The following is a 72,089-nucleotide window of genomic DNA, read 5'->3' as shown; positions in this document are numbered from 1 at the left end:
AAGGATATAGAATAATAAAAATGGGTGAAGAAGTTTCGGAGCAGTTGAAAGCTAATTTGGATAACTCCCACATATATGCAGTATGTTTTGATGAAAGCATGAATGTGACCTTACAAACAAGGATAGCTGTGTTTTTTTTTTGTTTTTTTTTAGATTTCCTTATGGAAATGTGATGAGGGAGAAATTAGTTTAATTGCTGAGCGTACAAACTACAACATGGGAAGATAATGAAGCTAATGGAGGAAGTATTTACAAGATATATTGCACCCGTTTTGCAAATATTTATAATAAATAAATGGCTCAATAAATGAATAAATAAATAAATAAATAAATAAATAAATAAATACATAAATAAATAAATAAATAAATAACGTATTATGAAACATAATCTGGAAATTGAAAGGAAGTTGCGAGGGGGGGGGGCGGGTGTAGGTTGTAGATATCTCGTAATGGAAATGGAAAACAACAAGTGGCACAGTCAACAGATGAGAATAATAAACCAGAGTTAAAATGGCACACTAGTTGGAAAAGGTTCGCCATCCCTGACCTAGGGCGTTTCCAGAAATAGTTTTCCACTTCACTGAAAACCATGTAGTAAGTTTTCTTGGAGCTTCATGTGAAATTTCTCTCGAGGGAGGAAACAGATAGCTGTACCAAACATTTCAGAAACATGTCAGTGGTAGTGAAATCTCTGACGTTAGAATATGAAGTTTTCGAAAGCTCGTGAATCGATGCTTCCCCAGTGGCCTGCCACGCTACACCAAGAGAGCTCCATGCTCTTTACAACGTCGACGGTAGAAGTTAGTGCAGAGAGCCCAGACTGGGCTCAACTTAAACGAGAAGTTACTGGCGCAGCGCTGCAATATCTGCACAGCCATGACTTATGTTGCCGACCAGGTTTAAACACACATCCACATACACGTTCACGCACGCTCGCCGACACACACAAGCCCTCTTATTAAACCGAACCCTTGCATTTTGCTCATTAAGCCGTAAACGCTTTTAGCTAATATACCACTGAGCAAACATTACGCTATTATATAGAACAACAGCGTTATTTCAAACCCCTTCCAGGCACAATGAAGAGACAAATGCCATAAAACGATATGAGATCCAACACTACCGCAAACTGATTAAAATGTACCATTCAGCTCTAGGGGAGAAGTGTTATATCTGATGCTGTAAATTAAAACGGGAAGTCCTGAACATTTGCAAAGAACAGTTCGTGGAAATATGTAAACAGAAAATTATTTATTTGTTGTGCCTTTGCTGGCGGGACCTAGTGTTTACAGTGCACTATGTCTTCTGGTATGGGCTAGAGCAATTTTGTTACTTTCATTGATCTGTCTCAGCTTTATCCTTGGTTTTGACAAAATGAAAGTGACTGAGGTATGAGCGATGCTAGTAATGCCATTCCTTATGCAGCCAGTCCCTGCTATGCATGGTGTGAAAATATTGCTCATAGGGTCGGTTGGTGCATGCATTTCAGTGGGCTTGGCAGACTGATATGTAATAGCAACTTCTGGCTCGGTGAGGAAAGCAACGGGAAACTACCTCACTCCTCATTTCCCTAGTATGCCTCTTCAGTGATGCCTAGGCCATCTATGACAGCTGATGGCGGAGCTGTTGAAGATCCAACCGGCCTTCGGGCTGAGGACTAAACATACAACATACAATTCATTGTTATTTTGTAGAATTAATTAATTTGCCAAGGAAATCGATACGCCGGAGCTTTCATTCATAATAATAATAATAATTTCGTGTGGCTATTTCTAGCCGAGTGCAGCCCTTGTAAGGCAGACCCTCCGATGAGGGTGGGCGGCATCGGCCATGTGTAGGTAACTGCGTGTTATTGTGGTGGAGGATAGTGTTATGTGTGGTGTGTGAGTTGCAGGGATGTTGGGGACAGCACAAACACCCAGTTCCCGGGCCATTGGAATTAACCAATGAAAGTTAAAATCCCCTACCCGGCTGGGAATCGAATCCGGTACCCTCTGAACCGAAGGCCAGTACGCTGACCATTCAGCCAACGAGTCGGACCTTTCATTCATGAAACTCCCCAGGTGATTTGGTTATAAACATTTCTTCAATTTATATTATTTGAGGAGGAAAGCTATCATTTCTGATACCTTTGGACTTAATTAAAGATAAAGAAAAGCATGGATGATGTAGTAGCACATGTACAAAATAATACTACCACAGATCTAAAGGACATGTGGAATGAGGGGCTCGGACGTTGGAGCACTGGCTTTATGAGCTCAGGTTGGCCCACTGCAATGGTTTTTGGATTTTCTCGAGTACGCCTGTCTCGTGTCGGTACATTATTGGCACGTATAAGTAGGCTTCTCAAACACGTCAAAATTCCGACTCATCGGCGTCCCACTACTGATACTACATGAAGTTGGAACTTTAATCACAAGATGTCACTACTGAAGTATTAAGTAACTGTGTTATTGTGAAGTTGCCTAAACTGACAGGATTTATTTGCTTTGTGTTTGTTTATTTCAAGAAGTTTAAACTTTCCTCCATTGATGTTATTTAAATAATTCTGGTTTTGCACTCTGGTGCAAGGTGGAAGAACTTATAATTTAAAGAAGTTTGATGTTTCTAGATTTTCATTACTGAATCAATGTTCATTTATTTTCGGGTTGGCAACACTTCCTTTTCTTTCCGCCAGTTTCTGAATGTGATCGACCACTAATTTTCTGTGCTTAATTATCCGCCTATCACAGCCTTCTTCATGCTTTTTTTGGTGTAACTTTTGAATTAACCAATAAAATTGAGAGGGTGTGTCCGGATTAGTCCAGAATCCTCTCGAACCTTCCCTTCGTGTATATAAACTGCGGCTGATCTGGCTACCTTGTCACTTGATCGCCGAATTTCTAAGAGTGTGTGTTAAGACAGGAGGCGGGGCGCCTCATTCTTCGCCAGGCAGTTCATCAGCCCAGGTAATGGCCATCAGTTTTATCTCTCTGTAGCCACCTCCGCCGACTTACATGAGGGGAAGGTCAGAATTTCTAACTATGTAACCGTTCGATGTAAACTTCTTCCTTTTCATGTAAAATTCCATAAGTTCTTAAAACTGTAAATCGGAGATAGAGAGTACGTTACCCTCTCGAGTTCCCCTTCAACTTGGTTTGAGGTGACTACGACTTTGTAACTGTTTTTCTTCCTTTCCGTAATGCATTAAATTAACCTTTATTCGTGTCGCCTCAGTAGCTTGGAATTAGCCCCGTTAGGATTTTATTCTTCATTATCTAGGAGTGTAAGTGTACGCCTCCATTCATTTCGTGTTTGGGCCAGTAATCTAACCTGTTCTTTTTCCATGAAGGCCCAGTAGGTTGGGTAATAAATACCCCTGTGAAAGTAATTTCTATTATAAATTGTGCCTGGAGAGGCCAGAGAGTGTAAGAGTTTTGTGTAATGTCGCCGTAAGCGGGCGGTTAAAATTGGATGAATGTGGGAGAGCCTGTAATCTCTTTTCTAAGTTTACTGTAATTTTAAGGAGTGCCTCTGGAAGGCTGTAAATTTGTTGGGACAAAGTGCTCTTGAATTGGGAGATTTCTGCAAACATCGACAACAAAACACCTAAATAACAAGCATCATGGTCCTCAGGCGGCCCAAACTAACTAAATAATAATCTACAAAATATATCACAATTACATTATTATTATTATTATTATTATTATTATTATTATTATTATTATTATTATTATTATTATTATTATTATTATGTAATTCGTTCCGTATCAACAGTCTTAATATAAAAGTGTATTAATTTTGCTCCGAAGGAATTCTTCAATGTGCGGGAAGCCAACGTCATAGAGCTGTCGCTTTTAAACACCCGGAAATGCCACTGACCTCAGTCTGGATCGAATCCACTGCGCTTCTAACCGACACACCAGAATAAAATTTGACTGCTAAGACCCAATGAATGTCCTAGGCATGTTGAATGTTCTTTCACACTTACTTCCTCATCGAAAATAGCGCTAGATGTTTTTAGTGAGTCCCTTGTGTGCGATACAATACATATTAACTGTGTTGTTCAAACTCAAAATTGTTGTATACAGGGAGAGAAATCTGCTGCATGGCTTTATAGATGCTTTGAAAAAACAAAAGAAACGTTGCTGTTATTGTACACTGTTTGGAATTCTGATAACATCTCTCCGGTACAAAATATGTTTAACACAATGTAAAATAGAGAACGCTGCTACAATTCAGAACTGGTTTTTAATTACAATTCAACGGAAGTTAAATTAATAGAGAGATTGTATTTTCATCCTGCGACTCAAACACCACGCACTACACTATGGTCCATCACAATAACGCACCGGTGAAGAGACATAATTTTCCATCAACTTCCACAAAACTTATCTCCAATTTTGTAAACAAATTGTGATATAATAAAACACGAAGAACTATTGCTAATTACTTATCTTTCACAATACCTAGATTAGATAGCTTCTTTAATGGTGGCGAAGTTAGGGCTCTGGGCACTTTCTTACACTTAATCAGAACAATTACGAAGAAGGAGACAATTTACTCAAGAACGTAAATACACTGCCTCCCAAAAAAAGTGTTAAGCATCCAGAAGGATTGGTCTAGTATAATCCCATTTCTGTACACATACTGTAAATACCATTGGTGTGTGAGTAAATTATTAGATTTACAAGGATCCGAAATTTGTAGAACGCCCACCAGAGTGCATTCGTGATGGCGTCGTCCTGTTGTTGACAGCATTTGACAGAGACCGCATTGTGGGACTCATGCAGTCCTGTGCAATTGCCAGGCCCGTGGGCCATTCAGATTTCACAGTGGCCCGATGTTGGACTCAATGGGTGCATGAGGGCACCCAATCATGTCGTGCAGGTTCGGGTCGACCAAGAAACACCACACCGAGGGAGGATGGCGGGTGGCAAAGTTATGGAACCCCGCAATGTTTGGCGCACCATACGACAGCCCCATGCGATGGTTGCCATTGACACCAGAACACCAACGCCTGCGTTTGGAGCGGTGCCTTGCCCGGGAGGCATGGACAGAGGACGACTGGCGTCGCATCAAGTTCAGTGATAGGTCCCGCTTCTCCATAACCTCCAATGACCATCGTGTGCGGGTTTGGCGGCGTCGAGGGCAGAGGGTGGATCCTGCACATATTGTGGAAATATACACAGGCGTAATCCCTGACTTCAAGGTGTGGGGAGCCATAGGATATGCGTTCAGGCCGCCTCTAATAGTGCTTTAGCAGACTTTGACGGCACAGCGATACGATAAGTCACAGACATTCTGCGGCCGAACGTCCTACCCCTTATGTCACAGCACCCTGAGACAGTGTTCCAACAAGATAATGCTCATCCACACACTGCATGTATGTCTATGGACTTCCTAGAGCATTTTGAGGTCCTTCCGTGACCAGCAAGATCCCCGGACCCACACATGTGGGAAGACATTTGGATGGGGATTCCGACCCAGTACCAACCTACGGGATCTGGAGGGACAGCTGCAAAAGCTATGGGCGAAACTGCCTCAGGAGATGATCCAAAGGCTGTTTGACACCATTACGAACCGCGTAAGGGCATGCATTGCAGCCAGGGTGGGGTGCGACACCTTACTGACCTGGCGCCAACATTCCACCTGTAACTGCCAAGGGCATTGTTTCTTTCATCCCATATTTTAATCAGGTCTTTCAGCATATGTAGTTTCATTCACATTAAACCACTCCTTCTGGGTGCTTAACTTCTTTCGTCAGGCAGTATATATACAGGATGACCCAAATGTCCGTTAAAATTTGACGAGGCAATACTTCACGGAATATTGGAGGTAGAGAAGTAATAATTAACACACATTTTTTACCTACAGATGGCGCTGAACAACAATACTTCATATACATATGGCCACACATGCTTGATATGGCATGAGGTTTTATTGACACCAACAATGAGTGCACAAACAGGTGAGCAGATGGCGCTGGACAGCAACACGTCAGTGATACCGCATGAGAACCGTGTACGGTATAAAAGGAGCTGCAGTGAGAGAGGGCGTGAGATGCGTCTGCAATCCGTGTGATTCTTGGTTGTGGGGTTACCTAAAGTCGCAAGTCCAAAGCGATCGTCCGACCTCATTAAGGATGATAAAAAACAACACCCGACGGCAATTTCTGATCATACGTACGGATATGCTGTACAGTGCTGTTCACAACACTGTCCCCCGACTACAGGTATAGTTGATGAACGATGGCCGACGTGTTGAATATGTATTATAAAGAACATTGAAACCTCGATTGTTATGCTAATTATTGCTTGTGTATCGTATGAAGCCCCATCTGCTGATTTTGGTGTACAGACTCATAGAAATGGCATCACATCTACATGTCTACCTACCTATCTATCTATTTATTTACCTATTTATTTCACTTCCTCTCTCGTTCTCTCTATAGAAGGGTGTAGAATTCATCCACGTTAATCTCTGTTTATCATACGAGGCGACTAAAAGAAGAATCTCCTGGTCTCTCAAGTTGGGAGCGCGAGGTGTCGACCATGGACATCCTAACAGATTCTGACATTGCTTCAACTTACTTGCGTCAGGCCTTCATCTTAACTGACATCATCTTATCTTATCTGACCTCCGCTGGTCAACATTCATTCCCTTCCAACCCTGATGCCTGTTGTAGCTCTTCTATCAGTATCTTCCTTCTTTGACTAATTAGGCATATTTTCCTCTTGTGATTAGTATGAAGAGGGAATGGTTGGCTACAGCAGCAGTTGTAGGTATTATTATTATTATTATTATTGTTATTATTATTATTATTATTATTATTATTATTATTATTATTATTATTATTTTCTTATTCTTCTACTACGTTTTCTATACCTATGCGGGGTCACGGATGCGAACTGTGTCGCACATATGGATTTGGCTCAGTATTTAACAGCTGGATTCTCTTCCTGACGCCAACCCTACTTGCAGGGATGTATTCACTATTGCGGGTATCTCTGATGGTTGATAATGGGTATATTAAGAAAAGAATATTAGGACAAACAAAATCATCCATTCGCCGAACCAGAGGAATTAACCATATGTGATTAAAATTCACGACTTGGTAGGAAATCGAACCTGATATCCTCTAAACCGAAGGTTTTGCTTCCCCTGTAAAATATTAAATTTCCCTTTGGGAAAATCAAATGATCTTATATGTGTCTCTCAATAAAATATGTGATGCGATGTTACGTAGCAACCGTGCAGGCTGTGATGTGAAGTAGTGTAACTGTTCGCTCTCCTAAGCTTCACACTTGGGGTGACGAAAGTTAATAGCCGGGGACACATGAATATAAAATAAACTATATGTGCCTTGCCCGCAAATTGCCACGCAAATAGAATCAATTATCACTCCATGGATTCCCATTTCTTTATGTATTGTTTGGGCGCTAACTTTACAGTTTTAAACAAGACTGAATAGCAAAATTTTTATTTACTACCATAGAGACTTATACTTAAATCACAGGGGTAGGATTTTAAATAATTAACCATTAAGTATCGCTTTGACAAAAATAAAATTAACGCAGTATCTGGTCAAATGAATGTATTAAACAAAAAAATTAGATGAGTCGGAAAAGTACCTTTTAGCTTGGAGGGAATTAAGAATTTAACGTTATAGTAATGTAATGTTGCTTGCATTGTCTAATTGTGGCTTCCGTTGAGGTCATCTGTATTCCGTGGTTACTCGTTCCTCTTTCCTCGTTGTAGGCTGGCTCCATGGACATCCTCCCTTCCTCCTGCGATATGGTTTGGGCTATCTGTACTAGCACTCCCTAATTGCCTAGTCTTTAAATTAGACATCGTTGGTCGTAGGAGGAGAAAATTCAGTGTTGTGAATTTTTCCATGTTACCGTATCAGAAATCTTAATCCAACTTAGCTATTCTCCTGATATAATACAGACTTGTACCAAGTACCCTGGACTTGAACTAACGTAGTTGTACGTCCAGAATAATTATAGAATATATCACAAGCCGTATGCTTGTTTCGTCTCACCCTGATCCGACAACATCACAGCAGCTACGTACTGTATCTCGAAGCGACAACTCACTGTCCCGAAAATAATTGTGTCTTGAAGCGACCACTCACTGTTCCAAAATAATAAAGTAGTTGTGTCTTGAGGATTTGTCCGCGCAAGATAATATACAGGAGCTCTCCCCACTCTTGGTAACAGTTCCATACCCAGTCTCTTTACAACGAAGCATCTGATTCGTAGATCACATATCATATCTTCCTTGTCTTCATTCTTCACAAGAACCCAGTAGGCATGTCGAAGACATAGTCTCGTAGCTTGCTAGCCTAGCGCGCGGGTCGCTGTATAATACAGTACTCATGAGTTAAACCCAATGACTCATTCCAAATTCCCCGCTGCAAGAATAACTTTTCCGTGTACACGAGTACGAGATGAAATGACACAAACTCTGTCTCAACATATTGACCATATTTACAGTACTAATGAATTCCTATCCTACATAATATAATAATTTAAATAATACTGTTCTAATATATACAATATGATTCCAAAAGCTTTATTTACAATTGATTGAAGTTAAATTTATATCTTTATGAATAATTTCCGATGGCGGATGATAATCTTGATATCGAGTGATATCACGTAATAGGACTGTACAATAAATTAGTATGGCTGGAGAAGCCTGGACGGTTACAGTAGTGACTGATGGGCACAGCATCCAGAGCCATGTCTTGAGCGGCTCTCAAGGTACTGTTGCGGGGTAACATCACTTCACACGTTTTGTTACATTCCAGTATTTCGTTACAATAATGACCGCCAGCTGTAAGACACACAATGTCAACAATCAGCACCGGCATCTTTCCCTTTCCCGTCAAACTACTCCTCCATATTCATTATCATCTTCACAATCATTAACATAGTTCTTCAAAACACGTTAACCCATCTGAGTCCTCGAGTTCGGTTTAATTCTTATAATATTTAAGATTAACAACTTTTAACTTAATTTGTATTTGTAGTTCAGATCCAACTGTTCAGTTCAAAATTTTATTTTACACTAGCATGTGCTCACGGCTTCGCCCGCGTTTATTAATTCAACCGCGATCGATGTTTCTATAAAAGTTGCTTGCTGACGAGTCTGACAGCCTTACTTCTTGGAGCGAAAATCGCTCTTTGACACAGTCATCAGTGTTCGGTGAAATGCTGTGCCCACGTAGCCTATATTTAAAATGTTAGATTTGGCCGGGCAATCACACTTACACACAGACAAATAATTGAGGATATCATGGACTGAACGAAAATAGCTTCCTATGCCATGGACTTAAAATGGATCTGATACATGTATTACAATTCCATTTTTAATTTTTTTTACAAACTTGGCACCGGGCTGAGTGGCTTAGACAATTGAGGCGCTCGCCTTCTGACACCAACTTGGCAGGTTCGATCCTGGCTCAGTACGGTGGTATTTGAAGGTGCTCAAATACGTCAGCCTCGTGTCGGCAGATTTACTGCCACGTAGAAGAACTCCTGCGGGAAAAAACTTCGGTACCTCAGCGTCTCCGAAAACCAAAGAAGTAGTTATTGGGACGTAAAGCCAATGACATTATTATTATTATTATTATTATTATTATTATTATTATTATTATTACTTTATTTGTACGTCGCACTGACACAGATAGGTCTTATGGCGACGATGGTATAGGAAAGGACTAGGAGTTCGAATGAAGCGGCTGTGGCCTTAATGAAGATATAACCCCAGCATTTGCCTGGTGTGAAAATTGTAAACCGCGGAAAACCATATTCAGGGCTGGCGACAGTGGAGTTCGAAACCATTATCTACCGAATGCAAGCTCACAGCTGCACACCCGTAACCGCATGGCCAGCCCGCTCGATTTACTATTCCCTGTTTTTCTATCTTATGTATTATATCTTTCTTCTGAATAAAATAATAAAATATATGATTGAGTTAGTTGAAAGGAGATACGGTTCACCTTTTATTGCTGATATAGCGATATCCTCGTATTCCCTAACATTTTAGTGAATTAAAATAATATCGGGTAAATAAACAAATAAATGCATTATTAAAATAAAATAATTTATTAAATAATAGGTATTAACTGTATAGATATTTATCGAGCAATACGCCTATGTTAAAAATTTCAGACCTTTGCGTGCCGTAGATTTGCCTGGGCATTGCACACATACACACAGACAAACACTTCCGGATATTACGGACTGAATGTGGCTCCTCGTGCCTCGGACCAAAAATGGCTTCCTACACCGTGGATTTAAAATGGTTCCTTGACAAGTATACCTACCTTGTGTACGTTGCCTAGCGGCAATGAATCTATACATTTCATTTTGGTGACAGCACGTTGGATTGTCATATCCAAACATACGTTTTCCGACGGTTTTTCGTTCATAACTCACCAAGGAAAGCGAAGATGAAAAATCCGGCTTCAAGGTGCATTCAGACCCCCTTCAATCTACGTATGTTAAAAATGTCAGATCTCTGCGTGCTTTACATTTGACTGGGTATTGCGCACACATACAAACACAGACAAACACTTCATTTTAATATTATAGACTAGCTGATGTACCCGTGCTTCGCTACGGAATTCTACATTGTATACAGAATTGTAGGTTAGGTAGAGTACACGTTGTGAGCAAGATTGTATTAAATTGCATAGCTCTTAATGTTACCCTGGAAACGTGACGGAGAAATCACCAAACGTCTTTCCTCATATGAATACTGCGTTAGGGAATGTTCAGTGTAATGGTAGGCCCGCTTGCCTACCATCAGTCACAATCAGGTTGGGGAGTTTTCATTATAATGGCAGACACTCACTCTCCACCTGCCTTTTTACATCCTCAAAAAGACTGTCTTAGTGATTTCCCCAACTGCTTGTTTTTTGCTATTTGCTTTACGTCGCACCGACACTGATAGGTCTTATGGCGACTATGGGGCAGGAAAGGGCTAGGAGTGGGAAGGAAGCGGCCGTGGCCTTAATTAAGGTACAGCCTGGTGTGAAAATGGAAAACAACGGAAAACCATTTTCAGGGCTGCCGACAGTGGGGTTCGAACCTACTATCTCCCGAATACTGGATACTGGCGGCACTTAAGCGACTGCAGCTATCGCGCTCGGTCCCAACTGAAATGAAAATAGGTCATTCCAATTACGTCAGTAGGAATGACGCGATCAAAAGTAATGCTTTCATATGAAATACTCGATCAAATGAAAAACCACACATCTAACAGTCCAAAGTTCCAGAGCTGGAATGACCAGGCCACAGGCAGCCGTGATCCGTGAACACTCTTAGTCTTTTTTCGGAGGGGGGGGGGGGCGAATAGTGGAGTGTTGGAGACAAAAACTATGCCCTTTTACTAATCTGCTTCGTAGGAGTACCCGATGAGTCGGAAAATCTCAATTCACTCCACTGGCGGCGAAAAACTCTATCTGACTTGGAGGCAATTTTTTCCTCCAAGCCAGAGGAGAAACCCCCTCTTCACTGCTAATTTTGAATAAAATGAATGTAGAATTTAATAAAAGTGAAGACGAAGAAACTCTTTTTAAAAAACGGCTCTTTTCAGGGTTGAATTTTGAGTTATTTAGTGAATTGTGATGCTATAATTTGGAACATGCCTAAATTTTAATTCTAGACCAGGTCATACTGCTACTAATAATACTACTACTAAGTGAGCCTCTGCCTTAAGAGTGCACAGTGCTCATTCAAACCAGCACGTCAGAGTAGGGATCAAATAGCTGGAATGCTATGATGAACCAGTGAGATGTGTACCAGCAGTACGGTATCAGAAAATGTGTGAACCAGACGAATGACATGCTAAAGAAGAAAGTTTCCTAACTCCCCATCTATTTCCCGCCAATATTCAATCAGGCTGTTATACTCGGTACGCAGCAATAATCCCATCTATCGGAGTTGAGCGGATGCATAAGAGACAAAGAAAATCACCATAAATAATGGCCAATGTAATGTTATCGTTGATCAATGTTATGCGCTTTCAATATTGTAGGCCTTCACATTCAGTTTTCTTCCGACTCTGAAATACCACGCTTATCATAGTCGGTACGGTAAAATTCAGTAAAACATAAATGGTCGGAAATTGTATTCTCTATAACTTTTGTTGTGTAGTACTTTTCGATATAACCAATAACATAAGTACTGTATTCAAAAATTAAATTTTAGGCGCCTTCCCCTAAACCACAATTTCATACAGGGCCGAATAAAATTGTTTATAACTTAGACTGTAGTTTCTTATTCCCCGACTCTATATACCGACTTTCATTAAATTCTGTTAACCCATTTTCTCGTGTCTCGGCGTTGATATGGACTTGGCAACAAAAATACAAATTCATGAATATCTGTGTTATCACAGCCGGTACGGTAACAATGTATGACATAAATGATCGGAAATTTAATTCTATATAACTTTGGTCATGTCGTATTTATCGATATGACCTCTAATAATATAAATATTTGAGAATTCAATTTTAGGCCTTCCCCTAAACTACCATTTTACTCAGAGTGAATAAAATAATTTATAGCCTAAATTGTAGTGGCTCATCCCGCGAGATTACATACCGATTTTTATTAAATTATCTTGAGCCGTTTCCTCGTGATGCGTGTACAGACAGACAGACAGACAGACAGACAGACAGACAGACAGACAGACAGACAGACAGACAGACAGACAGACAGAAATTACGGAAAAATAAAAAATGCATTTCCTTGTTACTATGGACATAACCGATACAGAAATATGATTCTTTTCAAATTCTGAGTGATGTACAGACAAAACTCTTATTTTATGTACATAGATTTATGTTTAAATTTCCAATGTTTGAGTAATTATGGCTTCTCTAGCTTAATTTTCTGCTTCACTTTGCTTGGAAACATCTTCTATAATACTCATTTATTAAAGGCGATCATTGTTCCAATTCCCAGAAATGTTTTCTAATATTCACCAAAATTCATACCCTGATTCATTACGTCCATATAATGAGCGAACAAATGTTTTGTCCGGATCCAGTTTCAGGAAGGGGTCCGTTGGGCCCACGAATGGCCACGCGATTCTTAGCATTAACGAGGATCATTGTTCCTTTAATAAGTCCCTGAAGAATTACTTATTATTCACCAAAATTCCCACAGAGATCCATTATCTCCACTCAATGTGCGAACGAAAGTTTAGCCAGGATCCAGTCTCAGGAAAGGGTCCGTCGGAGCCTACAAATGGCCACGTGACTTTTAGTATTAATGGGGACCTTTGTTCCTTTAATCAGTTCCTGAGGAGTTACGCAGTATTAATCGACATTCGCGCTGTAATTAATTACCCTCTCTTAATCTGCGAACAAAAGGTTCGTCCTGATTCAATCTCAGGAAGGGGTCCGTCGGGCCCACGAATTGCCATGCGACTCTTACCATCAACGGGGATCGTTTTTCCTTTAAAAAGACCCTGAAGAGTTACGTAATATTCACCAATATTCACACAGAGATTCATTACCCCCACTCATTGTACGAACGAAAGTTAGGTCCGAATCCGATCTTAGAAAAGGGACCGCCGGGGTCACAAATAGCCACGCAACTCTTAGCAAATTATGGCAGATTCCATCACATTGTGGATGGAAAGCGCCTGTCACCAAACTACGCATAGTGATTCATAATACCCACTCGATGCAGGAGCAAACGTTTTGCCCGGTTCCGATCTCAGGAAGGGGTTTTCCGGGACCACAAATTGCCACACAACTCTTAGCAAATTATGGCAAATAATATTGGAGTCGGCTACGTAAAGGTGTAATTCAGCTGACTTTGATCGCTTTGCTCCGTTTAGACGAACTGCTGCCTACACCGGAATCGCTGTCAGTCTTATGGCTGGTGGACGAACCATTCACAATATTTTCGGTCTACCTGTCGAAATGAATGAGAATTCAGTCCGAGGTATCCAGCCACGAAGCTCACAGGGAAGATATTTTAAACTCATAATAATGGATTAATGCTCGACACTTCCAAGGTGCCGTTCTCTCAATGTTGATCGATTCTTCCGAGATTTGGATGGTGAGTCTGGTGATAGCATACTCTTCAGTGATCGAGTTCTTACGAGTGGAGACTTTAGACTGACACTCCCGGTTGTTCCACACGCTGGAAGAGCGTCTACTGTCGTGTCATCGCTCAAGGGCAAGCCACTTAATCAATGTGTGCAGAGACCGACTTTAACTCTATATATGTGAGTTGATGCTGGAGAGGATGATTTGGATTTAGAGCGTTTTAACATATTTAATGCCGAATTCGGGAGCTGATGAACTAGTTGTATTAAATACAGACGCTACATAAAGTGGCTGTATTATAATTAAATTGTAGTTCATTCGTTACCCCACCACCACCACAACCACCACCACCACAACCACCACCACCTCGCTGCATCTCTGTAGTTCACATTCACCTACTTATGTACTTTTCTGAGCTCCCGTATACTGCATCCTCTCTTTTCTCAAGGTATGGCAGAAATACGAAAATTACTATTGTTTAATATAACTTTGTTCACCTTGTGATAAAAGCGACGCAGAAATGGCGAGATGTTGTGAAAGTCACTACGATAGAATTCGTCAAAGACCTATTATATTTCGTCTCAAATCTGGAACAGATGATAAGCTGTAACACAAGATTCTCTGGCCGGCTAAGGCCAGGAAAATTTCCATCAAGAAGATAAGAATTCCATTTCACTTCAAATGGGTTACAGATGTTTGAGTATCTAGTTGTAACGTCAGACAATAGATACATAGAAATTACATGAGTTCAATTATTAATTACCATTGACAGCGTGTAATGAATCGGTGTGAGGAATTCAGTGCTAGCAAATAACAAAGGTAAGTGAACGTTTACGAAATGTTTATGTCTCTTCACCTGAATGAGGTCGTAGTGCTTTTTTAGATAAGTGATCATGATCACCTCACATTTGATCAGTATGAAGACTTCATACAATCTCGCCAATGACAGAGATGAGATGTAAGTTTTTCTGGAAAGGATCTCTGAACTCCAGAAGTGAACACCATGGACAATGCATGGATGACATAGTAGACAGGATATGGAGTTGAAACTGTTCTACATTCACCTTTGTCCATAAGACGCTCTATAGGATGTGAATGAAATACACTTACGGGAAGTCTGTTGCGTGACAAAGCTTTTCTCAGAAAGTTCATTGAATCATGGCACAACACCTTCGAGGCATATTAATGAAGCCTAAGTGATAACGGGCAAGGTAATGATTCATATGTAAAACAGTACTCTTATGAATAACTAAGATATGAGCACAAATACCCATCTCAAAAGAAGTAGGCCCCTACTGTAGAAATATTTCTTCAGTAGTAAATCATATGAGGAAAGGTAAAATTTACCAAAAGTGGGATATTAACCCTAGACTATCACCTGATAATCCTGAATACTTCCTCTGAGCTGCGCGATATTAGTAAATGTTTGCATATGCCAATAATTGTAATGGCAGTTCTGTTACGAAGCGTATTGAAGTTCCATTATTTTATAGTACAATTTTCCTGCAACAGCTGCAGGTTGCCCAATGACAAAGAGTATCTGAACAACAATAATAGGTAGAGATTGACAGATTAGCCCTAAGAGTAGGCAAAAGAGTAAAGCAAGTCAAACATTTATCTGAAGTCCGCAAGCATGGTGCTTGAAGATCGTGATGGAATTTTGGAGAGTAGTAATGGAATGGAATGGAATGAAATCTCTATTCAGCCCAAAGGTATTGCAAAAGTTGACAAAAATACAAATACGTCTTGTAAATTTATGCATTTATTTGTGTATATAACAATATTTTAAAATTTACACCAGGTATTTTCAGGGTAGATGGAGCCACGCTGGCTCATTTTGAAGTTTGCTAGGGGTTTACGGTCGGACACCTTCACTGAAGTCACGTGAGTTTTCAGGTGCAAATTTCAACGCAAATACGACCGGGAATCTAATGCTGGCGGTTTGAAAAAAAATCAGCATTTCCGCTTCTGTGATAATCACGCTACCGAAATCTACAAACAAGAAATTATATTAAGAGTCGGTTTTTCATGAAAGTAATATTAAGGATTCCATACACCTGTCACTGGAATATGTGGGGCACCTCTACCTGCGATCTGGGAATGAACCCTGTGCCGGTTGCGACTGCAGATGTGTACTTGTTGTATGTATACCTGTACGTGTGCTATGGGCTGTCAGTCAGCTAAATGTGTGGTATAATCCATGGTAAGATAATACTGATTGCAAATGAGACAATTGAATGTTATTATGATCTTCGAAACAGAGCTGAGATTTTGCACAAACACCTATAGAAGTACATAATTTCCACGAGTCATTGGAAGCATTGTATGCCGAAGATGTGTGGTTCTTATCTCGGACAGAATCACTTAAAGGAAAATTATGTCCACGTTCACAAAAGGGTATATGTTATCCTCTGTTATATCCTGGAGCACCTATCTCAGATATACTTCAGAAAGAAATAGAGATAGGCCAAATGGTATATAGTATACAGGAACATGATTTATCACAGACATACACTGCGTACACTGAAGTAACGAAGGGGCATGAAAGCCGAGTGAATTTGTAACTGATTTCTCACGGAGTTGTATGAGGATGGTTGCCTAAATTGTATTTCTTCCTTCTTAATCTGTTGGTTCTTCTCTCTGACCCACCTCTACCGCTTCAAGGCGAGTGTCCTCGAGCGTGAGAGTTCGAGTCGGGGGGATACAACTGGTATGAAGGACCTGTACCTCGCTCAGGCGGCCTCGCCTGCTATGCTGAACAGAGACCTTGTGGAGGGGGGGATCAGAAGGGATAGACAAAGAAGAGAGAAGGAAACGGCCGTAGCCTTAAGTTAGGTACCATCTCGGCATTTTTCTAGAGAAGTGGAAAACCACGGAAAACAACTTCGAGGATGGCTGAAGTGGAGATCGAAACCCCTCTACTCATTTGACCTCACGAGGCTGAGTGGACCCCGTTCCAGCCCTCGTACAACTTTTCAAATTTTTTTTTTTTTTTTTTTGCTACTTGCTTTACGTCGCACCGACAGAGATAGGTCTTATGGCGACGATGGGACAGGAAAGGCCTAGGAGTGGGAAGGAAGCGGCCGTGGCCTTAATTAAGGTACAGCCCCAGCATTTGCCTGGTGTGAAAATGGGAAACCACGGAAAACCATTTTCAGGGCTGCCGACAGTGGGGTTCGAACCTACTATCTCCCGAATACTGGATACTTAAGCGACTGCAGCTATCGAGCTCGGTTTCAAATTTCGTGGCAGAGCCGAGAATCGAACCCCGGCCTCCGAGGGTGGCATCTAATCACATTAACCACTACACCACAGAGGCGGACTACTTCCCCTTAAAAACAAAAATCACCACCACCACCACCACCTCTCTCACCAAGATGGCTACGGTTAGAAATCCGGGCAATGGTGGATTTTCGAAATGAAATGTATCGTCACTAGCGTTAATTTTCCACACAAAAATCTACTTACCGTGGCTATCATTACTGTATCAAGAGATACGTAACATTACAAGCTTACTTGCTTGATGTTGGGTGAAGTGATAACCTCAAAGGCATACCAAGGTGTTGTAAATACAAAAGGACCTAAGCTTGAAAGTATATCTATTTTATGGTTCATTAAAAAAATCTCATGATTTATAGAACATTAATAATAGCGAGTGGCCTCCGGAGAGGCTGGTTCAGGTGTTCCGCGTTGACGCCTGACAGGTGACCTGCGCGTCTGTGAGGATGGGGTAATACTTATGACGAATTCTAATGCTGAAAGTGGCCATCGGAATTATCCAATGAAGATTAAAGTCTCCAACCCAGCCGCGAATCCAACCCGGGATTCCCTGAACCAAAGGCGAGCACGCTAACCATTTAGCCATGGAGCCAGACATTCAAACTGAAGAAGTCATTGAGCTTGTGGCTTCAACACGAACCGGCCCGATTTCTAAACAGATATGCCTCCGTTTGTACCACGGATTCCAAACTGAAACGCAACGTCTAGAACCTAAAACGTAAGCACTTCCTCCACCATATACGTAAAAGCTTCCTTCATGATAACTGCAGATAAACCGAAAAGCTCGTTCAAATCTTCACACACATCACTAACCTCACTGTTGTACGAATTAGTGCGTATGGGTAGAAACCAAAGCGATTAAAATGATACATTTTCAAATTTAAAATTCTGAGTGGAGTGTTTAGTAGACCTGTTTCCTTCAATTGGATAGTAAAATAGAGCTTACTGAGCTTAAATATGACATATTATCTTATTAATAAATAAAAAACCTTTCAATCCTATCACTGAAAAGAAGTTTATCTTGCTTCCATATTTCTTAAGAGGAGATAGGTAGCACTTAATTCAAAGTAAAATGTAAACATGTTCTGATGTCTTCGAGTATTATTAATTACGTTATGTGGATATACTTCAAAGTTTTTGCGTGTTCCTCATTTCGTGAGGAGAGCCACATGGAGGGAAACAAACCACGAGGGTCTGCGAAGTTTACTCCTTCATCATACGACATAGCAGCCACCGCAATAAAGTGGAAAGGAAGGAGAGAGAAAGAAAACGAAGAAGAGAAAGAAAAATTGCGAACTTTGTACCGATTATGTAGACCAAGACTAGAAGCCCATAAATTTAGCAATCTTATCTCAACCCATATGCCCAGTAAGTTTGCATGTGGAACTTTAAAAGGAGTGAAATTATATCTGTATTTCTCCTTGGAGAAGGGTGTGTTTTGCTGCCGCGCCGAAGATGAACTTCTTAAAGATAGAAAGTTTGACAACTTGTCCAAGGTCACGGTGCTGCAGAGCATACAAGTACGATACTGGAAGTAGACAACCAAATACACAAGTGTTAATCTTGATGTGTGCGGGCAAAGTAAAATGTACCTTTCTTATCAGTGAAATAGAAAAGATGGGGGAAATTAAAAGGCAACTGTAAGTTTCTATGTAACCTACATTAATTTTGTATAATAATAATAATTGTTACGGAGATATCCGTGGTAGGTAGAGGTGAAAGAAGGTGCGGGTGTGAATGGGTTTCAAGCTACGAAATTAACGTGCAATGTAAAATTAATTTAAAATTTAACTAGGTTATATTTTCTTTTCAAAAACCAGAGATAACAATCATAACAGGTACAGAGTAGCAAAAATGTAGGTACAATATTACTGGATTCGGGCTCAGTGCCCTTACTTCATAACTCTTGGGCAATCAGCCCCGCCTTACTCCAAAAAAAAATTTTAGCCAAGGGGCAGAAAACCCCATTCATGCCCAGGAGCACTGGCTCCAAACATTACACATAAAGCCTGCACGAGGCATACAGAAACAAATTTCAAAGAGCGATCCGCTCTCAAAATTGTAAGCCTATCACAAGGCCACACCAAACTCTACCTTCAAGCTGTCCTCTAAGGACGTATTCACAGGGGTAAAATACCCAACCTACGGAGGTCTATTACATGAAAAGAAGGTTGATTACATGACCTCTAAAATAACAATTTGAGAGGAGGCGAACTTGCACTCCTAATACACTTTGTTTTTAAAACCTAATCTGGCTCTGGGCCACTAACGCAAGGGCTAATCCCATACTACAGAGGTGACTTAGAGAAGAACACTTTGCATTACATAAACGAAGAATAGTTTGAGAAAATAAGTTCACCTCAAAACAAATGTGAGTGGGAGCTCGAGAGGGTTAGCACTCTCTATCCCAATATGTAGCTTTACAAGAAAAGATGAAAAGAGTAATTACATTTTAGGAGAAGGTTACATGATGGAAATGCTTCGAACCCGCCGCGAGTGTTAAACTGCCGACCTAGCAAGAAAAGAAGTTATTAATAGGCCATTACCTGGTGTTGAACGGCTGAAGAAGAAAGAGGCGCTTCCCGCCTCCTGCTATGTACTTAATACACTGAAAGATGGAACAGAAGTGGCCCGGAGACCCTAAAATCAGCAGTTTATATACTCTCGCGGAAGTTTCTAGGCGTTAGGGGAATGAAAACACCCGCCCACAATGTTTTTATTGGATAGGACCCCGCAATCGATTCAAGTTGGGGGAAGATACATCTGATTGGATAGAAATTAATTTAAGAAATTCGGGATTGGCTACATGCAAAACAAGGGGAAAGAGAGGGGTATACAGCCAACTTAAACAATAACAGAAAGCAATTTAGCAAAGAACAAACATTTGAAATAAAAATTTCTTCAACAAAATAGTTCTTTGACTCCGCACTAGGTTGCACTATTGTTGATCTTCAGTAGTGTCCTCTAGAAGAGAAAGTTCACACTTCTTACTTCAAGCGAAACAAAAACACATCAAAAGTGACACAGTTCAAAAACTCAAAATTTTCCACGTGGTGACATCTTCTGAGAAAGTAGAGAATTAATAGAATAGATAAAGTTCAACCTTCCTCCAGAAGAGGAGTTTCAACTGGCGCAACTTTTAAATAAACGGTGTAGAGGTGTACCGCCCGGTACAGACCTCCCCCCCCCCAAAAGTTCCTCCAGGGGTGACACATGAAATCAGTTTGAAACAAAGTCCAAGTAATGATGTTGATACGAAGATAGATAGCAGAAGCATTTACAAGATTTCTTAATTCAGTTTCAAAATGTTGTTGTTACAGGTGAATGAAAGTCTTTATGTTTGTAGAATTTGAATTTCTGAAGATAAACTTTTAATACTTAAAGGTGAAGAAAAATTTTGCAATGTCCACCAAATATTGTTGTTGAATTCCCAGGTGTAGTTATTGCTTATGGTGACTGTCCATGTAGTTGATGTAGATTGAGTCGGATGGCCAGACCGGCCGTTGCAGCTTGCGTCCAACGGAGGCCGCTCGGACCCCTCAAGTACCCTGAGATACCGCTCGCCCGCACTATGAGGGGAGCAGAGGTGTTGAAGTACGCCGCGCCCGCGGTGAACAGATACAGGCTGCGGGCATGTAGCAGGTCGTGCGCCGCACATTAGCCTTGGCCGGGAGGAGAGCTCCGGCTCGCCGTGCACATGTCGTTCTCGCTGGAGAGGAGGGGGCCCATCCCCCTCCCCAGTCGCTGCACGGCGCTGCGCGGCTGCGGGGGCGCTGAAACATTAAAGCTAGGCGGCAGAATTGTGTTGGACTATCATCTTCTTTGAGGGTACAGGCTTGTGGAGAGGTTGAGGGGCCAGCGGCGTGTAGATATCCATGGCATTTACTATTATGAAGCCACAGTGTAAGGTGGAGCAGGAGACGGGAGCGTGGTAATGGCCGTGGCAAGAACAGGATGGCAGTTTAACGGGTCGGGGCAGGTTTTACACAAGGCTTACATCTAAAACCAAAATATTACAGAAGGGGCAGAATGCCTTAAAAGTGAAACTCAAAAAAATATAACCTTCATATCCTTTCAAAATAATATGAAGCAAGTTAACACAGAAATTACACCGGTTTCACCTGGGACAGGTGAACTCTAAATATCCTCTCGGTGGCTGGATTACTTAGCAATAAGGTAACCGGCGTAAGAAAATCGAGAATGATACAAGGCCCATGAAATCTGGGGGCAAGCTTGCCCGCGGGAACAAAATTTTTGACCATAACCTGGTCACCTACCTTCAAAGTGGTGGGTCTCCGTCCACGATCATACCTTTCCCTAACCTTTTCATGAGATACTTTAAGATTAGCTTTAGCCTTCTTCCAAAGATCTTTAATGTTGTCCGGATCTATTGTCTCGGGCAGAATGTCATTCAGAGACCAGAGGTTAGAGAGCGGCGTGTTGGGAACGAACTTAAACATCAAAGAAGCTGGAGTAAATTTGTGTGATTCATGAACCGCCGAATTCAAAGCAAAAGCTAACCAATGCAGGGACGTGTCCCACCTAGAATGATCTTCATGATGATAGGCAATAAGTGCGGACCTGAGATTACGGTTAACCCGTTCAGCCAGAGATGGTTGAGGGTAATAAGCAGATGTAGTTACATGAGAGATGGACAAGTCAAAACAGAATTTACGAAACAGATTTGATGTAAAAGCTTTAGCATTATCAGATACAATGTATTGGCACGGACCAAAAGAAGCAAAAATGGAATTTAGGCAAGTAATGGTGGACTGAGCGGTAGCCAGCTTAGTCGGAAATAACCAAGAAAATCTAGTAAAGCCATCTACGCACACAAAGATGAACTTGTTAGCATTACCCTTTGACTGGGGGAAGGGTCCCACATAATCAATATACAGGCGTTCCATGGGGCGCGACGCTTGATGAGAAGACAAAAGGCCTACTTTAGTGGACATGGTGGGTTTACTGATCAAACAAGATTTACAAGCTTTTACGAGTTCCCGAATTTCACCGTCCATACCTTTCCATATGAACATTTCACGAATCTTTTCACGAGTTTTAAAGATTCCAAGATGCCCCCCCAATGGGGTCTCATGATAGTATTTGAAGATCATAGGTACAAGAACCGCTGGAACAACAACTTTCATCAACTTATCATGCCTCGAAGGGCAACATAGAACACCATTCCTCAGAACATAAGGGACAACATGTTCCCCAGAAGAAAGGGTTTCCATTATCGGAGCCAGCGTAGGATCTTCACGTTGGTATTTCTCGATATCCCTAAAGAGCATGGGAGCATCGGTTAGGATGGCATTAACCTCGGATAGTATGGACTCGGAAGGTGATGAACTGTCGACCGGTTCATGGGTCTCGACCTCGTTTGAAAACATACGGCTGAGTCCATCAGCAACAACATTTTCAGTACCTCTGATATGTCGTACATCGAATTGGAAGGCAGAAATACGGATGGCCCAACGGGCTATACGACCAGTACGACGCGGTCTACCTAAGACCCAGCTTAAGGCTTGGTTATCTGTCTCCAGGTCGAATTTGACATGTTCCAGATAGAGACGGAACTTTTCTAAGGCGAATAAGACTGCCAACCCTTCGAGCTCATAGATGGAATACTTGGCTTCTTGAGCCGATAGAGTCCTAGATGCATAGGCGATGGGACGCCTCCCTAGTTCAGTCTCTTGAAGAAGGACTGCAGCTACAGCTGACGACGACGCGTCCGTTTGGACGATGAATTTCTTCGAGAAATCAGGCATAGCAAGTACAGGGGCATTACAGAGAGCTAATTTAAGATCTTCGAAAGCGGCTTGTTGAGAAGGTCCCCACTCGAATTTGATGCCTTTCCTACGAAGAAGGTTTAAGGGCGCCGCTCTATTAGCGAAGTTAGGAATAAACTTCCTGAAGAAATTCACCATACCAATGAATCTAGCGATACCTTTGATGTCCTTAGGAGGTTTAAAATCACGGATGGCCTGTGTTCTAGAATGATCGACAGCTACCCCATCGGGTGACACAATATGCCCTAGGAATGACATAGAGGGCTTAGCAAAGGCAACCTTGGACAACTTGACAGTTAACCCAGCCTTACGAAGGCGATTCAGAACTTCTCGCAGATGATCTAGATGTTCTTCAAAAGTCTCGGAAAATACGACGACATCATCCAAGTAGTGATATAAGTACTCAAATTTGATGTCGGAAAAGACCCTATCTAGTAGCCTAGTGAGCACAGCTGCCCCCGTGGGGAGCCCGAAAGGCACGCGGTTGTATTCGTATAAGTTCCAGTCCGTGGCAAACGCTGTAAGATGTTTAGACTCTTCGGCAAGGGGAATTTGATTATAGGCCTGATTCAAGTCCAAGATGGTGAAGAACTTGGCCTTACGAAACCATGAAAAGCAAGAATGAAGGTCGGGAAGGGGCACAGATTGCAACACCACCTTCCGATTGAGAGCCCTGTAATCAATGACAGGCCTGAAGCCTCCTTGGGGTTTCGGGACTAGAAAAATAGGCGAAGAATACGCTGACTTAGAGGGCCTAATAATACCATCCTTCAACATCTGATCGATGATTTCTTTCAGAGCCTTCATTTTAGGTGGAGATAGCCTATACGGTGGAAAACGGACAGGAATCGAATCCGTGACCTCAATTTTGTATTCAATAAGGTCAGTAACACCAAGAGTATCAGAGAACACCTCAGGAAACGACTGACACAGTTTCCGAATACTATCAGCCTGCTCCTCAGGTAGATGTCTAAGGTCTAACAACATCTCATCCTGGGTAGGCGAAATAGATGAACATGATACAGAATTACACTTTAACAAGGGAATTCTACAATTGGACGCAAATTTGAATGTGCACGACCTACTCTGGAGATCGAGCACAAGACCAGTGTGAGAAATGAAGTCCGCTCCCAATATGATGGGGCAAGACAAGTGCTTAGCCACAAACAGTTTGATTTTCCATGTAAATTTAAAAATACGAATTTTGACCAGTACGGAACCTAGAATTTCTAATGGCGATGAATTAGCCGAAACATATTGAATAAGAGCTGAGACATGGTCAGGTAGTTTACAAACAGATTTCAATTTAGAATACCATTCAGCCGAAATAATCGAACAAACACTGCCTGAATCTAAGAGAGCTGTTATAGGCTCGTTATTTAACTCAATCTTAAGAAAAGGAACAGGTGCGGGGGTATCCGCCGCAATCCTAAGACATTCTTTAGGGCATTCAAAAGATGAATTTAAAGGCTGATTGTTCTCTGCATTTACAACCTGTTTACTAGGGGCTGAGTCTCGGGAAGATGGATTAGTCGACTCAGCCGATGCCACTAGTCACTTTTTATTATTGGCATAGGTGGAATTTGCACCAGAAGTTGAGCAGGAGGGGGTGCTATTTGAGTTTGGGCAATTTTTGGCGATATGTGAGAAGGCCCCACACTTAAAACAGCCTTGTGATGAACCAGCTCCATTATTTGCCCTACTAGACTTGATCAGAGGACACTTATTGCGCAGATGGTCAGGCGACCCGCAAGCATAACATTTACGAGGGGTGACTGATCGGCGAGGTGGAAGCCGAGTATTACTAAAAGAAGGCGGGGGTTCTTTTGCCACACGCAAGGAATCGGCATACCTAACTCCTTCCGCAGAGACGGCTAATGCTTCCAGTTCAGAGAAGGTTTGCGGGCACGCCGCGAAACACAAATATGACCTGTAGGGTGGTGAAATCCCTTCGATAATAGCTTGCACGATCTGATCCTCAGGGAAGTGGAGAGCAAACACCCTAGTATAAAACTTAATATCTTGGATGAAGTCTGCCAGGTTTTCATCCAAGCGCTGTACCCGATAATAGTATTTCTGAATAAGAGATGACCTCGCGCGGGCAGGAATAAAATTTGCAAGCAGATGTGCATGGAAATCTTCGATAGATGACTGTTCAGCTATGGCTCTTACTATTTTATCTGAGAGAACCCCAATAGCATAAGGATAGATAATTTGCAAAATTTGACATGGGGAAAGAGAAAACACAAGGGCATGATCCTGAAATTCCACTAGAAATCTTAAAAATGAAATTACATCACTGGTGGTATTAACGGAAAACTTGGATATACCTCTGAGCAACATTGCCAATGGATGAGGCAAGCTGCTAAACCCGGGCGACATAGTAGGTAACGGTTTCAATGGCAAGGAAGTTAATTCAGCACGTACATTGTTCAACGATGTGCGGCGTTCAGACTCGTTGTCCAATGGGGCAGAGATAGTTTGAGCAGCAACGGTTATCCTATTGCCTTCTCCCTTAGCAGGTTCTTCCTCACTACTTACATTCACAATGGTGGGCTGATCAGATTTGGGAGGAACTTCCCCAGTTAACAATTGAGTGACTTTACTAGACAATTCAGAGATAGTTTCAAGGAGCGTATTAGCTTGCTTCCTCTGAACGTCATTCACCTTCAGAGACAACAGATCATTAACTCTATTTGAAAAGTGATATAATCTGCCTTGCACACGCTTAATTTGGTTAGGAGACGGATCATTTTCATCAAAAAAACTAACTACGGAAGCTAGCCCAGTAATATTCTCCGTGATCGTGGAAAGAGAGTCGTCAATTTCTTTCTCTCCCAAATTGGGGATGGAAATGGGCAAATCAAGGGACTCTCTAAGCTTGTTAGTGTCTATTGCAACCGTGCCTCCAGATTGAACGTTTCTGATAGTTAACTCGTATATCAACTCCTCTTTGCGCAAATAGTTAAGGAGGAGAACATCGCGAGGGCCGGACATGCTGACAGAACAATTTAAAAAAAAACTCAAAAAATTCCAGCAACTGAGAAAATTGTTAGAGTTCGAATTAAAGCAATGTTTAGCCGTCAAGAGGGGCTAAATTGAGACCCATTCAACCACGCTCTGCTACCACTTGTTACGGAGATATCCGTGGTAGGTAGAGGTGAAAGAAGGTGCGGGTGTGAATGGGTTTCAAGCTACGAAATTAACGTGCAATGTAAAATTAATTTAAAATTTAACTAGGTTATATTTTCTTTTCAAAAACCAGAGATAACAATCATAACAGGTACAGAGTAGCAAAAATGTAGGTACAATATTACTGGATTCGGGCTCAGTGCCCTTACTTCATAACTCTTGGGCAATCAGCCCCGCCTTACTCCAAAAAAAAATTTTAGCCAAGGGGCAGAAAACCCCATTCATGCCCAGGAGCACTGGCTCCAAACATTACACATAAAGCCTGCACGAGGCATACAGAAACAAATTTCAAAGAGCGATCCGCTCTCAAAATTGTAAGCCTATCACAAGGCCACACCAAACTCTACCTTCAAGCTGTCCTCTAAGGACGTATTCACAGGGGTAAAATACCCAACCTACGGAGGTCTATTACATGAAAAGAAGGTTGATTACATGACCTCTAAAATAACAATTTGAGAGGAGGCGAACTTGCACTCCTAATACACTTTGTTTTTAAAACCTAATCTGGCTCTGGGCCACTAACGCAAGGGCTAATCCCATACTACAGAGGTGACTTAGAGAAGAACACTTTGCATTACATAAACGAAGAATAGTTTGAGAAAATAAGTTCACCTCAAAACAAATGTGAGTGGGAGCTCGAGAGGGTTAGCACTCTCTATCCCAATATGTAGCTTTACAAGAAAAGATGAAAAGAGTAATTACATTTTAGGAGAAGGTTACATGATGGAAATGCTTCGAACCCGCCGCGAGTGTTAAACTGCCGACCTAGCAAGAAAAGAAGTTATTAATAGGCCATTACCTGGTGTTGAACGGCTGAAGAAGAAAGAGGCGCTTCCCGCCTCCTGCTATGTACTTAATACACTGAAAGATGGAACAGAAGTGGCCCGGAGACCCTAAAATCAGCAGTTTATATACTCTCGCGGAAGTTTCTAGGCGTTAGGGGAATGAAAACACCCGCCCACAATGTTTTTATTGGATAGGACCCCGCAATCGATTCAAGTTGGGGGAAGATACATCTGATTGGATAGAAATTAATTTAAGAAATTCGGGATTGGCTACATGCAAAACAAGGGGAAAGAGAGGGGTATACAGCCAACTTAAACAATAACAGAAAGCAATTTAGCAAAGAACAAACATTTGAAATAAAAATTTCTTCAACAAAATAGTTCTTTGACTCCGCACTAGGTTGCACTATTGTTGATCTTCAGTAGTGTCCTCTAGAAGAGAAAGTTCACACTTCTTACTTCAAGCGAAACAAAAACACATCAAAAGTGACACAGTTCAAAAACTCAAAATTTTCCACGTGGTGACATCTTCTGAGAAAGTAGAGAATTAATAGAATAGATAAAGTTCAACCTTCCTCCAGAAGAGGAGTTTCAACTGGCGCAACTTTTAAATAAACGGTGTAGAGGTGTACCGCCCGGTACAATAATAATAATAATAATAATAATAATAATAATAATAATAATAATAATAAGAAGAAGAAGAAGAAGAAGAAGAAGAAGAAGAAGAAGAAGCCTCTGTGGTATAGTGGTTAGTATGATTAGATGCCACCCCCGGAGGACTGCGTTCGATTCCCGGCACTGCCATGAAATTTGACAAGTGGTTCGAGGACTGGAACGGGATCCACACGGACTCGGGAGGTCAGTTGAGTAGAGGGAGGTTCGCTTCCAACCTTAACCATCCTTTAAGTGGTTTTCCGTGGTTTCTCACTTCTTCTCCAGGCAAATGCTGGGATGATATCTAACTTAAGGCCCTGGCCGCTTCCTTCCCTCTTTCTTGTTTATCCCTTCCAAACGCCCCATCCCCCACAAAGCCCCTGTTCAACAGAGCAGGCGAGGCCACCTGGGCGAGGTACTGGTCCTCCTTCCCAGTTTCATACCCCGACCCAAAATCTCACGCTCCAAGACATTGCCCTTGAGAAGGCAGAGGTGCGATCTCTCACTGAGCTCGAGGGAAAAGCCAACCCTGGACGGTAAACGGATTGAGAAAGGAAGTTAATAATAATAATAATAATAATAATAATAATAATAATAATAATAATAATAATAATAATAATAATAATAATAATAATAATAATTTCACTACTAACAGTCTCATTGTTAAACTGAAACCGAAGAGTTTTACTTTGAAAATTGACCTGTAAAATCCTTTTAAATCCATTAGCTCCAATCTCTCACATATAAGTAATCTTAAATGAAAATTGAGTTTGCTGGGATTCGACCTTCAAACCTTGATCTGAAAAATTTAGTCCATTATGAGCAACTCTAAGCTTGAATTTACAAACGATTACAGTATAATCAAAAATAAATCAATTTGAAGCTGTTCGGTGCAATTAAAATAGATAATTCTCCGTGTACAACCTGTATTAAACGAACAATTTCTACCATACTTGGAATTTTAGGTAAAACAATTAATTAGTTCCAATGTATAAGTATCAATGTTTACAAAATTCAATTTCACTACATCTCGCTCACTAGAGTTTTTCTTCAAAAATGATTGCATCGTGTTCGAATTTATTTTTGTATAATGGAATATTCAGGCTTATATTAATACTGTACGCGAAAGAACAAACGACACTGAAATATTATTTAATTGCGTTTGTACAGTATGTGTTAACATTGTGTACCATCATATTTCATTTATTTATTTAATTCACTTATCCTCCGGAATCTACCACCCCAAGGGCAGTGTCCTGGAGTGTCATATATTTGGTCGTGGATACAACTGGTGAGGAGGAGCAGTACCTCACCCAGGCTGTGTCGCCTGTTATACTGAAAAGGGACCTTCTGGTTGATGGATATATTGGAAGGGAGAGGCAAGGGTGAGAGAAGGAATCGACCGTAGACTTAAGCTAGGTTCCATCCCGGCATTTACCTGGAGAAGAAGTGGGAATCCACGCAAAACATTTCGAGGATGGCTGAGGTGGGAATCGATAACCCTCTACACAGCTGACTTCCAGAGATTGAATGTACTTCGTTCCAGTCTTCGTATCACTTTTCGAACCCGGTCCTCCGGGTGCGGCAACTAATCACAATAACCACTACACCACAAATGCGGACGTACCATCACAGGCCATGTTGATGAGAAAGGTTTGCTTTAAGGACACAAAGGACCTTAAGATTATTGAACGTGTTGATGAGCAGAGGTTGCTGTAAGAACACAAAAGAACACCTTATCTTAAGTTGATTGAACATGTTGATGAGCAAAGGTTGCTCTAAGGACACAAAGCAGACCTTATATTAAAATGATTGAACATGTTGATTAGCAAGGTTTGCTCTAAGGACACAAAAGGAGACCTTATCTAAGATTATTGAACTTGTTGATGAGCAGGGGTTGCTGTACGAACACAAAAGAACACCTTATCTTAAGATTATTGAACATGTTGATGAGGAAAGGTTGTTCTAAGAACACAAAGCAGACCTAATCTTAAGATTATTGAACATGTTGATCAATCAATCAATCACTACTGATCTGCATTTAGGGCAGTCGCCCAGGTGACAGACGAGCAAAGGTTGTTCTAAGGACACAAAAGAAGACCTTATCTTAAGATTATTGTACATGCTGATGAGCAAAAGTTGTTCTAAGGACACAAAAAGACCTTAGCTTAAGATTATTGAACAAGTTGATGAGCAAAGGTTGCTCTAAGGACACAAAGAAGATCTTACCTTTAAATGATTGAACATGTTAATGAGCAAAGTTTGCTCTAAGGACACAACATAGGTCTTTATGTTTAGATTATTGAACATGGTGATAAGCAATGATTGTTCTAAGGATACAAAAGAAGACGTTGCGAAATTTTGAAACATTTGGTCACCTTTCTTGAACACTGATTCATTCAACATGCTCCATATGCAGGCGTCTGGGGCCGTGAAGAGGTCTGGGGACCAGGAAAGGTGCGCAAATTGAGTTCCATGAGAAAGGTGATTTCCAGAGAGTGTTATAGAAGGGTAAGTGAGAAAAGGACTCCTCCGCGGTATGAGCTGTAGCTCTATCTTGCTGCATCCATCGTTGTTGGAGGGGTAAGTTTACGGCGCTACCAAAACGGCGCAATCCGGCATCAATGAGGTATAAATGAGGTCCCCGTTGACCACCTGGTCTTCTTCTTCTTCTTATTATTATTATACTATTATTCTGTGCAGCATCCTCGACGAAGTAAAGGACCAGTATTCCATGACTGGACACTATTTGAGAACTGTAACACTTATTGGATAAGTCATCTGTGATTCTCGTATATGGTGACGTTTCCTGACAGCCCTTTAATCTTCTTTCGTTGACATAAGACCAATTCTGTATGACGGAACTTGTCAATGACATCTAACACTGTTCTTTTATTTGGTGCAGCCTTATCAAATCGCTCTTCGTACTGTTCTTTAACGTGAAGAAAACTCGACCCATTCTGACACCCCACGCCGTGTGACCGAAAATAATGTAACGTTGTTCCATGTTGTTGTGAGAAGCATCATTGTAGAAATCAACACAACACTGAATTCAAAATATGTCAAACTATTATGTACAACAAATAAAGACTTCGTTGCCAGAGAATTGTGGACAGCAAGTTCAGGTTTATTTTGAACGTACCGTTGTTACACGGAAACAAATAACCAAAAACCCCATGGCGCAACAACCCCGAAGGGCCATGGCCTACCAAGCGACCGCTGCTCAGCCCGAAAGCCTGCAGATTATGAGGTGTGTGTGGTCAGTACGATCAATCCTCTCGGCCGTTATTCTTGGCTTTCCAGTACAGATATAAAATACATAGTCCATATCTAATGAAGTCGAAATATCACATGAGAGCCAAGCAATCTATCCTCTCCGCATGGCCCAACAATGTTTCACAATTCACACCGAAGTATTGACGGGGCTCGGAGCAAAGGAATGTTGGCCGGAATCTCTTCAAGCCTGTTTGTAAACTATGCTACATTAGTTATCGATCTGTTGCTTGGCTGAATAGTCAGCATAGTAGCCTTCAAGTTCAGAAACCTTGGGTTAGATTCTCTGCCGTGTCGGTGATTTTAATCGCGTCTGGTTAATTTCTCCATCTGTGGAGCTAGAAGTCTTTGTTCTTATTTGCACACATATCTACATACATACGAGGGCTTTAAATAAAGTAATGGCCACGTAATTCAGACACACGCATGCGCAAATAGGATATGAGAGCGGCCAGGTGGCACTTTTGTCGATGTATAGTGTGCATTTGACAGTCTTTCAGTTGGGAGTGTTCTTGCTGTGTGGCGTTGAAGTGAAGAGTGTGGATTTCAGCGCTCTAAAGCATGCTTTTAAAAGGTGATGAGCGTTCGCGGATTAAAATCGAGGTTGCATCAGAATGTTATCGTGGATTACGTGAAGCCTGTGGCGAGAATACATTGCTGTAAAGGACTGTTGCACGATAGGTCAAGGCGGGTCGGAATAAGACTGCGGATTTGTACTGAGAGATCTTGGAACACCCTCCGTACTCACCATACATGTTTCCGAGGCCGTCGATTTCCTGACGTGTCAACTGTACTATGCACAGTAGGGCGCTCCGTCTTTGTTATCAACAGAGAATGCCTTGCCAATGATCCCCAGCGGCTTTCCGACACTTGGCAAAATATAATAGATTTTGCTAGTAACTACACTGAAGGATTGTAATGCAATTGTGCACGCGTGCACAGAAATGGTGTCCCGACAAAAACGATCAACACTCCCCCACTCCGGTACTGAAAAGGAGGTGAGGGAGTGAAGGGGTAGTGTTGAAGGTCACTCCAGTCCCGAAAAGGAGGGAAAGGAGGTGAACGGGTTGTGCTGAAGGCGCAGTGTGTGTATTGCTATACATCCACCACTGAGCCCATTTCAGTCACAACACTCTTGTAGCGGGCTGTCTACTTGCAGCAGTGCGTTAAGCGAGGAGGACGGGGTACGCCATACTTTGTTTATATCGTGACACCATTTCTGTGCATGCTTGTACTTGTTAGTTCATTAAATATTGCATTCTATCAACATTGCAATATGCTTTATTTACAGCCTTCGTACTACGCACCCGACTACGATGCACCACAGAAACACACAATCCTTCTAATAGGGTTGACGTCATAAAAGGCATCCATGGGCTAATTCCGATTCGTAATTCTGATCCTTGTACATACCGCCATAACTTTCGACAAGCAAAAGCTAGTGAAAGTAAACTTGTGTCGTCGTCTTGACGTGGTGCAACTCCTTCAAGGCTCATCTTCAATGGACGTGAACTACATGTACCATTTTGACCACATACCAGTCCTCCAGCCAAACGGAAATCTCTGGCAGTATCGGCAATTGTATTCGGACCACCGAGTATGGCAGCTACTAGTGCTAACCACTACGCTACGGAGGCGGACAAGTGCGTATTGAAACAACATCGTTTCCTCGTACTGTGGAAACTATATTTCCTTAAAATTACTCTTCTCAATTACACTTTACAATAGCAACTCCTCATCTTCATGCGTCGGCATTCGCGATCAGCGTCATTAATATTCAGTACGGCATATCTCCTGGTGTGAACCGCGTCAAATTTTGAACAGCATCTACAATGGCAGACGTTTCAGCTAAACTATGGTGTGGCATTATCGGGGACAAAACTTCCTCTATGAAAATGTGATATCCTTCGGATATGCAGCTGAATTTTTCAGGCCAATCAACAGTCCATTTGGCACTCCATGTTAGAGCTCGTGGTTCACACAGAAACTTTCTCATATTACCCAGGTACTCGCTGTTACAGTTATGTTATTTATAATCTTATGATACTGATTGTGAGAAAGACGAATAAAGACAAGTTATTTCGAAATGTTGATACAAACTCAAAAAGTAGTGTTCGAAAATATGTGACATAAATTGTATTTGAATACCGAAGGGAAACAGTTTGGTATATATATTTTCCGCATGTCCAACAATTTGAAAGGGAGCTATTCGCTCAAGGGGAATACGTTTGTGCCCTCCTTTCCTCTTATTACTAATTAACGGGTTGGAATAACTGTACTGTACTCACAGAATATTTTTCAAGTAAGTTCCTGTTAGAATATTTAGGTGCATATTTAAACCTGACGGTCCACCGTTAGATGTTTTACAAACAAAGAGTAAAAAAAAATCCATAATGGACCAAAACTTATACATTCCATTCTGTGAATGAATCTGTTGAAAATATCAGTTCATGGTTTCTAAATAGACCGGATTAATTTTTTATAAAAATTTGCATATTCGTAAAAAGTTAATAATTAAAAGGCGGACTTCGTCCTTAAAGAGTTCAGTTCCGATGTAAAATAACACACATATAAATTAACGTTCTCTTGGCGCTGAAAGCTACGTTGAGGGGAAAAGAGAATCAAATGCATCACGAGGAGTATGTGCAAGCAATGTTATTATGCGTAACTCGCACTCGGGTAATCGGCAGATATAACTGTTTCGTTTCTTGGATTTTCTAGCGGTTTAACGTCGCACTAACTCATCGTACATTTTGGGTGACGGAAGGAAGAGAAAGGGATAGGATTAGGAAGGTAGTGGCCGTGGCCTTATTTAAGATACAGCCCCAACAATGTAACTGGTAGCCGAGTACTCAGTCATCAGCCCTACTACATATCGTTTGTTAGCATGTGAAAAATCTGATGAAATGAAAGTGCGTATGGCTTTTAGTGCCAGGAGTGTCCGAGGACAAGTTGAAACCCGTGGGCGACCTGCGCGTCGTGATGAGGATGAAATGATGATGAAGACTACACATACACCCAGCCCCCGTGCCAGCGTAATTAACCAATTATGGTTAAAATTCCCGACCCTGCCGGGAATCGAACCCGGGGCCCCTGTGGCCAAAGGCCAGCACGCTAACCATTTAGTCATGGAGCCGGACAAAAATCTGATGATACATTTGCATTCACCCGAAAAAAATAATTAGAACTCAGTAATAGGTCACCCGATAGACATAAAAGTTCACTGCATTCTGGCTGAGTGACTTGGAATGTTTAAATTGACAAGAAGATGATCTAAGTGGTGTTAAACCAAATTGCTTTTAATTATATTAATGACACACGCAGTGGATTACATTTTCAGCTCTACCAGTCTCTATTTAGGACTACCTCTTTAAGCTAGGCTAACGGCCGTAGCCGTGTTGAAACACCGGATCCCGTGAGATCTCCGAAGTTAAGCAACATTGGGCGTGGTCAAGAGTTGGATGGGTTGCCACGCACTGTTGTTGTTGTTGGGGGGTAAGGGAATGGAGGATCGGAAAGGAACTTGCCACCCTACCGCACGTAAACTCCGGGTCAGGAACACCTTTGCGGAGGTTCGAACCCTTACCTTACCTTAAAGCTAGGAACTACTTTGCGATAAGTAGGCTATTGAGAACGACTGTTTCCATGTTAACTTTGATCTAGTTTGCAGAACGCTTGCATAAAACAAGCATATAACTCGTTTGCATTTCTTGTAACACAGCATGTCTACTTTTGTACGGAAACTTCTCTCGTGCTGTCACGATATCTGCACGTACCGTACGTGACAGGAGAAGGAAACATGATCTTTCTCGACTTCAATATATTACGGTTTTCCATGGCGGTGGCGTATATTGCAACAGAATTGTAGAGTTAGCAAGGCGATATCATTTCTTCCTTTTATGTCACGTACCCACGTTTGTGCTATGTCGGTGGAGCATCCAGACTTAATTTAAGACTTGTCAGTGGTTTAAGACCGGATGTCCTTCCTGCTGACATGCGCTGGTTCTGTTCCACCGTAATTCGCCAGGATTAAAACTCACTGTTTCAAGTTGTCAGCAGAGTGCCTACGCCCCTGCGCCCCCTATTAGTAGTCTAATATCACTCTAGAGCGCAGGAGTTAATAAATTGGACTCTTTGGTCCGAGAATACGTGATGTAGTTTCGTGGGAGTGATTTAATGAAGCAATGGAGAATTCTTCTCCTTCCTCCACATTTTTCACACCTTGGTGGAGTCTCGGATGTGAACTGTGTCACATTTGTGAACTTTGTACTGTTTTATTTAACGACCGAATACCCTTCCTGACGCCAATCTTATTTATTTATTTATTTATTTATTTATTTATTTATTTATTTATTTATTTATTTATTTATTTATTTATTTATTTACATATTATATATGCCTGTAACTGAATTGTACTCCAATTACAACAAGCATTACATAGTCAACATTATAATAATAAAATTTGGAAAAATAACATAAAGAATTGATTTAATGAAATTGACATAAACAGACCAGGATGAGATTTTACTTTAGATGTACAATTATTCACTATTACTTCTGTTATACAGTATAAATGTGCAGGCACGGAAGTTTAAAGACAGATAAGATGCATAATTATTTACCAAAAAATTACATAGTGTTGATATTCATTACGATGGTTCTGAAGGAGTTTGCATAGTTAATTCTAGTTTAGTTTTTAAACTATGTTGCTTTTGAAGAACTTTTATTTATATTTTCTGCGTTTATTTAGTCGCCTCAGTGGTGTAGTGGTTAGTGTGATTAGCTGCCACCCCCGGAGGCCCGGGTTCGATTCCCGGCTCTGCCACGAAATTTGAAAAGTGGTACGAGGGCTGGAACGGGGTCCACTCAGCCTTGGGAGGTCAAATGAGTAGAGGTGGATTCGATTCCCACCTCAGCCATCCTCGAAGTGGTTTTCCGTGGTTTCCCACTTCTCCTCCGGGCAAATGCCGGGATGGTACCTAACTTAGGGCCACGGCCGCTTCCTTCCCACTTCCTTACCTATCCCTTCCAATCTTCCCATCCTCCGCAAGGGCCATGTTCAGCATAGCAGGTGAGGCAGCCTGGGCGAGGTACTGGTCCTCATCCCCAGCTGTATCTCCCGACTAAGAGTCTGAAGCTCCAGGACACTGCCCTTGAGGCAGTAGAGGTGGGATCCCTCGCTGAGTCCGAGGGAAAAACCTACGCTGGAGGGTAAACCGATAATGAAGAAGAAGAAGAAGTGTTCATATAGTGGCCAAAGTTTAACCTCTTAACTAGCATATTAAACGCAGAGCACATTCTTACAAACGGGGAATTTTTGTGACTTAATATATTAGATAAGGGATTGTAAAAGTATTTTTGGTAACGTAAAATGCGAGAATATTGAAATGTCGATTATATGAGCACAGATGATTATTACCTATGAGTTTGTTGCTGGAATGAATTATGACAGAGAAAACCGGAGTACCCGGAGAAGAATCTATAAACCTTAATTTATTTTGAACATGTTTTAGTTTTATGTATATACTAGCAAGATACCCGTGCTTCGCTACGGTATTATACTGAAATTTATAATTGAATGCTTATTGTTTTAGATAAATAATCCGCCGAAATTCGCGATCTGACTCGTTTTCTGCGAGATTACGGCACGTTTCCTCCCATTTTTCAATCTTCTCTTCCAGCAATCGATTTCGTACTTCCCGGGCTAGGCTCAGGTATTCCTCCCGGTCAGTTGGGTCCGTAAATCTTTGCCACCTTTTCCTATAATCATTTTTAATATGGATAAAATCCTTCAGGAGATCCGGCGTGGTGTCATATTGGGTGCCTTGGCGGCACTGAACCCGCGGCCGGACTGCATTCTTAGTCATTACCCGTCCAGGAGCCGTTGCCAGCGCGGTCCGCACATTTGACGACGGTCCGGAACATTATTATTATTATTATTATTATTATTATTATTATGTGTTGCTGGAATGGCTGATGACAGGGAAAACCGGAGTTTCCGGAGAAAAACCTGTCCCGCCTCCGTTTTGTCCAGCACGAATGCCACATGGAGTGACCGGGATTTGAACCACGGAACCCAGCTGTGAGAGGCCGGCGCGCTGCCGCCTGAGCAACGGAGGATCCTTATAAGTACATTAATAACAGTAAAATCAATTGGTCTCACCTCCTTCTACACCCCACCGCCGTTAAGTTTATTTACAGCCCCCCCCCCCGAAGAAGAATTAAAAGGATGCTTGTTTCTTTATGTTTAAGGGAGATTCCAAACACCAATGTTCACGTCTATTAACTTCAGTTTTGAGATATAAGTATCCACATAAAAATAATTTACTTTTTTTCACTTCATTTCACAATAATCTCTCCTCCCCCTAAATGAATTTTCCCGCAAAAAAAAAATACTTCTTTCTTTAATAGTAAAGGATTTTCTAAATACCAATTATCACGACTCTAACTTCTTCAGTTTTTGATTTATGTGTCCTCATGAAAGGAATTCAACTCCTTTACACTCCCGCCCTCCAAGATAGTTTCCCCACCAAAACGCCTTTTTCTTTGTTTTTAAAGGAGATCCAAATACGAATTTTCACGTCTGTAACAACTTTAGTATTAGATGTATGTATTCTCATACAATTAAGTCAACTAATGTTTCAATTCTTTCACCCGCCCCCCCCCCCCCCGCGCCCTTCATTGGATTTTCCGAGAATACGTGTTTCTTTACTTTTAAAGCAGATTGCAAATATCAAATTTCACATCTGTAACATCTTCATTTTTGAGATATCAGTAGCCTAATTAAAAGAATTAATCACCATTTTCAGTCACTTTTAACCCCCCCCGCCCTCCACCCAAGTGGTATTTCCGAAAACTAAAAATACACTTTTCTTTATGTTTAATAGAGATAAAAATACCGTTTTTCACTTCTGTAACATGTTAAGTTTTTTAGATATCCGTAAAAATTCTCATTTTAAAATTTCACCCCTTTTGGGTTCCCCTTAAGTAGAGTTTCCAAAAACAAATAACCTATATTTCTTTACATTTACAGGAGATTTACACCCACTTTTTACGTCTGTAACATTTTACGATTCCAAGATATTCTGTAGATATAGTCTTTCAAAAAATTCACCCCAATTTGTCACTCCTGTTTAACCGCAATTAATTGGCTTTTCCAAAAACTAAAAAATACGTGTTTCTTTATTTTTAAAGGAGATCACATATGCGAATTGTCAGTTCTGTAATATCTTTCGTTTCTGAGATATGTGTATCCTCATTAAAGGCATTCAACCCATTTTTCACCCTTTTACACCCCTCCTATTAGGACTTACTGGAAACAAAAAAAATACGTGTTCCTTTGTTTTTAGAGGAGATTCTAACCACCAATTTTTACATCTGTAAATTTTAAAGTTTTAAGATGTAGACACACTCATTTTAAAAAATTCACCCCCGTTTTCACCCCCCAATATTTGGATTTTCCAAAAACGAAAAAATACCTGTTTCTTTACTTTTAAAGTAGATCCAAAATACCAATTTTCAGGTCTGTAATATCTTCAGGTTCTGAAATATAAGTATCCTCATGAAAGGCATTCAACCCATTATTCACCCTTTTACACCCTTCCTATTGGGATTTTCCTAAAACAAAAGAATACATGTTTCTTTATTTTTAAAGGAGATTCTAAATACCAATTTTTACATCTATAAACTTAAAAAGTTTTGAGATATAGATACACTCATTTTAAAAAATCACCCCCTTTTCACCCCCCCCCATTAATTGTATTTTCTACAAACAAAAAATACGTGTTTATTTATTTTTAAAGGAGATCCCAAACACCAATTTTCAGGTCTGTAATATCTTCAGGTTCTGAAATATAAGTAGACTCATGAAATGCATTCCACCCCTTTTTCAACCTTTTCCACCCTTCCTATTAGGATTTTCCGAAAACAAAATATACGTGTTCCTTTATCTTTAATGGAGATTCTAAATACCTATTTTTACACCTATAACCTTTAAAAGTTTTGAGATATAGATACACTCATTTTAAAATAGTACCCCTTTTTACCCCCCTTAATTGGGTTTTCCAGAAACAAAAAAATACGTGTTTCTTTATTTTTAAAGGAGATCCCAAACACCAATTTTCAGGTCTATAATATCTTCAGTTTCTGAGATATAAGTAGCCTCATTAAAGGCATTCAACCTCTTTTTTACCCCTTTTCACACCTCCTATTGCGATTTTCCGAAAACAAAAAAATACGTGTTTCTTTATTTTTAATGAAGATTCTAAATACCAATTTTTACATCTGCAAACTTTAAAAGTTTGGTGATATAGATTCACTAATTTTAAAAATTCACCCCCTTTTCACCCTCCCATTAATTAGATTTTCCAAAAACAAAAAAATACGTGTTTCTTTATTTTTAAAAGAGATCAAAAGTACCAATTTTCAGGTCTGTAATATCTTCAGTTTCTGAGATATAAGTACCGGTATCCTGATTAAAGGCATTCAACACGTTTTCCCCCATTTTCACCCTTTTTCACCCCTCCTATTGGGATTTTCTGAAAACAAAAAAATACGTGTTTCCTTATTTTCAAAGAAGATTCTAAATACCAATTTTAACATTTGTAAACTTTTAAAGTTTTGAGATATAGGTGCACTCATTTTAAAACTTCACCCCCCCTTTTCACCCCCTTAGCAACGGAATATCCAAAAATCCTCTCTTAGCGAGCACCTACATCTTCATATGAATGTATCCCCAAAATTTCATTTCATTATGTCCAGTAGTTTTGGCTCGGCGATGATGAATCAGTCAGTCAGTCAGTCAGGACAAGCTATTTTATATATATAGATGACAGAAGCATATTCAAGCATATTCTAATTTCGACCTCACGAAGTAATTATAAACACAGAGAGTGAAGGGATGTTGCTGTGGTGGTTGATAGTGTGGCGTGTTTTGTGGATATGAGGAGAAGTGTACTGGGACAAACATTGACACCAACACCAATCCTCGAGCTGGAGGAATTAACCAGACTAATCCTCGACCCTGCCGGGAATCGATACCCAGTCTATCTGAACCGAAGCCTCGACTCTGACCATTCAGCCATAATGGCTGGTTATAGTAACCGGGTCCGGTACCTCTCGTATCAACTGCTCCTCAGTTCGTCTCACGACGCAGAGTGGACTACATTCCAGTTTTCAGTCCAGGATTAAAATTATTGTACTGACTAGGAATCGCACTCAGGGCCTTCGAGTAAGAGGCAGAAACGCCAAACGTAGCCGCTTCTTTATACCATAAAGAACTCAGCTCCTTGGTTGAATGGTCAGCGTAGTGGTCTTAAGTACCAGAGAACCCCGTGTTCGATTCCCGGCTGGGACGAGGATTTTAACTGCGTATGGCTAATTCCTCTTGCTTGAGTACTGGGTATTTGGGTTCGTTTTAATATACTTCTCTTCATCTACGTACAGTATATCCATTACCAAACACAACAGAAACACGCAAAAGTGAATACACCCCTCCACGCAGGTTTGGCGCCAGGAAGAACATCAAGCCGTAAAACTGGGCCAATTACACATTAGGTTCCGATCCAATAAATTGAGTGAAAGGCAAGGAAGGACGGGGAGAAGAAGAAGAAGAAGAAGAAGAAGAAGAAGATATCAGAATATATTACACGTTTAAAAAATAGAATATCGATCAAGAATTCACCGCAATGAAGGAATGAATGAATAACAGTACATATATTGTGATTATTGGCAGTGTACATATTATTCATTAACACTCCACACTTCGTAAACGTGGCTTTAGAATAGGAGCTAATGCACGTCTAAGTGGTTTAATTGTTCCTGACACCTGTAGTTGGTGCTCGAATCTTGGCTGTAAGTGTACTGTACTGGCTGACTACAGCACTACCGTAAACAAAGGATGATCGGCTCCACTGTGTATGTGAGCACAGAGTAATTAATGCAGTTTGACGATCTTTGGTGGGTTAACGCGTCAACATACAATATGTGCGTGCTGGTGATTGCACGAGTGATTGATGAGAATTATCGCACCATTTCACAAGCGATACAAACAACGGCGATGTTAACATTCATAAATGATCAGTTACAAACTAAAAGTACTCCCAGACTTGTGATTTTCTCTAGATAAACAAAATTACCTGCTTGTTTTCAGACCAAATTATTTAGGATGTTGGGAAAATAATTCTCACATGCAAAGTATTTGAATCTGCCTCTGAAGCATGCAATTACCAGCATTTTTAAAACTTTCTAATGATGATAAATAATTAATACAGATCTCCTTCCTCTTTTACTTTTACAATCTGCTTTACGTCGTACTGACACAGATAGGTCTTATGGCGACAATGGGGTAGGATAGGGCTAGGAGTGGGAAGGAAGCGACTGTGGCCTTAAATAGGGTAGAGCCCCAGCATTTGCCCCGTATGAAAACAAGAAGAAAACATATCAAACCGAACCAAACCCCATGGCGCAACAGCCCCGAAGGACCATGGCCTACCAAGCGGCCGCTGCTCAGCCCGAAAGCTTACAGATTACGAGGTGTCGTGCGGTCAGCACGACGGATCCTCTCGGTCGTTATTCTTGGCTGTCTAGACCGGGGCCGCTATCTCACCGACACACACACATCTTCAATTGTAATCACGTAGGCTGAGTGGACCTCGAACCAGCCCTCAGATGCAGGAAAAATCCCTGAACTGGCCGGGAATCGACCCCGGGGCCTCCGGGTAAGAGGCAGGCACGCTACCCCTACACCACGGGGCCGGCTATGAAAATAAGAAACCACGTAAAATCATCTTCAGGGCTGCCGACAGTGGGATTCGAACCCACTATCTCCCGGATGCCAGTGGGGTTCGAACCCGCTACCGTACAGCTGCGCACCCCTAACCACACGGCCAAATTGCTCGGTCTTGCTCTTCTTGGGCTTTTTCCTAGTTGTATTCGGGTTGTTACATTAGGTAGATTTGGTTCAGGAAGCGGTCGTGGCCTTTATTAAAAATGTTCTTCCGCCTGATTTGAAAATATTACTGTTATTATTATTATTATTTGTTGTTGTTTTGCGTCGCAGCGACACAGATATGTCTTATGGCGACGATGGGATAGGGAAGGCCTAGGAGTGGGAAGGAAGCGGTCGTTGCCTTACGCCCTAATTGAGATACAACCCCAGCATTTGACTGGTGTGAGAATCAGGCGCGGTTCTACCTTTAGGTCACATGGTCACGTCCCCCTCCACCGATTAAAACTATTATAAAAATCAGAACAACATTATGCACGATTACTGCCACGACCACATTCAGTGAGTTCAAGAGGCTATGATTCACCATGGTTGTTCTTGTTCTAGCAGCCCTGGACTAAACTAGGCAACATAGTAAAGGTCTAATCCTGGATGGGACCGACTCGTTCTTATACCTGAACATCATCCCCTCATTCTGCGAGCTGTGAGGGGTGAAGGGGGTTATGGCAAATTCCATTGACCCGGTCACAGTATTTCTACGACGTGACACTTCAGCGCTAGTTCGTATTTTGAACTTACTTCTCCTACAGCCGACTAGATAGCACCCAGCTACACTTTCTTGTCAGCACATGTATTATTAACGCGCGCAAAAGTAGTGTTTGTAGCAGGTCCATCGGTGTCGATGTTCATTGTAAGTCTGAAAAGTGTGTGAAGATTAGTGTGATGTATCGGAGTGTATTCCTGTGCGAGCATAAGTGTTTTTAAAATGAATCAAGTGAGCTACTTACAAACAAAATCTCTTAATTACGAAAGCAGATTATTAGCTAAAGAAATGGGCCGACCAAGACCAGAGCTTAGCATAAATCGTTCAAAGATAAAAATAGAACCTACGATCGCAGTTTTATATACAAGAAATAAAAAGGGAAGATTAATTTGATTTAATTGATTCCTAGTGTTCCTCGTATGTTGAATGTGCCCCACTCATTTTTATAATCACGAGCCGCCACTGGTGAGAATGGAAAACCATCTTCAGGGATAATAATGTACAACGGGTGATTGTTTGGTCCGCCCTGTCAATATATTATTAGTATTTGAATAATTTATATGTACATGTCTCGGGAGCCTTAACTCCCTTCGTCAGCGTATTTACATCAAAATCTACCTTATCCAAGTCTCAAGATACAACATCTCATCACATTAACATTAAGAATTTTCCTGTTTAACCTCAACACTAGTCATTATATGTACACTTTGCTTTTTTTAAATATAATAATGCCTGTTGTAACCCAACACGTAATACATGGAACATATTCAGAAATACTCTTGAATTGTCCACTCATTCCTCCTATCCTGTACACTCTTACAACATGTATCATCACCCTGTATGGATCCATTAGCTGAGTCAGTCACTGATAAAACATATTGACAGGGCGGACCAATCACCCGTTGTACATTGTTATTATTATTATTATTATTATTATTATTATCATTATTATTATTACGAGTCAATACGGACCAATTAAAGACCGATATGGTCAAGTTTGTCGATCTTCAGGGATGCCGACAGTGTGGTTCGAAGCCATTATCTCCCGAATTCAAGCTGACACCTACGTGACCCAAACCGCGCAGCCACTCGCTCGGTATAGTGAATACGTTCCTCCGCATAGATTAGACGTCAGGAAGGGCATCTGGCCGTAAATGAGGGTCATATCCATATGTGCGCCACAGTTCTTATTCACTACCCCATCACAGTGTGAGAAATGCGATGGAAGCAGTTGAATTGTAAGAATGACCTGTCTGGGGCTGTAAATTTTCAAACTGTCCCTACGTCTTCTTTTAGAAGAAACTCAGTTAGAAAATGAAATTGAGCATTCATTTGCATCCTGAATAACATTGAAGAATGTTAATTTTAAAGGAAAACATAATGATGGGCGTGTTTATATCTAGATGTAGGCTTAGTTTATTTAATTAGGTCCGAATGGTGTTCAAATAGGATCCTTACGTACACTGATTTCTTCTCCTCACTGCTTCTTTTCTTGCTGACTCCAGTTCGCTCGGATCAACTCTTCCAAGCAATTAGAGTTTCGGTTTGTGCTGATGCTTGGTGGGATCTCTAACCGTATTCTCCAACTTCCTCCGCGACCTCTGGGACGAAATTTAACGTAAAGAGGGAGTAGAAGTAGAAGCAGAAAAAGAAACGTGGTAGAAGAGAAGGACGGGAAAGCTTTTGCTCCAGCTATTTTGGCTGTCTGAAACTTTGTAGATGAGTTTTGTGTAAATGGTAAAAGGAAAGTCGACGTGGATGGCGTAAAGCCACAGTCAGTACATAACTCAATTGGTGCGGTAATCAAGTAACAAACTACGGACTGACCAAGCCGACTGAACTCTCCAAGCTACAGAGAATAAAAGAGAAGAAGTGTCCTCTGCGAATACCCTGTCATTTCCATAACTGGTTGGATTTACTCTAAAAATAAATTTACACACAATTTAACGGAATCTGAATTTCCCATTTTCAAAAAAGCCACTTCCACATAGAACGTCTCAGTGAATAATTTGGAAGCATTATTTCAGTATTTAATAGTGAACTAATTTTGATAACACACTTTGAAACTTATGGTTCAATATCCCAAAGCCTGAACGTTGACCGTCAAGGCCACTTTCCATCACACTGTATGCGGATTAAGCCCTGTTTTAAGGTCACGCACATTTCCTTTTTTTTTGCTGTTCTGTGTGTCTGTGATGATTGGTAGCGTGATATGTTGTATATGTGTATTATGACGAACAAGAACAATCCGAGATAAAGGAACTAAGCAGGCCCGAATGAGATTCAAACCAGCGACAAGTTAGTAATATTAGGAGAATTTAATTTACCACAAATTATTGCAGAAAACAATATAACGTGTACATCCGTACGCATAAATAATTTCTTACAATTCATGGGATTAATAAATTTTAACGGCATTGTTAATAACAATGGCAGAATGCTTGACCTAGTATTGTCAATCATCACTCCCATGACTGTCGACAAAAACTTCCATCCTCTCGTACCAGAGGACAAACATTACCCGGCCTTAAACATTACTTTTTGTTACCAAAGAAGGGAGTGAAATGTACTAGCTAGTTGCTTTACGTCGCACCAACACAGATAGGTCTTATGGCGACGATGGGACAGGGAAGGGCTAGGAGTGGGAATGAAGCGGCCGTGGCCTTAATTAAGGTACAGCCCCAGCATTTGCCTGGTGTGAAAATGGGAAACCACGGAAAACCATCTTCAGGGCTGCCGACAGTGGGGTTCGAACCTACTATCTCCCGAATACTGGATACTGGCCGCACTTAAGCGACTGCAGCTATCGAGCTCGGTGGTGCGAAATGTAATGATGCCGAAAATAAAAGTGTATGCAATTGTAACAAGGCAGATTTTAAATTGTTATACGGACGACTTTTGCACATAGATTAGAGCTTTCTGGAAAATTACACTGATTTTAACCAGGCACAAGACATATTTTATTCTAAATTTTATTCTGTTATAAATTCCTGTGTTCCGGCAACCGTCAGGAAAAAGAAACGATACCCATGTTGGTTTACGCGAGAGATAATAAGAAATATTAGGCGGAAAGCATACCATCATAAAAAAAATGCGCGAAGGGCAGAAAAATCAGACTTCCCATTTCTTGAAATTCAAAGAATTGAGATGTTAAGAACGAAATAAGCATCGCGTATAAAGCCTATATCGGGCAGGTAGAGCATGAAATAGGCGTAGATACTAAGAACTTTTGGGCATTCGTTAAAAGTAAGCAAAGGAACCCCTATGTCAGTGTAATGAAATACAATGGAAAAGAACTATTTTTTTTTTTTTTTTTTTTTTTTTTGCTAGGGGCTTTACGTCGCACCGACTGAGATAGGTCTTATGGCGACGATGGGATGGGAAAGGCCTAGGAGTTGGAAGGAAGCGGCCGTGGCCTTAATTAAGGTACAGCCCCAGCATTTGCCTGGTGTGAAAATGGGAAACCACGGAAAACCATCTTCAGGGCTGCCGATAGTGGGATTCGAACCTACTATCTCCCGGATGCAAGCTCACAGCCGCGCGCCTCTACGCGCACGGCCAACTCGCCCGAAAAGAACTATTAAGCAACAAATCTGTTGCTGACAGTTTTTGCAGGCTATTTCTCAACTGTATACTCAGAGAAACGGGCGCGGTATGATTTACTAAAATATGAGAATACTTAAATAGGTCCATTGATAAATGTACTAAATGTTAATGAATTTAGTACTACAGAAATTCAAAACGCAATACGCAAGATAAAACCTAAAAAAGCCGCAGGCCAAGATCTAATCCCTCCGTATATAATTAAAGGCTGTGGAAATATTTTATTACACCCTTTCTCAATTATTTTTAACATTTCGCTAAAAACTGGAACTTCTCCTACAAAGTGGAAGATAACGCGAGTTAGTCCGCTTCACAAACCGGGGATAGGTCAGTAATTATTAACTACAGACCCGTTTCAATTTCTTCCGCGTTAGCAAAAGTCTACGAACAAACCCTGTATCGGCATGTGTTCGAACATGTAGAAATTATCATCAGTAACAGCCAACATGGCTTCAGACCGGGGAAATCGACAACGACAAATCTGCTGAAGGTCACTTATGAAGTGTCGGCAGCCATGGATCCAGGAGGCCAACTTGATGTAGTTTTCACAGATTTTAGAAAAAGCATTCGATAAAGTTGATCACGATGTACTTTTAAATAAATTAGCTTATTATGGACTCTCTCACATCTTAATAAAATTATTTGCATCATATCTCTCTGATAGACAACAATTTGTGTCTTATAAAGGATTTGAATCTGAGTATTACAATACTCGATCTGGTGTCCCACAGGGCTTAAATCTTGGACCATTACTCTTCTTACTACTTATTAATGATCTTCCTAAATACATACATTATTTAAGCATATTGCTTATTTCTTTTTTTTTTTGCTAGTTGTTTTACGTCGCACCGACACAGATAGGTCTTATGGCGACGATGGGACAGGGAAGGGCTGGGACTGGGAAGGAAGCGGCAGTGGCCTTAATTAAGGTACAGCCCCAGCATTTACCTGGTGTGAAAGTGGGAAACCACGGAAAACCATCTTCAGGGCTGCCGACAGTGGGATTCGAACCTACTATCTCCCGAATACTGAATACTGGCCGCACTTAAGCGACTGCAGCTATCGAGCTCAGTGAAGCATATTGCTATTAGCAGACGATGTAAAAAATTTCTAAACCATTCGTTCACAGGTGGACAGTAGATTTCTTCAGAAAAACCTCAATAGCATATCACATTGGAGTGTTATTAACAAGTTAGATTTTAACATTAACAAGTATCATGTAATGGTATTTTCCAGGAATAAAAATAAAATTAGTCACTCGTCTAATATTTTGAATACTAATCTGTCATCAGTGAATTCTATCAAGGATCTTGGTGTGCATTTTGATGCTAAATTGACGTTCTCTCTACACATAAACGAAGTTGTTGCAGATACTTACAGAATATTAGGAATATTAGGATTCATTAAGAGAGATACACACGTGACTTAACAAATACCGAGACAATAAAGCTATTATACAACTCCTTTGTAAGAAGTCTGGTAGCATATGCATCAGCCATTTGGAATCCTATCTTTAAACTATATGAAAACAAAGCTGAAATGGTGCAAAACAAATTTCTTAGATACCTTACATACAAAATAACTAATAATTACCCTAAATTTGATTCGTATGATGACTTAATGAAACAACATGTATATAAGTACTTAGCAAAAATCTTATTGGTAGCTCTAACTTACTCTCTCTGTTCAACTTGTCTGTCCCTAATCCATCTACACGCCCAAAACATGTTACTTTCTACTACTCTAGATCAAGAACCCTACAACATAGTAATTCACCAGTTTTAAACTCAATGAAAGTACTTAATAAATATAACAATGAGTGCAGACTAGATGTGTTTACAACTACATACACATCCATAGTAAAACAATGTAAACAAATTACTTAATCGTTTTCTGTTCTAAGATAAAATCCCACTTTGCTGACTCCTATTGTTAAGCTCATAACTTTAGTTATCTTTCTAGGTTTTAGTTATACCATCTACCTCATCATCATTTTTATCTTCGATAACGTCACTACCATCATGTATAATTACAGTACTAATGCAACTTTTGAAGCCGTTCTTAAATCATTTTAATTGTAATATTTTAAATACCTTGTTATACGGTGTGCATATGTAACTGAATATTTGTAATATTATGTTACTAAAGAAAAATGTATCTTTATTTCAGTTATGACTTTAATTTACAAGGACTTTCATAAGAGATATTATATTTTTAATTTCATATTTGTTTTTATCTAATGTAATAGTATATGTATATGTGTTTCACATAATTAGGTTTGTACATGTCTGAATCACAATAAATAAATAAATAAATTAAATAAATAAATAAATAAATAAATAAATAAATAAATAAATAAATAAATAAATAAATAAATAAATAAATAAATAAATAAATAAATAAATAAATAAATAAATAAATCTTATAAATAAAGTTATAGGGGGCCGCTGTCTGTAATTTCGTTTGTTTTTGCAAATTTTTCAGATATTTATCCGTTTTAGGTCAACTCAAGACCGAATCGGTGGTTTTTACTTTTCGTGTCTGTTTGTCTGTTTGTCTGTTCCACCATCACGTCGAAACGGCTCGATGGTACTCACCCAAACTTCATATTTAAAGTATACTCATCCGGGAGAAGGTTTTGATATGCATATCATGTTAATATCCTTCAATAGACGGGGTGTTTATAGGAAAACCAGAACGGTTTTCCTCCATTTTCTCTTATACTATTTATTTTCTGTAAACTCCGTGGACCGTACGTGAACCATCTCTTCATTATAAACCACTTTCGTTATGTTCATAATTTACCTTAGTCTTCACATGACGGAGAAATTTACTATTTTCTGCGGGTATCATGCTCTGCATTGAGTGACCGACAGACCGACAGCGAACCTACAGGTTACCATGGCAACGTCTCTGACTGCTTGCCAGCAGGGAAGTGCCGTATTGCCATTTTCCTCATCATGCTTTTAAATTCGTGGTTGTTCCTTGGGTAGAAGGCAAGAGAGGCGTCAATCGGCCTATCTGCGGGATAGTGGCGGAATATCGTTGGAGGTTATAACCGCACTCAAATAGATTAAGTAATAACATCATTAGTCATATTCTTATCTGTTTACCTAAGAATCACTGAGCCTAAATTTCTCCTCTGTTGCCTCTTTCTTATATCCATAACTCACACCAGCATAATTTATTGAGGGACATTTCATTTTCCAATACATTCACTTGGCATTCACATATTTATCGTTATCCGGCTGTCCTCAGTTATAATCCATTTTCTATAATTTCAACTTTCTTAACTGTATTATTTTCTTCCTTAATTACTCCGTATGTACGCGAGTGCTAGAACCTACTGGATATATTTCCACCAAACTTCATATTGAGAATCCACCTGTCCTTGGGTAGGTTTTAGGGCAAATATTGTTTCTAAATCCCTGAAATGACTGGGGGTTTATACGAAACTGAAACCTTGATTTTGCACTCCCACAAAATATACGCAACCAAACTTAATTTACATCCACCTGCCTTAATAGAAATTAATTTCTAAATCTTTTTTCTCATGTGCATCATTTCGATACGAGGATTAATAAGGGAGATATCATTAACGGACCGTTTTTCGGTACAAGTCCCATCGGACTTAACTCAAGAGCGGGTGCGTCTAAAGCGTATTTCTTACAACTTGAAAACTACTGAACATATTCGAACCAAACTTTGTATTTAGCATCCACCTGTCCAAAGGTAGGTTTTAAAGGTCGATAATATTGCATGTTCCCGGAATGGACTGGTGGTTTATAGGGAAACGAAATGGTGATTTTACTCTTCCACCATATGTACAGTACAAGACCAACCTGACTGGAAATCGACCAAACGTGAAGAAATTTCATCTCTAAAACTTTTTTTTCATGTGCATTTTTTCGTCAGGAAGATTAATAAGGGAGATGTCATGAAGGGTCAGTTCTGCAGGTTAAGTTCAGCAGACATAGCCCAAAAGGTGTTGTACGTGGAACAGATTCCTTATCTATCTATATAAATAAAATCGTACCGACTTTGTGCCTCTACATTGAATATTTTGGCGAAATTTTCGCACAGCTACCCGTTTAAGGGGTAATAATGACCATCTGCATACTTTTCTTGCTTTAGTTTTCTGAAAGTCATAATTTTTTGGCTTCCTCGCCCAAAATCCAGATTGCGGCATAATCTGCCAGACAAAAAAGAAAATTGAAATTTGACAAAATTATACGTTTTAGCCTGTCTGGAAGTAGGAAAGGGGGGCTGCCATTGTAACGAAAACTCCCCAAATCGATTGTGACCGCGCAGTAGGCAATAGGGCCTACAATTATAATATAAACTTCCCAACTCGATTGTGAATGGCAGTAGACAAGTGAGCCTGCCGTTATGTCACAAATCCGTAACACACACTTTATATTGGAAACAGTGTATGGGGACCTCCCCATGCTGTTTCTCGAATAACGCTAAGAGACATGCAATTTTAAAGCAATCATATTTACTGCATGTACAGTATTTACTTCGATATTCGAGTACAATGTAGAATACCGTAGCGAAGCACGGGTACATTTGCTAGTTTAAAATAAGATCTTAGAAATTATAAGTCATATGATCGATAAAAACAGTTGAATTGTCCATTATACTCTTCATAATATTCTTGGGAAATAACGGTTGTACTTTGTAAAATCTTAAATGATCATTTGTAGTGAATGACACAATTGATTTATATCTCTTGATGAAAGATTTGTTAGATCTTTGATATGCATACCTTAAATAGTATATACTTTGAATGCTTCAGAATTTAAAGCCAGCTCGGGGCCGTACTGGTAAAGTTCTTTGTAGTAATGGATATTATTTTATTCCTTATTATTGGCCCCGATGTGACTCACTTCTACTGAGGTAAATGTGTATCTGCTTTGTCTATCCCTTCCGATCTTACCATCCCCCTCACAAGGCCCTTGTTTAACATAGCAGGTGAGGTCGTCTGGGCAAGGTATTGGTCCTCCTCCCGACCCAAAGTCTCGCGCTCCAGGACTCTGCTCTTGAGGCGATGGAGGTGGGATCCCTCACTGAGTCCGAGGGACAAAACCAAACCTGAAGGGTAGATGTATTAAGAAATAAATAAATAAATAAATAAATAAATAAATAAATAAATAAATAAATAAATAAAGAAAGAAAGAAAGAAAGAAAGAAAAGAAACGAGGCTAACTTGCAGAAAGGCACATTGCTTTGGAGTTCACTCAGCATCAACAGAAATGAACAACATAAATTTATGGGGAGAATAGCAGTCGGACACAGAACAAACCGCTATATCCCGCTTTCTTCCATGGTGATGAAGAATGGACGCCACACTCTACCATTTCTCTAAGGCTATTTCTAAGATGGCTTTACCAATGTACAATTAAATTTTATATTTTAAATTTCTGATCTAAGAAGGAAGGAATGACGGTAGGGTTTAACATCTCACCATCAGCCATCCTACAGGTAGATTTACGAAATTAAGCTTCCCTGTTTTATAGCTCAGAAGCTCACGTGTGTATTGTACACAGGTACACAAGTCGGTGAACTAGAACCTTGACATTACAAAATAAGGTTATTCAATGAATGATCACAGAAAGAGGTTTCGAACAGTTATCCATTTTCTGTGGGCAAAACGAAGCAGCATTTCAACTTTCAAAGAAGGACCGTCTGTATTGGGTGACAAAGTGATGGATGACCAACAATTGGGGAAGTATGCAGAGGCTCGAACAATTGTGAAAGACAAAGAGTGAAGTGGCTATCCATAAACATCAGTTTCATTTATGAGTGTTACTAATGAAATAGAACGGAGCGCAAGTATGAAACGCTGAATCAGCGACATGTCCGACTTTTTTGGCTGTCCGGTCCTTGGAATCGCGGTTTCGATTCCCGATTATATCGTGGGAATTTTATCGTTGACTCTTAATTACTTTGGTTCGAAGACTGGATGTTTACGCTGTCCGCCGCATTCCTGCACCCCACAAACCACCCACAACACTATCCTCCAACAGACAAACACGAAGTTTCCCCATTCCCGGTAGAGACTTCTCACCCTCGTCGGAGGGTCTACCTTACAAAGGCTGCACTAGGCTGCAACAGTCAACGAGCAGGACGCCACTGTCTATTGCCAAGGAAAGGAGACATTTATTTTAAAATATGACAAAGATAATTATGTCGATAAAAACAGGCGTGATGCCAAGTGAAAGCAGTGTTCTCTGAGCTACAGAACATTAGGGAAACTTACTTTTTCGACTTCTTCGTATGTAACAGCTTGGATTCTTGGCTGAGTGGTTAGTTTCAATGCCTTCGGTTCACGGGTCCCGCGTTTGATTCCAGGCCAGGTCGGGGATTTTAATCGCGTTTGAATAATTCCTCTGAGTCGGGGACTGAGTGTTTCTGTTTGCCTCCATATACACACAACATGATACACTACAAACTACCGAATGAGTGGCTGCGTGGTTTCCGTCACGTAGCTGGCAACTTGCATGCGGGTGACAGTGGGTTCGAACACCACTGTAGGCAGCCCTGAAGATTGTTTTCCCTTGTTTCCCATTTTCAGACCAGGCAAATATTGGGCCTGTGCCTTAATTTAGGACACTGTCGCTTCTTTCCCGCTCTCAGCCCTTTCCTATCCCATCGCGCGAAGTGAAGCAAAATTGTAAAATAAATAAAAAATAAAAAAACACTACAAACTACCAAAGAAATGTCCACAGTTCCAGCTCTTCAGTCAAGCAACTCATTGTTGAAAACTTCCTACGTACATGAGCTACGAATTTTAGGTTAATAAAATATAGAATAAAATACGGGGTGTTTGAAAAAGGTCTCCCTAGTTTTAATGTGTCCTATAATCTGTACAAAGTGACATACACTATTCTAGTTTGTGGTATGTGATTCATCGAATCTCCAAGTTTGGCTGCCCAGCAGTTGGTAGGTCTGCTTGACCTCGAGACGGCGGATTACACATTGCTACTGAGGTCCTCTACACTGCACTGCACGCATGTCTGGCCTGGACTGAACTGAGGGAATAGAGGAAATATACAACACAGGTGCCGTCTCAAGGTTAAGCAGACTTGGCAACTGCATGGGAACCAAACTTGAAGAGTTGATGAATCAAACATCACAAACTAGAATATTGTATGCCACTTTGTACATATTCTAGGACACATTAAAACTAGGGAGTGCTTTTTCAAAACATCCTGTATAATGAAGTGCGAGAATATATTCTTTATTTATTCCTAAACATTACAATCCTTTGCTTAATCATCGTTATTCGGTCGGTTAGATTAGCAGTTTGCCTTTTTCTACCACTACGAGTGCTAATGTGAGTCAATGCAGAGTTTCACTTAAGCTCTTATAACTACATTCGGTGTGCACATTTTTCAAAAAAAAAAAAAAAAAAAAATCAATAACGCCTGAGGGTATTCAACCAAGGAATACTTTACAGACGGAATTATGTAAATATGCTAATTTGGCTAAGATTTGAATAAAAAGAAAGCGAGTAAATAAACAAGCTATTTTGGATGGTTTTTCAGGAACTGCATTTAGGCCGGCAGTAATTTTCGAAATCTGTCCTTTTAGTTCGATAAAGCTATCCAGAACCCATAATTTTAAATATTTCAGGGCCCTTTAGCCCTTCTACTTTCGGTACACTTTAGGAGATTGCTTAAGTTTACGTTTTTCGTAGTCTGCTAAGACATGTTTTCAACATTATAACATGTTAGTGAAGTTGGCGTCAGGAACGGCATCAGGACGTAAAAAATGTGCGACGCAGGTGTTTGAAAGAAAAGAAGAAGAGGAGGGGGAGGAAGACTCTCGTATGTAAAATTTCAAATTCTTGAGCACCATAAGCGGCACAGATTGTCAGGGAGTGCTTTATATACGATAATCTGGCCAATTATTTCATAATATTATTTATTATTCACTCTCACAGAGCAGAATCCTTTCATGCACGTTAATTACTACTAAAGCTTAAACAGCATTGACTATCGGCTTGGGGCATATGACACAGAACCGGTCGTGCGTGCATGCAGTTTATTTGAGTGAAGCAATGCGCGTGCGGCGGGAGTTTACGCGTATGAGTAGCAACGTTCGAACTTTTGTCAAAATAAACAAAAAATTGATGATATCCATTGCGAACGCCTGCATTATTCCACGAGATCGAATATTTAATATCTGAAATCTATAAAGCGAACGAAAAATAAAGCATTTTCAAATACCGAAATTCCTCCACGATGCAAAGTACAATATTGATAACACAGTATAGAGTTCACCGCAATGTTTATATCCGGAAAATTCTGTTTGGGACTGACAAAATAGGTTTACAAAATTCAGGAAGGAGTGACGAGCTAGCGAGGGATTTATTCCTGAAGATATGAATCCAGTACCGCTTTAATGTTACCAACAGTGTAACCACCGTTCACGAGTTAACCAAGTGAGGATATATAGGATAGATGAAAGTGAGGAACCTGGCCCAAATAAATGGAAGCAATGCCACGACTCAGCTAAGGGCCCCGTGGTCGCCAACCCACGCTCCAAAATAGGCCACTGGGGCCCCTTTCAGTCGCCTCTTACAACAGACAGGGGATTCGGAGGTGACAGATTCGGTGTTTATGCAACAAAATTAAATGGCGTATGGCTCTTTCTCTTTCTTTTAGTGCCGGGAGGTCCGGGGACATATTCGGCTCGCTAGGTGCAGGTCTTTTGATTCGACGCCTGTAGGCGACCTGCGCGTCCTGATGAGGATGGAATGATGATGAAGATGACACATACACCCAGTCCCCGTGCCAGCCGGGAATCGAACCCGAGACTCCTCTGTCCAAAGGCCAGCACAATTTAGCTATGGAGCCAGACTATCCGACAAACTCGTTAATAGTCAGCCATAGACGCCCAAGGGAGATTATATTTATATTTATCTAGCACACCTAGAATAAAACGGAACGACGAATTTAACGAGCAGATAGCCAGATGGCGTCAAATTAAAATGTCTGCCTATGGTAGCTGAGCTCATACGATTATTATTATTATTATTATTATTATTGTTATTATTATTATTATTATTATTTTGCTAGTTGCTTTACGTCGCACCGACACAGATAGGTCTTATGACGACGATGGGACAGGGAAGGGCTGGGAGTGGGAAGGAAGCGGCCGTGGCCTTAGTTAAGGTACAGCCCCAGCATTTGCCTGGTGTGAAAATGGGAAACCACGGAAAACCACTTTCAGGGCTACCGACAGTGGAGTTCGAACCTACTATCTCCCGAATACTGGATACTGGCCGCACTTAAGCGACTGCAGCTATCGAGCTCGGTATTATTATTATTATTATTATTATTATTATTATTATTATTATTATTATTATTATTATTATTATTATTATTCATACACTTCTCCACAGGAAATATGGGTAGTAATGGGGCACAGGATGCACCAAGTGCCTTACATAATTAAAGTATTTACACATTATAATACAAACGTTGATGTACAGGTATATACAAAACTGTAGATCACGGGATCTTCATTCTTGCGAGAGGAACGATCGCACAATGTTGCATGTTGACAGAAGGACAGAATGTTGCATAATTTTGTAGATGTTCGGTGAAAGACCCAGTTCCCGCAGACTCTTGTGAAGTGTGTGTGGAATGACTGATAGAATCACAGGAACTATTCGTACCAGTTTCATCTTCCAGATCCTCTTTATCTCTTCTGCAAGTTCTTTGTACTTGGAGATTTTTTCACTGTACTTCCTGTCAATGTTGGTGTCATTGGGGATAGCGATGTCAATAATGAAAGTCGTCCCAGTTTTCTTGTTTACCAGTATGATGTCTGGCCTGTTATGGTTGACTGTTTTGTCTGTCACTACAGCAGTGTCCCAATAAAGCTTAATCGACTCGTTCTCCAGGAATGGTGTTGGATGGTACTTGTAATAAGGTTTTTATTATTATTATTATTATTATTATTATTATTATTATTATTATTATTATTATTATTATTATTATTATTATTATTATTATTATTATTGCTAGGGCTTTAACGTTGCACTAACACACTGAAGGTTTCTGGCGACGCAAGGATGAGGAAAGGTTAGAATTTTGAAGGAAGATGCCTGAATTAAAGTACTTCCCAGCTATTATCATGAACTAGAAGAATAATTGTCCCGGCATGAAGAGTAGGCGAACAAGTAAGAGACCAAGTCGACGATGATTAGACTAGGTTATAATGTGGAAATAAACGAGACTACAAAACTAGGGGCAAACAAGTAATTTTGGGGGCACTTTGTTAATATACATAGAGTTGCAGATTGGAGACTAAGAGGTATAAGAGCCATAATGAAGACATACTTATTAAAATTGACTCTACCGGGGTACTCTGTATAAAATATTGCATCATATGTAGAGGGTGATAAAACAGTTTGAGTTAAAACAATTTCTTCACCAAAGCAAAGCACTTAATTTCTTCTAATTGGTAGTCATTTTGCAAAGTGTATCGGTGGGTCACCAGAAGCGTGCGTTTACGAAGTAGCTCTTTTATAAATTTCTTTCCAAGATTGGCATTTGGTTCTATAATTTAACACTCTGCAGTGACTTGTTTACCAATGTGTAGTGATATACCTGGGGACAGTAATTTGGCACCGGGCGAGTTGGCCGTGCGTGCAGAGGCGCGCGGCTGTGAGCTTGCATCCGGGAGATAGTAGGTTCGAATACCACTATCGGCAGCCCTGAAGATGGTTTTCCGTGGTTTCCCATTTTCACACCAGGCAAATGCTGGGGTTGTACCTTAATTAAGCCCATGGCCGCTTCCTTCCAACTCCTAGGCCTTTCCTATCCCATCATCGCCATAAGACCTACCTGTGTCCGTGCGACGTGTAAGCCCCTAGCAAAAAAAAAAATATTTGGCATGGGACTGCGACAGCGGGCGATGAACATGGAGTCTACGAAGTATATCAAGGGCAATATCTCACTCTCAGTTTATCACTTAATTTGAGGTTCGCTTCTATCAACATCTGAGTCTGCATGTAGCTTGTTGAAACAGAAGAGCGTCTGGTGATCAAGACAGTTCGAGAAGCAGAATAACTTGAAATCAGTCCCGTACATTCGTGAAAAAACGAGCTTTATAGAGAAACCTATGGTAAGTCTGTTTGGCGAATCGAGTAACCTGATTATGTAAATGTGCTTTAGGATGTGTTTAAATTTTCCTGGTGTACTGTATTGTAATTGATGTCCTGTATTTGCCCCATATCGGATGGCCATATTCCCAATTTATGGACCTGTGTAAAATATTTTATTTGTTTCTTTCCTTATTCTGTTCATTTAAATCGCTATGCGACTTGCTGTCACATTCATTCAGAACGAATCATCTCGTATGTAGAAACACCTCTTCCAAGACATATAACATAATACCATATACAGTATTCATTTTACCCATTCTTCTATGCTTGTGGCTGGACAACCTAGAGGAAAGAGAAACAAATATAGGGCTACGCAACAATGTTAAGACTATAACGAATGAGAAGCAAACATGTAGTTCTACGTAACTGCTGAAATCGTGGTCGTAGTTGTGAGACTTCGAGTTTTACGTTTCCGGAGGGACGGGACTGTTATTTGAAAAATGCTATATACATGACCGAGAATCGAATTCCGGCCGCCTTGGTGAGAAGCCTGGGACTTATTCTGACAGTGGCTGTTACTCTGTGCACTAAGACAGATTTATTTAAATATTTCTATTTGATTTTCAAATCTAGATTTTGAAAAGTATATCTCCAGGACATTAAGACTGAATACCCGCAAAACATCCTTTCCCAACCACAACACTAAAAATAAGTGATATTATTATTATTATTATTATTATTATTATTATTATTATTATTATTATTATTAATATAATTAATAATATAATATAATATAATATAATATAATATAATATAATATAATATAATATAATATAATATAATATATTAATAATATAATAATAATAATAATAATAATAATAATAATAATAATAATAATTGCACAGGGAGGTACAACCCTACGCCGCACTTTTAAACCTTGCGCCAAAAAAACCTCCTCTACAGGAGGAACTCTGAACATAAAACTGGACCAACTTGTAAATTTTCTCAGAAGATGTCACTACCGTAATTCTTTTATGGTGAAGTTTCCTGAACTGTGTGAAATTCTACTTGTTTTTGTTTTCCATTCATCAAGAAGTTTGTACATTCTCTCATAGAGGTCACTGCAAAAACTATGATCACGCAGCCTGGTGCGAAGTGAAAGAACCTTTCAGAAGTAATTTTGTTTCCATAAGTTTTTCCTTTACTAAATAGCGTTCATTCATTTTTGGGATGGCAATATTTATCCTTTCTTTCCGCCTGTTTTGAATTTAACCAATCAAGAATTTCTGTAAATAATTTCCTACCAATCACAGGCCTCTTCTTCGATTTGGTGTGTAACTTTAAGCTACCCAATAAAATTGAGTGGGTGTGGCTGTTTTATTCATGAAAGGTCTCGAAATTTCCCCGAGGGTTTATAAACTGCTGATTTTCACGTCACTTGGCCATTTGATCAACGTCTATCTAAGTGTGTGGATGTGAAGCAGGAGGCGGGTGGAGCCTCTTTCATCAGGCAGCAGGTCTTCAGCAAGGTAATGGCCGTTTAACATCTTATTTATTGCTAGCTCAGCAGTTTAACCCGCGGGAAAGGTCCGAAACTTTAATATGTAACCTTTTTCTCTAAAATGTAAGTTCTGCCGGCTTATGTAAAAACGTATAAAATCTGTAACTGTAATTCGGGGATAGAGAGTGATTTACCCTCTCGAGCTCCCCTTCATTTTGGTTTTGAGGTGACTAGGTTTTGCTAACTGATTTTCTTCCCTTCCTTAATGTTTTAAATTTCTTTCTTAGACGGGTCACCGCCATAGTTTGGGAATAGCCCCTGTTTCATCGGCCTAGTGCCTGTTAGGTTTTAAGAAGCTGCATAGAGGAGTGCAAGTATTCGCCTCCTTTCATTTTGTGCTTGGGCCATTTATTTAACTGTTATTTCTTTTATACGAAGGCCCTGTAGGTTGGGTACGCGATACCCCTGTTTCATTTTTGTAAATTGTGCCTTGACGGCAAGTTATTGTAAGGTCTGATATTGCCTTGAATAGGCTTGAAAAACTGAGAGCGTGTCAGCTCTTTTCCAGTATTGTAAAAGTGTCTCTAGGAGGCTTGACATGGTAAATCACGGAGCTGGTGCTCCATGTTCTAGGGGATTTTTGCCCTTTGAACAAATCATCGTTTGGTAATGCTGAGCTAGGAGCTCAAACTTGTAAAACTAGGGGCTTGTAGCCCAAAAGTGTTATAGTTCTGAAATCTTGGATCCTTCCTAGTCTTGTTTCTTCACCTAGTCAAAAGTTGTTAGTTTTTTGTTGTTATTAATTGTTAAAACTCAGAAAATATAGCCTGTGTTAAAGTTTTAAATTAACTTTTTAATTAACCCCGGCACCTTCTTTCACCTCTGCTGATCCACCAAACCAAGGTAATAATAATAATAATAATAATAATAATAATAATAATAATAATAATATTTCTTTACGTCCCACTAACTACTTTTAACGGTTTCGGAGACGCCTAGGTGCCAGAATTTAGTCACGTGGGAATTTTTTATGTGCCAGTAAATCTGCCACACGAGGCTGACGTATTTGAGCACCTCCAAATATCACCGAACTGAGCCAGGATCGAACCTGCGAAGCTGGGGTCAGAAGGCAAAGCCTCACTCGTCTGAGCCACTCAGTCCGGCTAAAAATAAGTGATTCTGCTCCGAGTAAAATAGAGAGACTATTCATTTTTACTGTTTTTGAAATATCGATCTTTTATTTTACCAGATATGCTTGATCTGGAGGAAGGGCGAAACATGTTCCGTATTTTACTCTTTAAACTTGGCAATCCTAGATGTATTCCAAGATCTTTTTCTTTTCCATAATTTAAAGTGTTATCCTCATAAAATAACACCACTAAGGGAAACAGGGTTTAGAAAAGATCTGCTATCAACGTCTTAGAATTCGTTAGGCCTAGTCTAATTTCTTGGCATTCAATGGATCCAAAGCCGTAGTCACAGAAATGATGGGTGAGGACTAACCGTCAGCGAAAATTTAATTGACTTTTTCCACTGGAATTAGCTGCGTTTTTGAGTTAGGTATTGAAATGACATGCCGCCTAAAATAACAACCAGTTCTTCATTTGCTAATGGTTCAATGGAACTTTGTGTTTCCTATTCACTCCTCCATATGTCTTGCGGTCAACGGATTGGTCACATTCACTTCTCCATGCCGCTAATACATTCCGAAGTTGTCTGCAGATTTATTGCACAATATAGCTATTGTTTGCATGTTAAGAATTCCGCCTTTCTACTAAGTAATCAAGCGGCTGGTGAGAAATCTGGGTAAAGGAATATTTTTTTCAAAATCGATATTCCGTTTAAATCTTTTAACTTACATTGAATTCATTTCCGATATCAAGAGGCTGTCCATTTAATTTCGAACTTCACTGCCAGACTAGTAATTCATATTAAGTCCAGTATAATTTATAATATAGGTAATGACCTTAACTTCAGCTTCCTCTCCTTTCCCTCATAATACAGTATGAGACAAAACAAAAAGTAGGAAACATAAACATGCTGTGAACATCAAATGGTATTGAATGTCGCCAGAAACCTGCCACTGCAACGGCGAAGGGGTCAGTAATATGGAACTGCAGATCACACCGCCAGAGGGTCACTTACCCTTCTGAAATAATACTTCGGAAATCGTTTAGTTCCCCATGGAAAGGAATTCCTGTACCCTTCTCATTCCCCAGATCTCATTTCTCCATATGCTGTCTTCCGGTCAGGTACATCCACCTAGGAATGTTCACAAGTTAAGAGAAAAAAAGATACATTTTCTGTGTCCTTGCGACAACCTATGGCAATCAACATGTTTGACACTACAGTACCATTATGAACAATGCGTGAGACATGATGGTGGACATTTTGAACACATACATATTGCTGTCATCACCGTGAATATTATAATGACGTACCTTGATGTTCAAAATATGTCTGTAATTTGAGGAGTGTTCGTTTAGCTTCCCGATCTTTTTCGTGGTGCTCGATGATGTCATGAGAAAAATGTTGGGTAGAAGGAAAGGAGGAATACAATGGCAAATGGGGGAAAGACTGGAAAATTTAGAGTTTGCAGATCATATTTTTCTTTTGTCTTCAAGGATTAGTGATATGAAACACAAGTTAGAAGGATTACGGAAGGAAGCAGAGGCTGCAGGACACGACATAAATGTTGTTAAGACCAAGGAAATGAGAGTAAAGGTAAAATTGATGAATGAATGTGTTTTTTTGCTATTGGCTTTACGTCGCACCGACACTGATAGGTCTTATGGCGACGACGGGACAGGAAGGGCTAGGACTGGGAAGGAAGCGGCCGTGGCCTTAAGTAAGGTACAGCCCCAGCATTTGCCTGGTGTGGAAATGCGAAACCACGGAAAACCATATTCAGGGCTGCCGACAGTGGGGTTCGAACCCACTACCTCCCGAATACTGGATACTGGCCGCATTTAAGCGACTGCAGCTATCGAGCTCGGTATGAATGTTTGTGATAGGAGAAGAGATTGAAGAGGTTTAAACCTTTACCTACTTGAGAAGTGTAGTGATAATAGACGGATGGGCAAAAGAGGATGTGAGAGCTAGAATGAGGAAAGCAAATGGAGCCTTTATGCAGTGTGGAAGAATAATACCATTTTTGTTTTTTTGTTTTTGCTTTACGTCGTGCCGACAAAAGAAAAATTCAAAGAAAACAAAAAAAAAAAAATTCAATACAAATGTTAACTCAGTGCTTCTACAATACATGCTTGTGAAACCTGGAAGGTTACACGAACTATTACTAATGTTTTGCAGATATTTATAAACCGTTGCTTACGACGTATCATAAACATCACATGGCCTGAAATTATATCCATTGACGAGCTATGGAGAATAACACACCAAGTTCCAGTCGCAGTGGACATCAAGAGGAGGAAATGGAAATGCATAGAGAAAGCCACCGGGATCCATACAACGCACAGCATTGTAATGTAATTCGCAAGGGGCACGGCGGACCGGTCGTCCAAGGAAGACCTGGAGGAGGATTGTAGAGGAGGAGGCCCTTGAAGTAGGGAAGACTTGGAAGGAAGTTAAAGCATTGGCAAGTCGACGACCACAATGGAGACATTGCACAAATGCCGTATGTTCTAATGGGAACGAGAGGAATTAAGGCAAGTACTTTCCGACTACGTACTTGCTTGGATCTATTCACTTAATGCATTACATTTTACTCAAAGCTGAACCCCTCAATTCCATCAGTTTGCCTTTTTGTTTTGTATAACCTATAATTTAACTAGCTTTTTATTACCGTTTGTTCAAATCACGCCTAAGATATACACATTATGACAATGACCATCTTCGGTAAGGAATATGTGTTTAATTCTGCATTCGCTCCTTCCTCATATATACAAACCAATTCCGCCACTAGAATTAAGCATGTATGTGTGAACTGCTCACGACAGACGTCCAAGCCTCTACCGCCATTGTGATTGAAATTTGAAGTCAAGTGGCCTCATTCACTCCAAAGCGAGCTTCAGCCGACCACCGTTGTGTTCTCAAGTGCTCTTGTAGTTAGTCCATAGTTGACTGAATGCAGAAATCCATGCAACGAATGGAAGTTGGGGAAAGTTAGCCCCGGCAAGTTGTATCTGTATTTGTCAATCTGAATTTAATGGGCAGATTACAACGAAGTTCAAAGTGATCAGAGTGAAATAAAATGACAACACAGATATTAAAAAAGCTTTAAATTTATATTCAAATAAAATTTTCATTACGGATCTCGTATCAAAAACAAATAACTGTGACTACCCGATCTATACCTGTCCTTATGAAATTAATAAAAAATAATACACAAAGCGAGCGTGCCGACAAGCATGACCTTCATAAACCTTAATAAAACAGTAATAAAAGCAATCCCAAGTGAACAAAATAATCTCTGACCGAAGTGGAAGAGGTAAGCATTTCAAAATGTTTTTTTTCCACGAATTAATATTAATTTGAGCCGAGTTTTGTGTCCTTATTCTAGTGAGAGTAAGTGGCAATTGTACTGGTGCAATGGGAAGAGAGTAATTACATTAGCAATTTTGTGTAGTGCATTCGTCCTCTTCGCGAAGTGGTCAGTTTCATTATGAAATATTTCAATGTAAAATTTCAGAGCAATTAGTTATAAAAATAATACTCTAAAACATTTATATATTTCAGACGATCCAAGTATATTTATAAAGTCCCAACGCTAAACCTTCCCAATCATCTTTGAGATAAATAAGAAGTCAATAATGGAATTACCTTACATTCTAGAAGAAATAATTTCATTTCTTCTTAGTTTACTGGAAATGACTCACCTGTAAAAAGGAAACAAAGTGTTATTTAATAGTATTATTCCAATAATAATAATAATAATAATAATAATAATAATAATAATAATAATAATAATAAATGCTTGGTTCCATAGCTGAATGATCAGCGTACTCGCCTTCGGTTCAGAGGGCCCTGGATTCGATTCCCGGCCAGGCCGGGGAATTTAGCTGCGTGTGATTAATTCTTCTGGTTTGGGAGCTGGGTATTTGTGTTTGTTTTAAACACATATACATTTTCATACAATACAATATGTTATGTAATCTATTAACTATTTCAAAAATATGCAGTAATGAATACATATCTCCACAAAGGGTTGGCATCAGGAAGGGAAAATGCCAGGAATATTAACAATAATAATAATAATAATAATAATAATAATAATAATAATAACAATAACAACAGCTGTCGTGGAAAGTCAACGCGTTACTGGAAAGGTCTTTTAGGGAAATGAGGAATGAGGTAGTATCTCATTCCTTTATAGACCCTATCAATTTAATAACGTTATTTGTTTTACATCCCACTAATTACTATACGGTTATGGAGACGCCAAAGTGCCGGAATGTTATTCCACATGATATCTTTTAAGTGCTAGTAAATCTATCTATCGTCACGAGGCTGGCCAAATTGATCCTACCACCATGGGCTCAGAAGGCCAGTGCTTCTACTGCTTGAGCCCCTCAGCTTGGCGACTGTTCCGGACGGTACAACTTCAGTTTCAATCAACAAATTAAGTGGTAGGAGAATGACTGTGATTACCGTAAAAGTAGTTAGGGACTTAAAACTTTATTATTATTATTATTATTATTATTATTATTATTATTATTATTATTATTATTATTATTATTTCAGGCACCTTGACTGAAAGTCAGCGTAGTGATCTTCGGTTCAAAGGGACCGGGTTCGATTCTCAGCAAGGTCGGGAAATGCATGGTTAATTCCCTTTGCTCGGGGACGAGATTTTCGTGCTATTCCCAACATTCGTGCAACTCACACAGCCTACACACGCTATCCTTCACCATAATAACACAGTTTCTTACACAGAGCAGATGCTACCCATCCTCGTCATTGGGTCTGCCGTAACAAGGGCTGCAACCAGGCTAGCAGTAGCCACACATTTCTTTTGTGTTTGTTTCTAGTTGAGGTTTTACGGACTCCAAACGTGATAAGAACCAACATCGTTTTACTGCGTAGATCTTGTTCTTCTCCCGCCTTTGATATCATCCCAATATTTATTAAGCCCATCCACCAGCGCCTTCTTGTGCTCTTCGAGTAGAGGTCCTCTCCGCTTTTAGACTCCATCTTAAAGCCTTGGTACCACTTAATCATCTGTCTATATTATTATTATTATTATTATTATTATTATTATTATTATTATTATTATTATTATTATTATTATTATTATTATTCCTGTAACTGTCACGTGATCTTCGGGAGGAAAACCAGGCCATATGTAGAGTAATATATAGTATACCTACTTGCGCACCACCCTGCATAATATCTGTACACATTACAGTGGCTGTAGACTAAATCTCTCACATGTAATATTTTTCATTATAGAACGGTTATATATCTCCCATACTGACTGAAACAGAACTAGAAAAAGCCTATTATAATTAATTTGTGTATATATTGCACGTCAAATGTTTAATTAATCAATAGTCTGTAGGTAATTTAATCAAATTTTCCAAATATCCTCGGGCTGTTGTTTTGAATTCACGAACAGCATTGTGGGAAAATGAGCATCAGTGGATTTACTACGTAGTGCTCAAACAGCCCCGAGTTTCATAATGACCTTTTGAATAGCTTACAAGTCTTTTAACACTCACTTCACATTCTAATGTAGCTTCATTATGATCCGATATAATAGTAAGAATCTATACTCAACCTATTTACAAACTGTCATTCAGAGCTGTTCCAAGATTTAAAAATTTAAGCCGACTGTATATTTTATATAAGTACCCACTCTGGGATAAAGAGTCCCAGTTCTATTTATGGTTGGATGTAGTGTTTACACAGGGATTAAGTTTGCTAAGCGGTTTGGCTCACAATAATAGTAATAATAATAATAATAATAATAATAATAATAATAATAATAATAATAATAATAATAATAATAATAATAATGGAGCCGGGATATAGTAGGTTTGAACCCCATTGTCAGCAGCTCTGAAGATGATTTCCCGGTGTTTTCCCATTTCCCTGAAGGTAAATACTGTACCTTAATTAATGCCATATTTGCTTTTACCATCGTCACCATAAGACCTATGTGAGTAGTGCGACGTAAAAGAAATAAACTTATCTATACAGAGTGTTCAGAAACATCGTGAACCGGGTATATTAGCGCTAGAGCGTTGGTCATACTGATAAGTCATTTTAAAAATACGTCGATATCTCGCGCCGTTGTCATGTTATCAGCTGCTGAAGTTAGCCAATCAGATCTCATCGCAAGCGAATTCAAATGGCTTTACATGCGGTGTTGCTAAATCTGCACGTGGCTTGGTTGGGCTTGAAAGCCATGCCGAGAAATCAAACACTAACACACAGTGAGTTTCAGCCAGTGCCACGGTAGCGTGCTTGCTGTGGGTCGAGCCTATCAGCAGCGAGGTCTTTGTTCAAGTCCCTCCCCTGGAGGAGTTTATTTCTTCTATTGCCGCTCTCAAACCAGACAATATATAGCTGTTCAAGACAGGGTGATATATGACAATACCTGGGCGTATTTAATACAAAACGGACGCATGTGTTATAAGCCCGCTGAAGTTCAGCCTTAAGTGCAGTGTTTAGGTTGTTGTATATTACATAATCATAATCGAAGATGGGTAGAATTAAGCCTTGAACAAGTAACTTTCTCGTATTTGGTGGAAGGAGATCCCGTAAACGTTTAAGGGAGTGCAAAGAAAATAATACTCGTTGGAAAATTTTCGTCTTGTGCTCTATCCAGTTTAAGTAATCAAAAATTAGGCCAAGGTTCTATACAGTTTTGTTTGTTTGTTTTGGTTGCGTGGAATATGATTGGAGGAATTTTAACACTTTTAAGTTTGGTATGATTATTTTTGGATCCTATTATGATTGCTTGCGATTTGAATGGATTGACTTTAAGAAAATTATTTTTAGTCCAGTCTGTTATATTTTCCAGGTCATCGTTTAGTTTGTTAATGTCTAGTTGGATGCCTTTCATGTTTGTGTGTATATACAGTTGAATATCATATGCGTAGAAATGGTATTTACAAGTTTTTATATGTTGTGGCACAGGCCAGAGCAAAGTGTAGCTTCCACTGAAGTCCCAGTTTCATCCATGGCTGTGACAATATGGAAGCTGCTGGGGTATGGGTGGTGCTGATTAATGACATTTAGAGCACAACCAGTGTGTCTGAGTGTCATGAAAGGTGTTGCTCATAGGGTTAGTTGTGCTACAATAGCACTGTCTGGCCCAGTGAGGAAAGCAATGGCAAACTACCTCACTCCTCATCTTGCCTAGTACGCCTCATTTTGGTACTGCCATTGGTTTTTGTGGCTTCCCTATAACTACATAGCCTTTGGTGATGCTATTTGAGGATCCAACCAGCCTCTGGGCTGATGACTTTCAGACATATGTTGTGGTAGGTCATTTAAGTACAGTGAAAATAGTAGTGGCGCTAGAACACTACCCTGAACTACGCCAAATTCAGTTTGTTGTCAGTGTAATACCTGCTGACTCTCACTGCTGCCACCTAATTAAATAGGAGTTCAGCCACGTCAGTGCGCTTGAAGAAAATTTTTGTGCTTGCAACTTAGCTAATAATATTTCCCTGTCCACACAGTCAAATGCTTTACTTAGGTCTAAAAGTACAAGGATAGACATGTGCCAGTTGTTCATTTCTACTTGAATGTCATTTGTAACTTTTAGTAGTGCTGTGGTAGTGATGTGGTTAGGTCTAAATGCTGACTGGTATTTGTCGAGTAAATTGTGTTTGTTAAGGTAATTTGTTATCTGATTTGAACGAAATTTTCTAATATTTTACTAAGACAAGGAAGTATGCATACTGGTCGATAGTCTCCGGTTTTGAGGATTATCGATTTTACTTAGCGGTCGTATTATGGCACTTTTACATATATTGGGAAATATTCCTGCCGTGGGGTATATATTATATGCGTAATTGTTGGGAGAACAATTTCAGAGAGTCTTCTAGTTAATGTCAAATTTATTCCATCACATCCAGTAGCCTCTGACTTTATTTCATGAATTGCTTCCCTGGCGTCATGTGAAAAATAAAATTCTTCTCCATCATGTTTTCTTTTTGCATGTAGTCTGTTGAATCTTTCCCTTTTAGTTCGTTTTTGTGTACGTGAATTTTTTGAGCAGAAATATTGATTTAATTCATCTAATCTTTTGAACCCCACTGCCGACATCCTTGAAGATGGTTTTCCGTGGTTTACAACTTTCTCACCAGGCTGGGGTTGAACCTTAATTAAGGCCACGGCCGATTCCTTCCCAATCCTAGCCCTTTCCTCTTCCATCATCGCCAGAAAACCTATCTGTGTAGCTGAAACGTAAAGCAAATTGAAAAAAAAAGTTTTATAATATCCTTCTACCCTTTTTCCCGTAATTCTGTAATAAACAGAAAAAAACCAGCACAGAAAAAGGTTCAAATTAAACTGAATCAGACGGAAGCCATTTATCCTGTTAGGTATAAAAAAGGAAGTATCAGATTAATATTAAAAAGCATAAACAGAAATGTTGTTTAATATATACAGCCTACTACCAGATAATACATTTAAAGAGAAATGCAAACCCCGCAGCATCTTTTTTTTTTTTTTTTTTTTTTTTGCTATTGGCTTTACGTCGCGCCGACACAGATAGGTCTTATGGCGACGATGGGGCAGGAAAGGGCTAGGACTGAGAAGGAAACGGCCGTGGCCTTAATTAAGGTACAGCCCCAGCCTTTGCATGGTGTGAAAATGGGAAACCACGGAAAACCATTTTCAGGGCTGCCGACAGTGGGGTTCGAACCCACTATCTCCCGAAAACTGGATACTGGCCGCACTTAAGCGACTGCAGCTATCGAGCTCTGTCCGCAGCATCTGGCATGATTCAAAAGTAGCTTCGAAAATAATAATATTATTAATAATAATAATAATGATAATAATAATAATAATAATAATAATAAAATAATAATGATGACAATTAAAGACGCCGAAATCCTAGAAAGATACATGTATCGTTACAAAATCTATTTTGAAAATATTAGTCTAAGGGTAATTTCACCAAGTTCGGACACTGGACGGAATTATTGATGGAGGGCTCTTTCTTGATTCGGTGGGTGGTGGTGGATTGCCTTGTTTATTGCAATACCGAACGAGACTCTACTCGCAGTCTGTGTACGCTCTGACTCACGAGCAACAACATATTGGAACATCTTCACGAACACCGAGGAATGCACAGGAATGGTCTGCTTCTCATCAAGATGAGCGACTATGATACGCAACAACTGCAGAATTTGAAATTAAAGACGAAATATTGTAAAGTGTAATGCTTTATTAAATTTGTCTTCATTTTGTCATTCTAGGACATGTGTAAAAGATATTGCATTTCATATTTTCCCGTTTGAGTTTTGGTATTCTGTGCGGTAATTCGTAGTCATTCAAAAAATATCTGGTTTTCAACATTGCCTTCAACATAATATACTTTATTCACCAGATATTATCTCTTTTACTGCTTAGTTATTTTATCAGTACCTGGCCACGTTACGTGAAATTTAACTATGACACGTTTGTCAACCTCTGATTCCACGAAGTCCACTCCAGTGCTATTTTACACCAAAGCAGGTCACGCTGAAGGGAAATATCGGCTAATACCATAATGAAAATGAAAACCTACAACCTGATTGCCAGTCATTGACTGCGTCAGGGATGTAATGAATGAACCAGATATAGGCTGTTAGTACGATGGGGTCGCCACTCCCAAAGTGATTTACGACTGATAGATGTTATGAAATGTGAATTGAGAGTGTTGCTGGAATGAAAGATGACAGGGAAAACCGGAGGACCCGGAGAAAAATCTGTTCCGCCTCCGCTTTGTCCAGCACAAATCTCACATGGAGTGACCGGGATTTGAACCACGGTATCGAACGGTGAGAGGCCGGCGCGCTGCCGTCTGAGCCACGTAGGCTCCCGCTAATACCACACTAATGTTATTAATTTTACGTCGCGCTAACTACTTATACGGTTTTCGGAGACGCCCAGGTACCGGAAGTTAGTCCCGCGTGAGTTCTTTTAAGTGCCAGTAAATCTACCACAACGAGGTTGGCGTTTTTGACCATCTTCAAATACCAACGGACTGAGCCGGGATCGAACCAGCTGACTTGAGCTCAGAAGGCCAGCGGTCTACCACCTGAGCTACTCAGCCTGGCGGCTAATATTAAGATGACTGGTTGATACAACATGCTTTCTAGCGAGTTCGTAATATAAAGCTTTCTGGTTGCTATACAATTTAAAGACATATTTCCTCGCCCTCCTGCTTCATGGCAGTATTTTTTTCACAATGGTCTCAATAATAAATCTTAAGATAATGTAATTAAATGTAAATATACTGAGGTACACACATGTGCAAAATCCGTCAAAAAGGTCCCGTTAAATGAATACCCTAAGCAATGCTAAACCTCAGTTATTTAGGCCATTATACAATTTAATTTATTTGTCAATTAAACTGGTCTTCGGCCTGAAGGGGATAATGTTGGGTTAAAGTGGGAGATCGTTGGTCAAAGTAAAGAGAGAAATATTGTGTGGAGAAAAAGTTAACCTCTTCAGCGAAGGATATTAATGAATCACCTGAAGCTCCTTGCCAAGGCAAACACTTCCAGTGTCCGATATCCCCCGCCCTCAACCATCCAACTTGTTCCTTCTGCGGAGAAGATCCTAATCGCTCTTTGCTCTTCTAGAAATAGGCAGGCAGGCCAATCCTTATCAGCAGCCAGCTAATCCGTCAGCCTCAGCACGCGATGGCTGTCTTAACGATGCTCCCCAGATGAATGCCCCAGGGTTTCCCAAATGCCTGCCTGCACGGTACTCATTACTACCAACTCTCTTTCGTCCTAATTAATGCTTCCTTTTCCTCTATACTTGTCTTCTTCTCTCCTACCCTATCTGTCATTATAATTACACTCTGAATAATGTAGGGGAGCATTTGCTCAATAAGTTGTGTACTAGTGTTGAATTAATCTACAACTGTTTTTAAATACACGTATCCTACATGGAACAACACTTTGAAGTTTTATTAAATAATTCACATTACATCGCATTATGGAGACTGTGCTCCATCGTCAAGTAGTGAAATAATTCATCCGTCGGAAGAACACTTTAAGCCTTAAGAATATTTTTTGGTGTTATTCGACAGGAGTACGCTATGTATCGACACCAGGTTCCACCCTCTCCCTAAATCATCATCATCTCATAGCCAGAAGTGCAGGTCGCCCATGGGTATCAAATAGAAAGACCTGCAACAGTTTGGCCGAACATGTCCTCGAGCACCCCCCGGCACTAAAACACATACGCTAAATAAATAAATAAATAAATAAATAAATAAATAAATAAATAAATAAATAAATAAATAAATAAATAAATATCAAGAAAACTTAAAATAAAGCGCTACAGTACAGTAGTGAAACCAGAATGCCTTTATTCCAGCGAATGTCTAGCACCGAACTACAAGCTCGATAAATATTATAAAGAAGAATTATAAGGAAAATATTAGGTCCTCTAAGAATTGCAGAGTTTTGGAAATTAAGAAGTAACAATGAAATTTACCAGAACATAGAAAACATATCAGAAACAATAAGAAAAAGGAGATTGCTATTTCTTGGACACATTTACAGAATGGATGACAATAGACTTATTAAACGAATCTTCAAGTACCTTTGGGAAAGGAAATCAACTACCACCTGGATTCAAGAAGTCAAGAAAGACCTGGAAAGGAACAACATACGAGAGGAAGAATTATTGGAAAAAGATTTTTAGGAAGAAAGTCTTACAAATGGAAGGATTCCAAGGGAGGAAGGAAAAGAAAACAGGCACAAAGTGGACTGAAGACAGAAAAAAGAAGCACAGTGAAACAATGAAAGAATACTGGAAGGAAAGGAAAGAAATAAGGAGGAAGAATTGAAAATGAAACGTGGTCCTTAGAAGGCCGGAACGCAAGAAGAAAAATAAATAAATAAATAAATAAATAAATAAATAAATAAATAAATAAATAAATAAATAAATAAATAAATAAATAAATTGATCACGTACCTGAAATCCGATTGGAAACATACCAGATGTAAACCGCACAAAAAAATGTTAGTTATTACATTTTATAACATGTGCCCAAACCACTGGGTTGCGAGTTTCCATTCTGAATACTTTGCTAGCAATGGTCAACGCAGTGATCACGGTCACTTGGATGAAAAGCCAGCAATGTTATCTCTCAGGTATCACGTCCACTCACAAACTGGAATACAACGTTCCTTAACATACTG

Source organism: Anabrus simplex, chromosome 1 (genome assembly GCF_040414725.1).
Source record: "Anabrus simplex isolate iqAnaSimp1 chromosome 1, ASM4041472v1, whole genome shotgun sequence".
Taxonomy (NCBI): Eukaryota; Metazoa; Arthropoda; class Insecta; order Orthoptera; family Tettigoniidae; genus Anabrus; species Anabrus simplex.
This window is presented reverse-complemented; position numbering follows the sequence as displayed.